At 40.8% G+C, this 67,961-nt stretch overlaps 2 protein-coding genes across 2 annotated transcripts in view; both read right to left on the reverse strand.

The window, feature by feature from the left end:
• The window catches only part of lekr1 (leucine, glutamate and lysine rich 1), a 68,583-nt gene extending 59,233 nt beyond the window's left edge, over positions 1-9,350 (reverse strand). Inside the window, exons 1-2 of the mRNA XM_034862823.1 lie at positions 9,186-9,350; positions 6,275-6,378 (exon numbers count right to left, since the gene is read on the reverse strand). Of these exons, the coding sequence (XP_034718714.1) occupies positions 6,275-6,378; positions 9,186-9,189 (108 nt within the window). The 5' untranslated portion in view covers positions 9,190-9,350. The remainder of the gene's footprint in view (positions 1-6,274; positions 6,379-9,185) is intronic.
• A 25,635-nt stretch (positions 9,351-34,985) lies between these two features.
• Positions 34,986-55,405, reverse strand: tiparp (TCDD-inducible poly(ADP-ribose) polymerase). The gene is made up of 7 exons (XM_034867008.1): positions 55,082-55,405; positions 52,943-53,989; positions 44,261-44,450; positions 43,637-43,824; positions 39,405-39,698; positions 37,759-38,016; positions 34,986-36,392 (listed from the first exon to the last, which is right to left on the reverse strand). Exons 2-7 carry the CDS (start codon positions 53,962-53,964, stop codon positions 36,203-36,205), a joined length of 2,142 nt encoding a protein of 713 aa, XP_034722899.1. The 5' UTR covers positions 53,965-53,989; positions 55,082-55,405; the 3' UTR covers positions 34,986-36,202.
• Between the last annotated feature and the right edge of the window lie 12,556 nt (positions 55,406-67,961).

Here is a 67,961-nt window from a genome sequence, read left to right on the forward strand (position 1 = left end):
ATCCGTCGCTTCTGATGTCCTATTGAGAAGGATCAAGACGAAAAAGGGAGGAGTGTGTCTGGTTTGAAACTATCCATTATTCAAGGAAAGGAGAACTGAGGGAACGAGAGAGAAAGACAGTGAGACAGACAGAGAAAGAAAAGGAGAGATGTGTAGCCTGATGTAGTTAATTGGGATTTGTGGCTTGTCTCTTTCTCTTAAAGACTTTGCCATGCTCGCATTAAAAATGAATGGATGGAGAAAGGGAGGCGAGCAAGAGCAGTTAAGAGCCCTCGGTTGGACAGTCACAGTCAGAGACAGGGAAACACACAACAGAGGCTAGCCAGGACATTGATTTACACGTTTAAATTAAAAAGGATAATCCGAGAGAGAAGTTGAAGATGGTTATAAAATTGGAAGAAGCAGTCATCATCTAAGTGTCAGATGTTTCTCTTCTGCAAACAAGACAAGCTTGTCTGGTGATGAGAATGTTTCAGTGTCGTATCTTCAACAACTGAGTCTACTGTAAGGTGTCTAAAAGAACACACTTTACTACACGCAGAAAACTGCACACCATATGGAGACAACTCCACTTGCTATTCCTGCTGCCCTTACCAAAGAGAAGCCTTTATTGATCCACTGAAGTGAAAATCACGGAAAAAACTGAGATTAAACACTTCTAATAGAGTAGAGAATGACTTTGGTTTAAGTTAAAGTATATTTGTGTAGCACCGTTGTAATACTCATGCAGCTAAAAGCACTTTACAGGATAATACAACATTACATCAGAGAGTAAGCAAATGTCCACACACACACACACACACACACACACACACACACATGCACGCATAGTCAGCTTGAATTAGGTAGATTGTATTACGTTTGTTTGTTGTTGTTGTTTTGTTCTTCAGTCCTTGAATGATAACACAAAGAGGCTCAGCAAGTAAAAAGGTCTGACTGATGTAACATCTCATGATCAACAGAAAAGGTTTTAGAACCTAACCTAAGTTTAAAGAAATAAACTTCAGGAGCTGATTAGAAGTTTGATTTTAGTTTGTGAGCTAAAAAGAAAGATATGCAGTCACTCAGGTAAAGCGGTTGGATAAAGAGGTGCAGAGGGTTTCTATAGTGGACAAAACTCAAACTTCCAAATTGTAACAAAGATAACTAAGACCTAGTCCCTTTTGTACCTGTCCTATCAACATACAGAGGGCAGTGTGGGGAAATCAGGGATTCGGATTCTCCCTGATCAGCAGGTCTGTATCTGTACACCAGTTATCCTACATGTAGAACTGTGACTGTGACTGTTACATCTTTTTATACAAGTCAGATGGGAATGTGTGCCTGCCTTCAATGCAGGAAAATGTAAACATTTAACTGATGTACAAGTAAGGCTCTTCTACAGATACTTCTCCATTTAACATCAAGTGTGCACACCAAATATGATACCGCTGTCTTATCCACATTTAATGTTTAAGTACAATCAAATGAAATGCTTTTTTTATAAAAACATTTTAACAAATCCATATCCTGTTGTTACACAAAGTACCCGTATCACCCAAAGCTTAACCTAAACATTTCAATAGCTTGTTTAAACACAGGAGGCATCTCAGCTGTGTCTCATGCGCCTACACAGATGTCTGTATGCAAAAGACAGCAAGAACTAGTGTTCCACTCGCACGTAACCACGACCAAAAGCTGTTTACACGCTTCCAGTCTATTTTCTGCTGCATCAGTGTTCAACTACAGTGATTAAGTGTCAGGCGTTGACACACACACACACACACACACACAAAGCTACTCTGACTAAATGTGTGCCTGCATTTTTGTAGACAGCAGTCAGCCATGGAGTCAGTAATACAGGTCCTATGGTGACACATCCAGCGTCTCTGCTCTGTCAGCTGTCCATGCAGAGCTACATATACAGAACTGTATTGCATACAGAAAGAAAAAGAGAGAGTGAGACACTGAAGTGGGGATGGCAGCCTCAGGCTGAAACTCCATATAATGTGAATGCACTTGCTATCAAAACTCTGTAACTCCTCAGTAATTAATGAAATTGGAAAGGTAGCAAATGCATGCCATGGCATAAAGTGTGTGTGTGTCTCCGTGTGTGTGTGTGTGTGTGAGAGAGAGAAAGAGAGACAGAAAGTGTCAGCCTTTTGGTTTCTCTGGTCTTATTCTCTTCCTTTTTGATTCTTTCTGATGAAAACAAAACAAAACATCCCTTATCTCTCATGCACACACACTGGGAAGCGCTCCGTGTTCTCTCCGCCTCCCTTGCTCTCCACTCGCTCTCTAATTATCTCTGAAGTGAACAATTTGTCCTGTTACATTGTGTTTAGGAGCTTTCCACAGATCACAACATTTGAGAAGTTGACTGGGAGTATTGTCCCTCTTGTTTCGGTCTTACTCTGCTTGCTTTTCTTGCTTCTTCTCCCTGTCTCTTTCTCCTGTACGTCCCTCTCTCTTGGAAGTGAACATCTTGTCCTGTTACACTGTGTGTTTGAGCTCCTCTCATACTGTGACACTTGAGAAGTAAATAGGTAGTATCAGCGCCTGGTGAAGAACAAGAGGTGCTCAGCTGCTGTGTAAAAAGGCTGTGGTGTACTCTGCTCAGTGCTGCACTGAAAACAACTAATCCTTGAGCCCCGTTTGGACTAGAACACTGCTCCGAAAGATTGATGTGTCACTTTGACAACTCGGGGAAAAAATTTCTTCCAAGTAAGGAAGGGAAAAAGCATTGTTTTAAGTTTGCGAAGTGGCAATAGACAAGGCTTATAGGCATTCAGACCGAACACGGGTTGAGCTGCGCTTGTAGCTGGATTCAGCGCACATCTACAGATCGAAGCCCCATTGTGGCCCGGCGCAAGCCATTGGAGACAGTGGGTTTTAGAGTGCAGTGGTTTCGTTGCTGCCTTTAGTCTAAACGGCCCTTTATGCTGCGTTCAGACCAACAATAGTACTGTGTCAATGCATTGGCACAGGGGGTCCTGGCGCAGAGGGCTCTCACAAAAAAATGCAGGATTATCCAGCAACACAAAGTCATCCGGCAGCGCAGCCCACTGCATTGTTTTTAATGCAGTGCTGTTTTTAGTTGGACCACCTGCTTTAAGAAGCAGGTTTGAGTTGATTTTCAATTCAAAGACCATAAATGGAGGGAGAAACACTCTCTGGGCCCTGAGTAATAAGTGCTAATGTGCCCTTGAGAAAGACAAATAACAGGACTGAGGGGAAGTGTGACTGTATTCACATGACACAGGGTGAAACTGAAAAGCACCATGCATTCTCAGCATATTTACAAAAAATGTAATACTGCATACTGTATATTATTTTCAGTTCCATGGCAAAAAATTGTTATGGTGGCAGAGAGAGACACATTTTGACCAAATTATTATTAAGTAGGGCTATAATGATACAGCAAACCCAAGGACGCTATTGGCAGTTTACTGATCCAGCCCAGGCACCCGAGCCAGAATAGCGGACATTTGTAATGTTACACCTCAGTTAGTGTTCCCAGTGTTTGTGCCGAACATCTCCTCCCTGCTGAAAGTTCAGCGCAAGTATGTGAGTTTCTGTGCCCGAGTGTGTGGGTGGGAGCCAAGCATGGTGTTTGTGTGTAACCGCAGCGCTCTCCTTCTCAGCAGCCCACCATTAAACCTTGGTGCCAGCCCTCTCCCAGCACACCAGGATTAACAGCACTTAAATGGGCCTGTTAGTACACCACCTCCCCTTTGCCTCCCACGCTGGCTAGTGCACATGGTGCTGCCCTCAGCTTTGTGCTCGCAACGCACACTGCCTCTGTTGTTTTTTGTTCTCCACTCACCCCCAGCCACATAAGCCTCCTCCAATAAATGGTGCTGAAGTGTACTCAGCGGGGGGCTAAGCCCAGAACATCCTCTATTTGATGGACCTATTGGAATCTAAGTGGATGACACAGGCAAGAAGAGAAGGAGAAGGACGTAGCTCCTGAGCTTGAACCAGATGGGCTATGATCAAAATGTCAGACTGCCCTCCTCTCTCAGTTTTTGTAATTGTCTTTCTTTCTCGCCTTCCTTTGCTCTGTGTCTGGTTATCACATGCCCCTTGTGACAAATCATAAACAGAAGCTCTGAAACAGATGCACACACACATACACACACTGAGGAGAGACGGATGCCCACCACAAAAATCAATAAATAAGATAGATTCCCATTTGAGTCTGTTGGCCATGGTGCAGCAGGTAAAAAGATGGATGGACAAAGGACTGGATGGGAGAATGTTCTGTGTGAGTATGCGTGCGTGTATTTATGCACTGTGCATGCATAGATGTGATCGTGGTTGTTTGTACATGTGCATGGAAAGGCCACCCTCACATAATACCAGGGGGTGTATTCTCCACAGCCATCTACTGAGCTCAATGACCAATTCCAGAAAATACTTGAGAGCAACAGTCAGGGAAGCCGAGAGAGACAGGAAGAGAGTGCAGAGCCCAGAGAGATAGTGAGCAGCCTCATAGATCCATTCAGTTATCTTACCACTAGGCACTCGCTGCTCTCTGTCGAGCTATGTCCAATTGGTCCCAAAAGACAAATGTAACTGATAATGCACAGTAGCTAAAACATAATAAAGGATATTCCAGTTTACTGCAGTTGTGGTCTGATTTTTGTAGCCATCGTTTAAATTGGTTATGATAACATTGTAGTCACAAAAATACGGAGAGGTGGGAAGATGCATTGCTATGGCAATGTTTGATGACACAAGAAACATGAAGTGTGACGATCAGACAAGTTGTAAACAAGAAGCCAACAGTTTGGGTTTGGAGTTTGTTGTTTGTTAAATAATTCTAATGTAATAAATGTGCGATATTATCATTTTGCAACATGTTGACTTATTTACGTCTTGACTAGGCAGCAGCAACACACTTTTCTAAAAAATGTAACTTTGCTGCTGTCTCCACTGTGGAAGTATTGTATATAAAATTTAGTGACTTTGTTATTTTGGATTTTATTAATCTTAACCAGAGAAAAAGAGTCCTACATCCCCCAGCAAATTCAACATACGCGCCATCTAGTATCTAAATTGACAAGATGAGTTGCGTCAGGATGTGTTGTATTTATCTCAGGTGACAATGACTGATCAAGTACAATGTATCACGCAACGCAATCTAAGGGAAAAAATTAAAATGTTTACAAGTTGGGATGAGTGGAGGTAAACGGTACAGGCAGTCACAGTTTTTAATCAGACATCATATTATCGCAAATACTTTTTAATGTCATGATTTTATTTCACGGCCATATGTCCCACCCCTAACCAACTCAAGAAAGAGCAGGGCAAATTGTCATTTTCAGGGTAGAAAAGGACTCGTCTTGTTTTCCCACCCTCTCTAATGTAGAGAGTAAAGCAGTCGCAGAGGCCCCTCTCATAACCAGCCAGCTGCTCTGTTTGGAATAATTCTGCAGTTCTAAATTCGTATTGTAGGTGGAAATGACACCATGTTGGAAAGAAAATAAATTTAACTAACTCTACCAAGGAAGAAAACTTGTTTTTGGCAGTTAGAATGGAAGGTAAAATTACAGGTTACAACTATTGGTCAAAACATTTTCTTAATCTAATTACTTTGCTTTGTATGCACTGCTTAGTGCAATGTGAACAAATTATTTTGTGTCAGCTTGAAAATAAGTAATGGAGTTCTGGAAAACATGGTCTTTGGAGATAATCATTTCTAACCTTTCCTTTGACAAACAGAGAATACACTGCTATAAATGGTAGTAGTAGATCTGTGCTTCCTGTTTAAAGCAAGAGATATGCCCTGCTAATTTATATTCATACCATATGGCATATCATATTGGAAAATGTAACTGCCACCTGACATTTACAATGATTTAAAGCAACACGCCATGATTGCCATGTTACTTCCTAAGTGCTTTATCTTAAAACAGATGGAAGATTAGAAGAGGAGACATTTCTTATTTAAATCATATGGATTACTGCAGCATATAGAAAGAGAGCGAGAGAGCAGTGCTGAAACACTCATCGAGATATAATAAACATTCATGTTCCTGGGTTACAAAAAAAAACACACACATACATTTGATAAAAAAATATAAAATATCTTTCATTTATATGAAATATCTTTCATTATCATGATGCTTTGAAAGGTACCATGTACAGTAATGGTCCCAACCTGAAAGCATGTGTTCGCTGAAAAGGATTTCATATTTGTTCCCCTGAAAGTACTGGTGTTCAGACTATAATTTCAATCAGCAAGGTACCTGCCAGTGTTCAGGAACAACATTTTTGAATCATTGCCTACCTTTTTTATCTCTTCAGGCAGTGGGTTGAGTGGAGGACAGTAAGGAACCATCTTCTTGTCCTTCTCCCCCTCCTGCTCCGCGTCCATAGATCTCTCCTCATCTCCTAGAAACAAGAAGACCAACAAAGTGATCTACACTGGAAAGTATACAGTGTGTGTTATGCATTTCCATTTGGTGATGTGAACCATAGAGCTGCAACTAAAAAAAAAACGTAATACTGATTATACTGTCAATTTAGTTTTATAATGAATGACGTAATAATTTTGTCTACATAATTAATAAAATAGTTTTTTTAAATCCCAATTTCCAAAAACCCAGGAGACGTGTTTAAATTCCTTGCATTGACCAACAGCACAAAATGTTTTCTAAACCAGTGAATGTTTGGCCTTTTTTGCTTTATGAATGATTAATCGATGATCAAAAGTTTTGTTGCTTAATTTTACTCATCAAGTTGTCAATTTATTGTTGAGTTGTTTGGGCTCTACTGCAAACTTATGTAGAAATATCAAGCCTTAAAGCGAGAAACACATTGCCTCGTTCTGGCTTTGTTATACATTTGATTCTGTTCTGGCTAACGGTTCTTGAATTGAGCACTGGTAAGGTGAATCTCTGTGTTTTCTCTGTTTTGTATGTGTGTAAAATCAAAATCATGCCTATTACTAATCACTTTAAAAGTGAAACCCTGATTTCAAGTATTTCTACAATCATCCTAAAACATTGATTGTGTTCTTCCCAATATTGCCCAAGTGGGAGGAACTTTTAAATTTTCTTAGCGTGATGTCTACCATATTAAACCCATTTGGCGTCCACTCTATTTAATAGATTAATGAGTCAAGCTGATGGCATTACGTTTAAAGACTGTAGATTATGGCCTTTCACAGCTAAGGGTATTTGGACTTTACAGCCATACATTAGCCCGTCCTCCACTGCAGGGCAACACAATGTTTAACAATGATCGCTCTAACCTCCATGTGGGAAATTTCCCACACTTGAAGGTTGAACAAAGAAATTGTTTGTGTACACTGTGCTCTCTGTTTTTAAGATGCAAACCAAAGAAAAGTCCAGCGTTATCATGTTGTGTATAGTGGCCACTGAGGAACAATGTGACCATGGGAGCAGGAGGTTGTGCGATGAGAACAGTGCAAGCCTAAGCCAGCCTCTGTGTGTGACTCTGTGTGTGCCTGCTTTCAGGGCATGTATCTATCAGTTCAACATTAGGGGAAAGCATCACGCCAACTCAACACTTAAACCTCAGATTAAATACCTTCTGGCTAATTTATGGGCCAGAGGTAACTTCTTTCATGGTAAGGCTGCATGACAGACATTAAATGCCCTTGCAGATCATCAGAGTCAAATAGAGTGAGAGGACATGCAGGGAAATGTACAGCACAAACACACCAAGTAATTGGCCACAAGCACAAATCACACATGCAGACACACATCCAACTGCATACAATCTAATGCAAAGACAGGCATGTTTAAATTGGTACACAACAAAACATTAGTGAACTAGCATGTGAACAAGCAGGTATAATCCTACCGTTTGTCTCTCTAACACTCACACAACAGTCCAGACAACCCTATCCAGTCAAAGAGCAGGCTTCATGCTCATGCAAGCTAATAGCAATAGCCTGAATGCACCCCTACTGTCTCGAGGCTTTGCATTTACAACATGGCAGAGATGCTCAATTGCTAGCTCACACATAAATTAGTTACGCACTGGGACAACATTATGCAGGCGTATCTTTTTAAATGGACGCAGATATAAAGGGCTGGTTTTGCATGACAACTGTTCCCCCATGCTATTTTGTCTGTTTTAGCCCTGATTAATTAGTCTAATGTGGGGGGGGCAAGTTGTTCATAAACTCATCTATTCTGCATGGACGCATGCCTAAGTTGTGAGAGAAAACATACACCAACAGATAAACTCATGAGGGCCAACAGGTACAAAGACAAGCAATGAGGGGCAAAAAGTTTTTGGCTACTAGGGAAGTGAGGACAATACATGAAGTCCCAATGAATGTCCCAAAAACACCCCATCCTGAAGGAAAAAATGGAGTTAAAATCATTTCATTGATCCACAAGACAATTGTGTATTTAAGGAGCTGAGCAGCATAAAGTTGTCATAGTGGTATCTAACAACTAGAAGAAGAAGAATTTGGTCAGGTAATTTTCATGCACACCCCTAGCAGTTAGGGGTTTGGTGCTTTGCTCAGGTGCACCTCGGCAGTGCTCAAGAGGTGAACTGGCATTTCTCCAGCTACCAGTCCACACTCTCCACTTGGTCCGTGCTGGACTTGAATTAGCCCGGTTTGCATCCCAAGTCACCAAAATTAAGTTACTGCTGCCCAAGACCTCCTTCCTTACGTAGGGTGGGTCATTGGTTTACTGACAATCAAAGCTCATGCAGACTTTGGGTAAATTGCGTGATACCCGACGAATGCAGTTTCAAGTTTGTATATACTGTATACATAACGTGACATTACTTATATATCATTTAATCTATTATAGTTCAATACTACAAATACAATTTAAGATATATAATTTAGAACGACACTTTGTAGTTAAGTTTCTTGATCAACGTTAAAGTAGTTTACTTGCAATGTGCATTGTGTCTAAAACGCAGTTTTGTTTAGATGCAGACATAGTACACATTATCTAATATAAACTCCACATTGCTGTAACGTTAGATCAAACGACGGTCAAACATCTTATGAAAAAATTTGTAAAACGAATCGAACAGCATTTGTGAACTGACGCAATCTCAAAAACTGGTGTAGCTCATTTAGCTAACGTTAAACTGACAACAAATCAGTGCCAGTATCGGTCTCTATCCTACATGTCATTGCAGTCGTGCAAGAGTAAAGCCTGACATGTAAGGACTTGCAAACAGAACCAACCTTTACCTACCCATAGTCAACAGTCTTTTACAGAACGAAGACGAAAATACTAAAACGTTTGACTGACTTTCTCCTGGCGTTAGCCATGCCCTGGTGGTTGCTATGGCTACGATGTTGCCTTGTCACGTAGCCACTTCCTTCATAAACTGTCTATGAGAACGTCCATGAAAACGTCCAGTGACCATCAAGCACAGGAAGGGTGTTTTCCTTTCACAATAAAAGCATTGTAAATGTATGAGCATTGACAATATCATACACAAACAACAGCCAGATGTAAAACATTTGAAAATCATTCAGTTTTTTAGCAAATGAAAAACATCATATTTAAGGAGGAAATTACTTCAAGTCTGAGGGTAAATGCCACATTCCCTTACGAGGCTATCTTAACCCTGGATATCTTTAGACCACAATAGCCTTTCTGTCTTTCAACAATTGGTGTTGAAGCTTGTCATTTTGACCTCTGTGCAAGTTAACCCTTACCACAACCACCTTAACCACCGTCAGTCTCAGGGGATGAAAGCTAGCTTGCTTGCTTTCTAGGGAGCTAATTGTTTAGCAGTGCAGACAATGCAGAGAGAGGGAGGTCTATCCCGGTCTTAGTTTATTAAAATTGTATAATAATAATATTTATAAAATAAATAAATATATAAACATAATATTAACATATTTTGTAATGTGAAGGTATGTAGAGATCTTTTAAAATACATGTTAAAGTTAAATAGAACATACCTACACAAGTAGTATATCTTGTTTGTACGCCATAAGTTGATCCTCTCAGGTAGCTTATCTTTATGCATTCACCATGTAACTCCAGCTAAACGGTTCACTAATTATTTTTCGAAAAGTGAGAAGCGCACACAACAAAGCTGGCTCAAATTCATTGTGTGACAATAAGTCTACCTTTAAAGTGCACATAAATGGATGAATAAGTAATTGTGTACAAAATGCAGACAGACAACGCCTTAAGTCGCATTAGCTGAGCTCTGCCTGCTTGCATGCCTAAGTCACACTCCATGCTCTGTTTGGGTTGTGTGAATTTAGTTCAGAAATAATTTTAAGTAACAGCCAGACATTTCCGCAGGGCTTTTGCAGGACCAATCTTTTCATGTCAAAATGCATTTAAAAAATGTCTTTAGACAAAGATGTATGCCCTTTAATGTGATATAATTGCCCTTATTTCTCTGTGGATGACCAAAGCAGTGTCTTAATGTGGGCTAATGCCACCCACCCTAATAGAGAGGAAGAGAGAAATATTTCCTATGATTTCATTCGAGATGCGTGTTCATGCTATTTCCGTCAATGAATCCTGCAGACTCAGTCACTCTGATGCAAATGGCACTTGCCCACTCAAGTCTAGCCTACCTTCAATGCTTTTTTGTCTGCCTCCACAGAAAAAAAAAATGGTTAACTTGACAAAAAGGGAAAAAATGTACTCAAGCAGAGACAAACCTTTGCACCTTGCACCCTACTGTGCCAAAGCAGGGAGGGGGGAGGCATGACCTCTCTCTGTGTTCCTCCTCTTCCTTTCTCACTCTCCTTTTACCCTATCTATAACAGGTCATATCCTCAAATAACCCCAGTCCAAAGGCACGTAGCACATATTTAATGCAGCATCATATACAAAGCAGTATAACTGGACCACAGTTGAATAAAATGTTCATTAGAGCTCTCTTTGAAGATCACATCATGTAAAGTAAACTTTTTATAAAAAGTCAAGCTTATACTTTCAGAAAAGTCAGATTGCATATACTACAGTATTTGGCTACATCAGTGTTAGAATAACATTTTTATTGTCTTGAATAATAAAACGTAATGTAATAGAGCTCACGTTTTTTTCTATTCGGCTCGTCTGTTACTGTAATTAAACCCAGCCATGTTAATAATTGACAAGAGATGGAATTTACAAAACAAAATCAAATTATTTTTCTGTCACAAGTGTTTGTGGAACCATTAGACTAAATTTTGGGCAGTCTCTGTGCTAAAACCAAATTAACCTAATTTGGGAAGGTGCATCCAGCGTTTTAGGGGCACTGAGCCTGCAGGGACTGGGAGCTTGAGTCTGTTTCCGGCACGCTATGCAGTATGGGCAAGTATATAATGAAGCATGCTGAGTGTGTGCTTGCGTGCCTGTGTGTAAGAGAGAGAGAGAAAGAGAGAGAGAGGGGAAGGAGGGAGGAGGGGCGACAGGCGGAATTGTGTGTGTGTGTGTGTGTGTGTGTGTGTGTGTGCGTGTGTGCGTGCGTGCCTCCGTGCGTGTGTGCGTGTGTGTGTGTGGTGTGCATGCATGGGTTTACGAGGGGGAGGAGGGGTGAATATGACCCACTATTCTTTTTTTGGCATGAAGTGACTAATATTGTCACGCTTGACATATTTGGGCTAGGCTATGAGGGACAAATCCAATGGCCAACCACGCGGGTTTAACTCACTAAAATCCCCAAAAAATACTGCAGGACCAGCATTCCACACACAAAACTGTGATTGGCTGTGAAAGATGAAAATTATAAAACTGGCAAGACAGGCACGCATTCAGAACACATACACTGTGACATTAAAAAGGTCTTTCGGTTTTCTGTATTATGAAATAACTTTTGTGACATCACCCAGTTAACCAAAATAACTGATCAGCCATTGCTTTCACTGTGCTTGTTGGATGTGAACTGCTTTCCTTGTTATTCCTTTGGCTGACATTCAATTTCCTCTTGTGCATGCAATGTTCCACTGTAAACCTGTTAAGTTGCACCAACGTGTGGAGCCTACTGTATGTAGGCCCCTCACTGGGCCTCTGTTTTTGTTGTTTCATTTGTTAATAAAAATAAGAAAACTTTGCAGACCACTGATTTGATCATTTCCACACTTGACAGACCGTGCGTCTTTGTGTTGTGTAAATAACCCAAGTAACCCTGCGTAAGGGCAGAAGTCCTTAGAGCTACATGTGGAAATAAAAAAAAAACAAGAACAAATTAAAATCCTAATTATATCCCTAAAATACCCACCTGGAAATCCAGACCCAAATCCAAAAGATTAAGGGTCTGGCATAAAGTAATGAAAGTCGCCCATCTCGAGGGGCAGTACCAAGCATGCATTTTAAAATCTCACCGCATGCAAATGGTTACACTACGACCAATCACAACAACACATGTGGTGGGGGGAGGGGGAAAGCAAAACCTCTCTCTGTGTTCAATCTCTTCCTGTCTCACTCTCCTTTTACCCTATCTATAACAGGTCATGTCCTCAAATAACCACAGTCCAAAGGCATGTAGCATATATTCAATGCAGCATCATATACAAAGCAATTGCTATTACACCAGTATTTTCACCCAACATCCGATTGTGGCCGGTAAGCACATGATCAAATTTGGCTTCAGACTTGGTTGAATGGCCCATCAAAAATAGACCTACTAGTTGGCTGATCCTCTATCTACGCAAGCAGCAGCATCAGTAGGTGATGGTTTATCAAGGATATAGAATAAATGCTCAAAGGGCTTGCCATGACTGTTTACTAAAAGATTGTGTGTTTTCTACGTTTTTAAATTCAAACATTTACCTCCTGTTACCATTTGGGGCCACTGGTAAGTGAGGTATCTGAAAAAGAACTATAAATGCAGAAGACCAACTCAACCATTGTTTATTTTAGATATGAACGTGTCAATCTAGATAACTGTCAATTTAAATATGTTTTGCTAAGATTTGCAGGTCTATCTCTGCCTTTTTTTGTCCTCCAGTTGGTTTGTCTCTCTCTGCTTAAATGTCCACATGACTCCCTGCTTGCCTGCCTGTCTGTCTCTGTCTTTTTGCTTATCTGCAAGACTATCACTGTAAGTGTGTGCGTGTGTGTGTGTGTGTGTGTGTGTGTGTGTGTGTGTGTTTGTGCTGAATGGATTTGCATGAGAGCCAGTGGGGTGACCCTGCTCTCTCACGCCAAGGCTTCTGTGGAACAAATAGGACTAGTCGGATGTCGTGACAGCACTCACATCAGTTTAAATAAGAGTGCTGTGCTGCAGCCATGTGTGCACGTCTGTGTGTGAGTGTGTGTATCAGCCAAGCTCGCATTTAGTCAGAAGAGCTTTACAAGGCTTTGTGTGTGCATATGTGGGTTTCTTTGTGTGTGTGTTTGTGTGTGTGTGTGTGTGTGTGTGTGTGTGTTTGTGTGTTTGTGTGTGTGTGTGTGTGTGTGTGTGTGTGTGTGTGTGTGTGTGTGTGTGTGTGTGTGTGTGTATGTGTGTAGGGCTCTGCGTTTTAGCCTTTTTGTGAAGAGGAAAACAGTGATATTAACAGTTTAATGAGCTTAGTGGGGTTCACACACAATGACATACGGGCCAAATGCTTCACAAAGTTCTTTTGAAAAGGAACATGTTTGTACTGTAAGGCCAACCTGCCTTCTGAATAAATAAATGCTAAATGATTTCACAGGGTCAAGTGGAGTTCAATGCAACAAACATCACTGCAATGTAAAGGAGTGCCAACCACAGCATAAATTATAATAGAATTAATTGTAATTTTAATGCTTGAGATTGTAAATATGTGTGTTATTTTAGAAGGGGCAGTCAGGGACATTGATTGTTAGAACAAATTTAGGTTATTATTTTTAGATTGTTTACCTAAACAAGGGTTAATTTTATGTTGTCCGCATTTGCATGCTCCCATTCTGTGATATAAAATGACAATAACTTTTCATTTCCTTGTTTATGGCACATAGATACTATTGATTTTCCTTTGAATTTGGTTCTCACTGCTGTCTTTAAAACAACTGAAAATGTATTCAACAAGACTTCCATAAAACAAAAAAGTCTAAAATGTGACATGTTTTTGAAAGACTTTGATTCCTTTCTATATATGTTATTATGTATATATTTATATAATAAGTGACAGTGAGCAGACTATATTGTAATGCAGAATCTGATGTGAAAACACAAAAGTTCTCCTCCAGCCATGTTTCTAAGAACACAAAATACTATGATTAATATTTAGTTTGACGTGGTTTTCCACAATAAAAGTAAAAATAAAATTCTATAAAGGGGGTTGGAGCACATCCACTCTTTCTCCGTCATTAAGAAATTCTGGACCTGACCCCACCCAACACCGCTAGAGCAGTGTGCGTCAAGATGGGTAGAAACATCAAAGAGATTCAGACCTACATGTTTCAGCCTCACCCTGGGTTAAGAAGCGCCACAAAGTGCCCCGAAGCGCCCCAAAGCGCTTCTTTTGGTGTCAATGTTAACCATTTGGGCTGTTCAGACATTCCTTTCTGCGGGGATCTGCAGCCATAGTCTCACCAGATGTACAGTGCTGGGATAAAGCCAACTTTTGCAATTACATCGTTCCTACATCCAGGAAGGTTGTGACTGGTTTAAAGAAATACAAACAAGCCAAAGCATTTCTTACACCTATCCCAGAATAAATACACAGTTCAGCCAGACCATATTCTAGCTCTAACTAAGCACTGTGGAGATAGGTCCGCCAATGCGAGACTAGTCAGACCCAGACTGCAGGTGTCAAGATTCTGTTGTGCACCAAAATTGGCAACTAGCAGACGTATATCCGAATAATAAGTTAGCATTTTTGTTAATGTTGTTTCTAAACTTTTTTAGCATTGTTCTTTCTTCTCCAGCTTTTGCATTTATGACGGCAATGGGCTTTTGAATCTGAATATGTTCCATGTCTATCTTGCCCTGGGTACATTTGAATCTCAGAGTTTAACAGCAAAAGCTCTAGGATAATGTGGAAGGGTATAATGAATGCTACACAGTGGAAAAAGTGAAAGAAAGAAAAGCTACATACCCAATACAACATATTCATCTGGCATTATAAATCTGACTTTATGGGATGTGGTGTTTATAGTATGTGGTCACTACGTGGGTCTCACTTTCATAGGTCTGGCCATTTTTCCTATAATTAATAATAACATTGCACTAACAAAAGTGATTGCTGAGATATGGGAATATGGCAACATTACTACAAGTACAACAGTTAAAGAAACTTACTCTAAGCAATTAGATGATTAGACAGGTTACAAACAAGCCAGCAATTTAGCTAGATTGACCAAAGCAATTTACTTGACTGTAAACTGTGATGGATGTTTATAGTTTGGGTTAAAATGCATCTTTTTTGTTTTCCAAATCTGTTCAGGGGATTTGTTTACTGTAAAACCCATGTGATTTTCTGGCTGCTCATGTTTCTTGCTCCATTTGACCTCCTTTTCAGTGATGTTTCTACATTTCCAGATCTCTGTAATTCATTTGGTGAGTATATTTTTCTTACCTACATTAAAGATGGCCAAACCTACCAAAATAAAACACAAGCTGTGATAAACCGCAAAAATCCTTCAAAAGTTCAACTGATCGGTGGATTAGATAGATAGATCACCCATGCGGAATATACAAAAAGTAATAAATAAAATAGTAGTAGAAGCTTAAAAAATATACCCAGGAGGAATGAAAAGAATGCAGTGCAATTTTGAGAACAACCTACATACATAGTACATGTGAAAATATAAAAAATGTTTACAAATATAAAATATTTGTACACATAATTTGGGTTGATTTATATGTATACATATTTTATTGTTACATTTTTTAGATCATTGGTTTACTGTTTTTTTGCAACTTAAAAATACCCGTATCTTTGCAACTATAACCAATAGCCTTGTAAAAGGAATGCATTCTTTTATAGCAAGGGCTTCCCCTTAAACTGAACTCCCATGAAGCTGGTCAGAAAATCTGGATTTAGGATGCCTACACATCATCTGCCTCATCACACACCCTGAGGCGTGACGGTTGATGAAACACAAGGAAGATATGCGTCGCAGCGGCTGGACGGGGGAGATGAGTGTGATGCGTGCAGCGGATGACTCTCTCATTGGAAACCCCTTTCACTGTGAAACAAGTCACGAAGGCATTTCTGTCTCTTTTTTTCTCCCTGAAGCTGTGAAAGGAGTCCATTGAGCTGTGTGTCGGCAGTAGCCCCATTGCATACATATTTACATACACACACATGCACTGCTAGCCTGAGGTGAACACGTCTCTGGTCTCCTGGGAAAAAGGGAGAGAGAGGAAAAAAAGAGAAGGAATCAAGGAGACAGGGACGTGTGTGTGTGACTATGAGTGACCTGGCTGTGAGACATAATTACAGCAGATTAGTGAAGCCACACTGAGAACCTGAGTCGGAGCCGTCTGGACCCAGAGACAATGACCTCTGAGATAGAGGCTCTCACACGACACACACACACACACACACACACACACACACACACACACACTCACACACACACACACACACACACACACAAACAAGACACACACACACGGACACACAGAGCATTGAGAACTCCTTAATAAAAAGGTGGAGTTAAGTGGAAAAAACACCAAGCATCTACTTGCTTATCCCCTGCTCATGAATTCCAATTTGAGCTGCACGTTTTTTGGTCTGTAAGCAAGATCCACGGTTCCTGAACCCCTAACGTATCGCAAAGTTCTAACGTTAATACCATCAGTGAAGTAATGACAAGATATTACGCCATTGTGATGAATCATCAAACAAAGGGAACCCGTAGACACACATGCTGCACACAGTTTGAATAAATGTGGTATGACAGTTGCTTTGCTTTACAGTTTTTTACAACTGCTTACACACGTTTCCAAAACTATATTTGCCTTTTTTCAAAACTCTGCACATAATTCCCAAAGCTGCACACAAAAATTGTAAAATGCCTCACAACGCCTTTAAAAGAAAACACTGCAAGCAAAATGCCAACACATTTCAAAATGAAGCACTTGCATCAAATGGCAAATAATTTAGCATAAAAATAATGTTCTTATAGTAGCTCAGTTGCTGCACATGCAATCACAAGATTGTCAACAGGGCTCAGATCATCAAGTGAGAGATGCAGAACTGTGTCATCTGTGTAGCAGTGGAAACAGATGTTATGTTCATAAATGAAAATAAGTTGGTTAAGTGGAAGTAAAAAGAGCCCCCTTTATATAACATTTTTGTAGAGATAAAGGATAACCAGCTGTAAAAGATAGACTGAGGATAGGGAAAATGACATTTGTGTGCGCAGTGAAACAATACATAATCACTCATATTGCAGATTCACTACACAATTCTGGGAAATTGACGTGTGTGTTTGACAGAACAAAGAACTTCCCTTCTGTTTTCATTCACTTCTTTTTCTCCTCCTGTGAAAGACAAACAACAAAGAGCGCTGATTTTTTTTCTTTTCTTTCTACAGAATGTCTTTTTAATTTCCTCCTCAGTACTGTGTGTGTGTGTGTGTGTGTGTGTGTGTGTGTGTGTGTGTGTGTGTGTGTGTGTGTGTGGTGAGGGGGGGGTGGTGTTCTGGGCAGCACTCCAGTCTGTCATCTCAATCTGATCTCTATCACCCACGGCTGTCTGGCTGGGGTTGTCAAGCCAGGGGACCACCCCTGCTGAAGGGAGAAGGAGTGCAACACAGACGCACAAATTGTCCTACCATTTTTACGTTCTCTTTCCCACGTCTTCCTTTGCTTTTCCTCTTTCACTTGTCATTCATTAATACCTGCCACAATCTCCTCAGCTCTCACCTGGTCGGTTGTCATTTACACTGTATTTATCTTCTCAAACTGACTCTTATTTATTCATGCACTATCTTCTTCTTTTTGACCTCCTAATTATTACTCTCCATCACACTTCTTTCCTTTTTATACAAACAGTACATACATATATACAGTATGACATTTTTAGACAGAGTTAAATAAGAAGAACAATAGCACTATTGTGATCTGTCCAGAAAACATGAAAAGCCAGGAAATTCTTAGTTTAAAACATCCAGGAGATTTTTAGTTTAACACACTGGGAGCAGGGAGAACGCTCATACAAAAAAACGTTAAGTTGTTTTTACTGTAATGAGCTTTAGAAGTTCTGTTAGAGACTTATCTTTGGACAGTGTTGGGCTAGCTGTTTTCCACTGCATTTAGGATTTATGCTAATCCAAGGTTCCTTGTTGTGGCTTCATATCAAACGGACAAAGACGGGAGTGGGACAGTGACGGTCTGGCCACAAGGGTTGGCCAAGGGTTGCCCCCTTTGGACCCCTATGGGCTCCTACTAATAACTTGTCTTTGTTTAATTTTAAGTCATTTTAGGCATGCAGCCACACATACTCAAGATTGTGTTGCAGCGAGGTGTGTGGAAAGATTCACTCGGAAGGCAGGATTACTAATTTCCAAGCTAGGTTATTGACAAAAATAGGGCCAGTGTGCTGCAAATGCCAGGGCCGTTTTTTTATCCCAGTCCAGCACTAGAGTGGCATCAATCTTCTTATCTATCTCTCGGCAAGAAATTTCCAAGAATGTCTAACTATTTCCTAAATAATCCAGAGAAACAACCGGATTAAAAATCTTTTTTTTTTTTTTTTTTAGAAAAGAAGGTTCTACCTTTTCAGTAAAGTCATACGCTGTCTCTGGTTATGTGCTTCTTGTCAGTTGAAATGTGAGTTCTGTTTTCTGAACACAGAAAAGTAGATAGAATAACTTTATTTTGGGTATATTTTCCACCATATTCTGACATGTGCAGCACTCATTCATGTGCCTCTGCACAAATAGTAGGTGTACATACTATACATGCATGGAGCACTTACATTTGGTCTATACATTTTATTTTATTTTATGGTTTTGTTTAGTGTTCATGCAGGCAATATAGTCTTGAAGCCTAATTAAGAAATAATGTTTCTTGTTTGGTCCCTGCACGTAGCATCGATCATGAGCAGATTCTTCTCTCACAAGCTGCTTTTATCCATGTTGTAATGCTTAGTGTCCAGAGGAAAAATAAAACATTAAAGTCTGGACAACCCCACAGCTATTAGAATAAGTTAAATCCAGGTCCCCAGAACTAATGCAAAACTGTACAAACCAAAACACAGCTCACAACTCACATTGCAAGTGGCCCACACTTTGTGTCAGGGTTGATGAAGGAAAGGAGGTCCCTGAACAAACTGTTTTCTATCATGGATAACCCCGACCACCCTCTCCAAACCACACTGGTCCAACAGAGGAGCACCTTCTCTAAGAGGCTCCGACAGCTTCGATGTTGCACGGACTGCTACAAGATATCGTTCCTACCACAGGCAATAACACTTTTTATCACTTCATCACTGGGTGCTAGATAAGACTCGGAGACATCACATCTGCACTAAGTGCAACTTTCACAATAGGTTTATCTACATATCTATCATTACTAGTCAAGCAGTTGCACGTTTTGAATTTTTGTACTCCCAACTTGTGTATATTTCAAATATTTGTTGTTGTATTTTATCCAATTATTATTTCATATACATTGTATGTATTTATGTTGTATCCTAGTATATCATTTATATTTATATTCTGTGCTGTGTGACTGATATTCTGCTGATGTAACACTATCATTTCCTATTATAATGGGATCAATAACTATTTATCTATTTATCTATGGTTCCTTCCTCACTTCCTTGCTGTGAGATAAGGAGTTGGTCCGACCCTTTGGAGTGGTGTGTGTCTTAATCAAAATGGCTATGTGCAGAAACACAAGCATAGTGATCAAATTAGACCTGGCAGAGACCAGGAAAGAGTTTACTAGGAATGGGATCTTGGAGGGCGTACAGGGATTTAGCTGCCTGCTTGTATACCAAGTCATCCATTTGAATTCCACTACTCCATATTGTTTTGTCTGTTGTTGACACTGGTGGGGCTGCCAACATTCAGGCATGAAATTCCCTTTCTTGCTGTAATACAGTAAGGAAAGACAGAGAAAGGGGGAAAGAGAAATTGCTCTCCTTGCAAGCAAATAGGGGTTCAAGGTTGATTTTATCCTTTGGTTTCTCCAAATTTGCCTTTCTATACTTGCCTAATCCATTCTTCGTACCTAACATCTAGCAAATGAAACCTAATTCATACCAGGCTGCGGTCCAAGATCAGAATTTAATCCTTTGATCATTAAATCTGCCAGCAAAAGCTGAACTTGACAGTGTCAGTCTGATTTTTTGCATGGTTAAGCAAGGTGTTTGCATTTGAGCAGATCCATTTCCCCTTCGGTAATGCTCACTGCATATTGTAGTTAATTAACACATACAGCTAGACACACGTAAGAAAAATGGCTGACAAATACATACTTACACAGATGTGCCCACTGGCTTTCACACGCACAAACACACACAAAACCCCCTAAGCCAGCTATGACGACTTTCTCTTTACCAAAAAGTGCACATTAACACATCTTTAAAACCTGACATTTATCACTCTCCTTCTCTCGACTCCCCTTCTCAAAACTGTTTGCTATATTTGTGGTTCTGTTGGCCCCATTTCAATCCCCAGCTACTAATTAGGCATTTGTTTTGAATCTTTCTCTTGATTTCTCTGGTTGTTACTTTTCCCACGTTTGCATGTGAAGCACCGGCACGCCCAACCATTAAAACTATCTCAGGGCTCTTAGGGGGAGACAGACAACACATGAATAACACATGAGAAAGAGAAATGACAGATTATCAAAGCCACGTTCTTTAGAGGTTAAGAGGAGGAGCAACATAATGAGAAATGTCTTGTTATTTAGAATAGAAAGCACTCTTCAGTATAAACGTTCACACAATCAAACATTCAAAACCCGTACAGCATAATCTCAGAGAACTAATGGGAAACATACTGAGTTACATCATTGTGAATTCAATACAAATTCTATCTGAGGATGTGATTTTCTGATCTGACACACTGCGACTTACACAGAATTTCCAAAGGAAGTGTCAAAGTAGGACACTATCTGTGAGAATAAAGATATAGTTGTGTATAAATAAAACTTGTGAAATGCTGCCAGCTTTAGATTCCTACTCATCCGGTGAAGTCGGGTCCTCAGATCCAGCCTACAAGTACTCACTCACGCTGCAAACACTACGGTGACGGATTCGCCCCACACGTCTGAGCAAACTACATACATCACCACCTGTGTGTGTGTATGGCTCCTGTGTTGCCTTGACAACATGCTGCCGTTTGTCTTTTGTTTGCCCTTGGAGCCGAGAGCGTACCCACACCAACGCAAGAGGACAAATCGGAACAGAGGGAGGATGGAGAACGACATCGTCCAGGGCTTTTCATCTCACCTCTCAAGTGAACGACACCCACGGCCCTCCCACCTGCTTCACCTGTCAAGCAGTAAATGTAGGCGGCTCATGCTGATACACCCGCAGGGAGGGAAGAGAAAAACGTGTCTCATTTTTTAGCTTTGTGTTCTCAGGAAGTGGTTGAACTGCTAAACTGCATGCCACATTAGGGTCCAGGTTTAGGTCCAGATTTTGGATGTGCAGTTTTAGGGGTTGCAGGCCAGGAGTAGTAACTTCCTGAAGTCTCAGCTGTTTTCCTAGCGACTTTGTGATGACATGACCCGCTATAAAACTACCACTTGTCGTTTGTGACACTGTACTGGGTATGACCTGTAATACACTTAAAGCAGTTATCCACATTAACATGAACAACACACCTCAAAATTAATAAGTAGCCACAAATGCATCAGTATCATCAAAAGTATCAGTATATTGCAATAACAATGTTTATTTAGTTTCATTGTCTTGGAATGCCAGCAATACATTTCAAAGATCTTCTGGAATCAGAGACTAACAGGCTATGCAGTGATGATAATGTATATCCTGCCCTTCATGCTGCTTTCCTTTCTATCCCACAATCTCCACCTTAAAGAGCAGCTGTGTTTGGCAGTAAACATCAGTTGGCTAGTAAGTGCAAACAGCTTAAGACTGAGTCCGTGAAAATGACCTGAAACATCCATCCTCCACAACAACAGATATGCTCTGAGTGTTTGGAATAGAAACAGAGCAGAACAGGTAACCATGTCCCCAGTGAATACAGGATCTGTTCCTTGAGGTCTGGTATTTCTCTCTCTCCATGTCCCTTGTTTAGGGTGTGTGTAGGAAACTTCCCAGAGTACCAGACACTGTAGCCCTTTCCCACCAATATCCTGTAAACCCCCCCAACCCCCTTAAACATCTTGTCGAATTACAGTGTGTGTGTGTGTGTGTGTGTGTGTGTGTGTGTGTGTGTGTGTGTGTGTGTGTGTGTGTGTGTGTGTGTGTGTGTGCAGTTCAATCAGGCAGGACATCATGACTGCCAAAACAATATCAGATGATTGGGGACCATGACGCCCCAGAGGCTTGTTGTCAAGGATACAAGAGAAAAGAAATAACAACAAACATTTACTAAACTACACCACCACAGACAAATGACAGATCCAGGCTGTCAGAGCATTGCTGGCCTTCTTTCAGCAACAGCATCTCATGTTCAGCCAACACTGATAGACTCTGTGACAAAGTATCGTTCTTTACATTTAAAGCATTTTGAAGTTGGACATGTTTTCCTTATTGATTAATCTTCCAACAATTTTCTCAATTAATTGAGTAATAGTTTGGTCTCTAAGATGTCACAAAATAGAAAGAATGGCCAACACAGTTTCCCATAGCCTAACTGTCAGACTAACTGTCCAAAACTGAAAGAAATTCAGTTAACTGTGACAACAGAGGATTTTGGAATCTATTGTTAGAAATAACGTTACAACAATAATTGATTAATCAAGTTAATTGACATGTGATTGTTAATTTGTATTTAATTGGTTAATTTTCCGTTGGCCACGTTAAGTCGAGTAGTTGCATCTCTTGTTGACATCAATGATCAAGCCTGTAACCCGTCACTGTTACCACTCATCTTGATTCCTGATCACATGACTTTAGAGTTTAGATTTTACTGTGGAACTTTGACTACATTGCTGGGTATTGTATTCCAAATGACTGGAAGTAGACTTTGATTCGCTGTCTGATGATGAGTAAGCTGCAATTTTCAAGAACTACATATTATAGCATGCAATTGATATGTCATTTAAAGGGCATTACTGTGATATTTTAAAACATATTTCAAGGCTAATTGTATACATTAGAAAATGAGCGCTTTACCACTGATGCAAGACCAGCATCACCAGCAGCTCCTTTGTCATTGCTAAAATGTTGTCCTGTAGGTCAGTAGGTCATTTGGCTAAAATGCAAACACCTCGCTTGTTACATCATTGAATGAATACATGATAGGTTAGTCACTTTGGCTACAAATTGCAAAGTAGGGTACAGAGTTTGCAGGCTGACTGCAGAAGGCTGGAATGCAGGCCTGCTGTGGCTAGTTAGCCATCCAGAGCCGAGCAGAATGCAGCACAGTAAATAAAGTGCAGTCTGTGCTGCTCTATTACATGGTCTGTTCTGTTCTGGTCTCCAGGATAATCAGGACGAATGGAGAGCAGCTGTTTTTCGGGGGCGTAGGAAAGAGGAGGGGAAGAAGGGGCGCTGGAGCATAATGGAGAAGGCAGAGTTTTTACATGGGAAAAAAATGTGGATGAAATGAATGGGAAGGGAACATGCCCAAGGCTACTTGTCAAAAAAATAAGATCCGGTCTGATACATAACAGGGAGGTAGGAAATAAAAGTGCAGGTGTAAGGTAAACGATACAATTAGAAGTCAAGCGAGATGTTTTTTTCACGACCTTTCCACTTTTAAAGGATTCTGTGGCGTATGCAGGTGGAGGGAGGAGAGGCAATAGCATGTGACACAAAAGTCATCACGCAACCCCTGAAGTCGTGAGCAGCAAGCTGTAGTCATGCACAGTTCTCCCCTGAGATCCCTGAGTATGTGACTCATGCTACGGCAGCTGATGTGACGTACAGCACGATGCTTTAGGCTTTGATTTATTGCCGCGGGAGTTTGAGGGTAGGTGATAATGGGATTGTGTCCCACTCACTGCATTTTGTCTTATTCTTACTCTCTCAATCTATCTATCCTCCCTTTAAAGGCACTGTCTTTGACCTTTTTTAATGCCCCAGATCCCAAAGGCCCTTTCTCTGCCCGCTGCCTGTCTCCCATCTCTTTCATGCTTGTCCCCACTCCCTTAATTTCCCTCACTATCTCAGCTTACAGATCTCCCCCTCGTGTTGCTTGTGTGACTGCTGTCCGGTACAGGGAGGGAAGGGACCGCATAGAGGAGACTGAGGGAAGGAAAGAGGGAGAACACAGTGGTGCAGAGGAGGGAGGGATGAGTTTCACAGACGTGCCACCAGGCTGTACACATTCCTCAAGGGCTGTGCATCCTGTTCTTTTTGTCCCCACCTCCACCAAGGCTGCACGTACGCATGTCTCACACACTCAAACATACCCCCTCCTACTCCCACAATCGTGCCCACTCTTCCTCCAGCATACTCCCTATAAAACAGGAAATGGGGACTTTTTCTTTCTTTATTCCTTTCTTTCTGTTTTCCCCATTTGTTCATTATTATTTTCCTCTACACACCGCCATACACCCCCGGTAATTTTTTTTTCTGATAGGGAGAACTGTTTTCCATTTCACTAACACACAGGCCTGGATAACAGGGAACTAAATGTTTTGTTGTGAGTTTGAGCTCTCCAGTTGTCCTGCTTGTCACCATCCTGCATTGCCTTTTCTCCCAGTAACCTATTATTGGATTATTTGACCTTAGGGATCAACAGCAGACAGGGGCATGGGGGAGAGACAAATAGTAAAAGAAAGAGAGACAAATGAAAGGAAGTATGTAACAAAGAAAGCAGCTAGGCAAATGGTGACTTGTACCTGGCTAACAATGGTTCCATTTGGATGACATTCTAACATTTACAGAAAATTTAAAGGGAAAAATGCTGTGGTAACATCATTTATGTTATATTAGGTTTGGTCAGGGGCTTTTGATGTGGAAAGTTAATGTCAAATGATTGTAAGAAAACAACCGCACAGTGACTAGCCTGGTCCTACCAGACTCTTGCACATTTCATTCGTACAGAGAGTCTGGCCACTCTCCATTGACAAGAGTTAACTTCCTTGAAGGCGGGCACTCTGTTGAAATTTAAAACTACTGGATCTGCCCAGAGCTGCTCTGAATTTGCTATAACCAATCGCTAACGTTTGGTCGTGACATCGGCTTAGCATCTTTAGCGTTTGCCTCACCCAACTCCTTCACCACTAAAGGAGCAAGCTGGAAAATCTAGATTAGCCTTTAATTTATGGATATTCAGCAGTGTATGGCTTTCCTCGCATCTTTCTCCGCTGCCATTACGGAACCACAACTCGAACTAGCGCACAATCTCAACGACATCCTTCTCAGCCACTCCCTCTGTTCACTGGTTGGATTGATGAAGATTTGACCGGAGAAAACCCAAGAATACACCGCCAACCCAGACACAGTTCTGAAGGAAAATAAAAAGTGAGCGGAAATACGTTGGAGGGCAGAGCCATGCTACACAGTGACACCATTTTTGAAATCATATAAATTGCCTCTAGCCTTCTACCATTGATACTATCCCATTGCTATGTAATCTTCACTAATAAATAAAACAACAAAGATACTGCTACTGTGAAGTGGGATGCTCTTTTTAGGCTGCCATTGCCTTTGTGTTCCATTTCTTTTAGATAAGACTTGCTTCATTTGGACCAGTACAACTTGACATAGACCCTGCTTCAAACCAAATAAAGCTTTAAGGTATTGAGGAAACTGGAAGCTTCCCAAAAAGATTCATGTACAAGAGAGATGTTACTTGACGCTGAATTTATAGTTAAACCACACAGAGTTAGCTCATCAAAAAATGTGCTGTTTAAATAAAATTTCCAGTGTAGACACAGTGGTTATTGCAAAGAGCAGAGGAGATTCTGTACTAATCTGGCACAAGAATAGGCTCTAACACATTTAGCCTCAATTGCAGACTTGGATGGATGAACAAGACATACAAGTTCATTTATCATGTTGGGAGTGGCTGGACACATTTTGAGTCACAGCCCATTAAATTAAGAAACACTGCCGTACAGAGAGTGAAAATAGGATGGGTGCGCTGATTTACAGCCAGTTATAATTTTGCAACTGCGAGGATGTGGTCACCTTATATTCTAATTGTTAAAGGTGTACACATTGTAGTTAACCAGTAAATAAGGAGTGGATAGGATTTATAATCTTCTGGGTGTGAGATGCAACACCAATGTATGAGCATCTGAGAGACACTGAGTAACGATAAGATTTGCAAGACCGAGCGAGTATTTGTAAAGGCCTGTGTGTGCTTGAGCTATAATCCTTGAGGCCTTAGCGAGGTGTGCACACATTCAGTCTTTTCCTATTGCTTCTCATTAATTCCACCTGTATACACTGGGCATGAGCCCCTGCTGGCCCTCACCCTTCATGCCTCCTCCCTCCTCCCTCCTTCCACTCCTCCCTAACTCTAAATCCCCAGATGTAAGCTTACTAAAAACCCAGAGAGACCAGGCTGTTCTCTTCTGTTGCATGCTCTCTGCATACCATGTTCTCAGCCACGGCTCCACACATTACAATTTGAATGGATAGGATGAGCATATTCATTCAAATCAACATTTGAATGGCCATTTTGCTGGAAAACGTAAGACAGCTGCTGAACTTTTGATAATGTTGCCATGGGAATGAGCGCTGTGCACAGTGCACGTGCCTCACTGGCTGAGGTGTTGCCAGCTCTGCTGAACATTTGCATTGTGCGTGCCGGTTTGCCCCCCCCCCCCACACACACACACACACACACACCACGCAACATAATGTGAATTTAAACAACAACCAGGGTTGGATAGGTCACTTTAAAAATATTTTCCATCATAATTACATAATAATAATTAGCGACACAACCCAATTTCCAATGAAGTCAGATTAATCTAAGCTTCTTTCAGTTTTATTCCACTCATAAAGGTAAAGGTAATGAGAAGATTACATGCCAATTTTTTGTCACATATTAAAGAGGCATACAGTTGACAAAAAAACCCTCCCAGGCTGTTAATTGCCCTTTAATTGCCCTTAGTCTGGCTAATTTACTGTATTATCGCCAGAACGCTGAATGTCCCATGCCTTGTAAAACTTTGACCTGGCAAGCTATACACTGCAAATTGCAAGTTTTTAAGAAAATTTGGATCGTGCCAACCTGCTTGTTTCTTTTAAAGAATGATTGTAAAGATTTCCAAAGAATATGTTTACGGGATTTCTGGCCGACTGGCAAATTGCTATGGACAAAACACACACAGTGATAAACTGGTAAAAGAAAATGTAGTTTAACCACGTATCCAGCTAATTGACAGCTCACTTTTTTGTGGGATGCAAATGTTCAACCAAAACTAGTTCCTTCCCGAGACCATTTTGCAGAAATTAATTCATTAATTAATAATTATGCTGTTTTAGCAAAGATAATTAAGCACAGTTGTTTGTTTTTTACATTCAAAAATATGGTACCACCCAACCCATAACACAACAACATCAGTTTGATATCCAAATGCAATGATGTAAAAATGTAATAAAAGAAGTAATAACCATCCCTCATGTTCACTTCCTAAACTTAAAAATCTATAAATATAGTTTAGAAACTGGCGGAAGAATTTACCCGACTGCTACTTCTTTTGATAAAGTAATGCTGGATATTAGGCTGTGTGTATATATTCTAAAATGTTTTCTATAACGTCTACCTTCCTGTGGAAAGACCGTCACGAGTCTCCAATTTAAATTGGGTGTGAGACTAAATTCCTTATAAAATCAGCCTAGACAGTTCTAAGTAATGTCATTCAATAGATATAATCCAGCAAGCTTCAAACATATAATACCTGCTTATTGTATTAACCAACATTTAAAGCGGATGTGGATGCTGATGCCTAATTTGGTCAAGCCCTAAAAGAAGAACAAGATAGAGATTTGAAATGTTATTACTGACATCACTCATTTTCCAATCCCTTTGAATCTCAGACTTGTCCAGCTGGTTTATGTCTCAGTGTTAAATAGACAACACAGAAATGAATGTTAGATTTATCTCGTGGATAGAAAGTGTAATAGTCGTGCTATGAAAGTGCTGTCAGCATCTTGGTTTTCCAGTATGTCTGAGAGAAATATCACACCTTCCCTGTGTGAGAGATGTGGTTGATCGTGTTTTTTATGCTGGTGACTAATAGATGAGTGGGCAGGTGTGTTCCTCCTACAACATTACAGCCTTTTAAAGAACAAAGATATAAAAAACGTACTAAAAAAATCATAGTAATGACCAAAGTGGAAGCCTCCAAGTGAATGGGAAAGGAGATAACAATGGGCACATGAACTGGTGAATAATTTATTTTGGACAAAGGAGCTGTCCTCATCCCTGAACCATGACTGACTGAGAGAAGGGATCATGATGTTTTAGCATGTGCTTGTTAAGCCTCAGTTATTAAAGCAGGATCCACAGCACAGTGGCACAGCTAACCTTTTGAACTCTGCACAGACAAGCTCTGTTTGCATGCATGCATCCATGTGCCTGCACGCACACACGCTCCATATGGCACAATTAACCTTTTGAACTCCTAACAGACACACAGTCAGATGGATACACACATAAATGTGCATCCTTAGACTTCACATGATGTATGTGGAAGTCTTCTAAATTTATTCCTTGATTAGAAGCCATCTTTCCTGTCTTTCTTCCTTGAAAGGCCACATTGTACAGGGTTTGACTACTGTGAGCAGAAGCCACCTCATTCTCATGCATTTTAATTCTTTGGTACAAAGAAAAAGGAATGCTGTTTTCTTGGGAGTACCAACAACCTATTTTCTACACTTTTTAATTGCCTCTTCAAAGTATACATTATCAGCATGCCAACCAGGATGCCTTTTGAGAATTCAGAGCCTTTCATTGTATATGTCCAGTACATACAAATGGGCTATGTGAGCAAAACACCCCGGCTGAGTTGTAACAGAATCAGCTAAATTTTGCCTAATTCATGCCACTATTTGGATGCTTTAGTAAGTAAGTAAATAAGATTTATTTTTATAGTACATTTAAAAACAACTCACACTAATAAAAGTGCCGTACATGCGTTAACCACAGAATAATAAAATAAAATGAAAAAAAGAACCTTACAGATCAATGATTTACATTGAATATTTCAACATTTGCCACATTGTACAGCTGTACATACCTTTGGCTTTCAAGGAACCCTCAGGTACACATCCAGAGGGAGAGATGTAAATGCAAACCCTCACATCTAAAAACTCAGGAATAAACACATCACAATAACACACACAGAAGTTACAGATTAGGAATCATTAGGTTTTTCTTCTGAAATATGTTATAGATCAAAATGATACATATTTAGGTGCTGAAATTGGGAATTAAATTCCTAATCCAGTGCACTGCTCAGCATTTATTTATCAACACAAGATCGGAATTAGTATCATAGAAGCCTTATTCCATCCAAATCTACCATCCATCATCCATTAGCTATAAAGTCTAGTCCTTTGGAGGGTCAGGGGTTGCTGAAGCTGATCCCAACGGACTGTTGTTAACAATTGCTTATCTAAACTCTGACTTTGGTAATGGAACAAAACAAGACATCAGCTAGTTGCAACATAAATATGTTATGGTTAGCTGTTGTTCAGGAGACCTAATAACACAATGAAGCAGAATAAAGTTGGAATAGTGTTTGTATGCTCATTGTTCCCCAAAAATAACTCCAAATGGTCCCACAACATCAGTTCTAAATTCTTATTCAGCAAATGCATGTCTAGTTCACCTTCCACACACAAAAGAATTAATTAGTGTGTTAACTCTGACTCCACATTCAGAGAATAGTCTTCTTGAGTAAAAGCACTCACTCCCACACTGAAGCAATACATGGCAAAAACAGGCTTTGTACTTTGTCAATTAAGAAGCGAGTTCTTTAGCTAGATCTTCGCATTTCTGTTTAAGCTAATTCTTGCCGAGACATTGTTCTGCTGACAGCAGAGATGCCTAAGCTTTCTTTTAAAAGCTTGTTTAGGTTTTAATAGGATAACTAGCAAAATATACCTAAATTAGCTTCATTTAAATTTTAAGAGCAGTTTGAAAGTTTGAAATTAATTTAAGATCCAGAGATAATCGATTTTCCTACTTGTGTTTTTCTTTTCCCTACTTAATCCTCATACAGTATTTGCAAATTGAATTACAAGTCATTAGTGACCCAAGAATCCTTCAGCAGCTTTATTGCTGCAGGATGTCTTCCGCCCTCCAAGCTCCCTAAAGGTGCAGACCAGCACAAATATTCCGGCCTGTTCAGGGTTAGGGTTAGGGTTCCTAATAGGCCTGTTCCGGAAGTCTCTATGTCTCTCTGCCTCCTCCTCCTCATCATCTCCATCTCCGGTCCACCCTCCCTGTTGGACTCAAGTCCTCTGAACCCCAATTAGATAAACAGGAGATGACAGCAACACTGGTGGAGCACAGCTAGAGAGATTGATGATGATAAAAGATAGAGAGAAAAGAAGATAGAGAGACGGCCTTCATTTTTTAAGTTTCTTAGATCAGACACAATGACGGCCTAGTATTTTTAGTATGTTTTTGGTCTTAGTCACATGTGGATTTTTTTTTTATGTTTGAGAAGGGAATGCACGAGAAGGAAATGTCAATAAAACTCATGTGGCTCAGAGGAATTTTGGTATCATTACGGTATCCACCTCAGGCCACATCTAGGCACAAGCACTAGTGTTACCTGCTGTTTTTTGTGGTTTCAGGTGGCAAAAAGAAGACGTAGCCTCATCAAAAGCATACCAACAATAAGCTCAATTGGGGTAACACCTACCCACCAAGTTTTATGAGAGATGACAGCTGAATATTTACCTGTTCGCACTTAGTTGTTAGGTTGCAACACCTGTTTAGAAATACAACTTACTGGCTGGAGGGAATTACCACTTCATACAGTACAGTTCTGTTTCCCAACTTTTTTACAGCATTAAAAGGAAGCAATAAAATGGCAGAGAGAAAAAATGAAAACACAAAAATAAGAGCTGGAGATAACTAGGAAATCCAAAAACAAGGGTGCAGATACAGTTGAACGAGCCACTAAATGATCAGAAGTGTTAAGTAAGTCACAGGTCCTGAACTCTCTCTCGAACTTACGCACACGCACACATTACTTTTTTCCATGGTCATTCAGAACGGTGCCTAAAGCTCAGCCTCAGGCAGGGCCTTAAAGGTCATGATTTCTATGCTGCTTTTGAAGGTCGCTCAAAGTTCATGACACAAGCCTGACCATATTTGGCTGCTGGCTCCCTCAAAGGCTTAGAGCTGAAATTTGAAATGATAGAGATGGAGGGAGGGAAGTACAAACAGTAACTGGAATTTTCATTGGTTGCAGCTGGGCAATATGGACCTGGGCTTAATGCAGGAAGTGTGTGTGTGTGTGTGTGTGTGTGTGTGTGTTTGTGCATACATATGTGCATGCATGTCAGTTTGCCTGTGGACGCGTGTGAGAGAAGCGGAACGAGGGTTAATACGGACCAAAGCTTAGACATTTCCAGATCCATGTGCGAGTTTGAAAAATAAAACACATGCTCTTGCGTGCATGTAAGCATTCATGCCGGCATTTGTGTGAGTGACAGAGATATTGGAGCAATATGAAAAAGCTTAAGCTGGAAGAATGGGGCTGCAGTATGAAACCTGTGTGTGTGTGTGTGTGTGTGTGTGTGTGTGTGTGTGTGTGTGTGTGTGTGTGTGTGTGTGTGTGTGTGTGTGTGTGTGTGTGTGTGTGTGTGTGTGTGTGTGTGTGTGTGTGTGTGTTTGGAGAGTTTGGGCCGAGCAGACCAGAGCAGCAAAGAGGAGCATTTAAAATTATAGAAAAGATTATATCATATTAAAACTGTACACCATAACAATGTAGGAAAAAAAATCTCAAAAGGTTGGTTGCTTAATCTTCCGTGGAAGAACACATTCAAAATGAGACTTACTTACTCATGCAAAGTGACATTTAAAATGTCAACCTTGTTGAATGTTTGAATTTCAAAATTCAGAAATTCAGGCGTGCAGTTGGGCCCTGGGTATCTGTGTTCCACAATGTTCAGCAGATTAACAGAGGTAATGTTTAGATGGTTTTCTTGGTAACAGCATCATCTATAAGTGAAAATAACACTATAAGTCTATTACAAGCCTTGGTAAACAAAATCAGCTATGTCAATTTTGCTAAACTGCAAAACTGCATGGAACAAGTCAGTAAGTGATTTGAGCATGTTTAATACATCTGTGTTTAAGCATCTAATTTCTCTACAAAGAATCCCCCTTTTTACAAACTGAACAGTTTAGATTGGAAAGTTTAATAAACCTGATTCACATGTATGTGTTGTGTGTTTGTGTGGGTTTGTAAGTGTATATACTTAATGTACAATGAGACCCAAATGAATTATAAATGCGTCCAAATGATTTTGAACCCATTTTAGAAGCCTGGTCTCCATTCAGAGAGGTACTTTAGGTGCTGCAAGACGTAAAAAAAACACACACACACACACACACACACACACACACACCTTTCTGCAACCTCATCTATCCTTTGTCCATCTTCATTTTTTTGTTTTATCTTCCCCCCCGTACTTCCCTTGTCTTTCTTATTTCTCTCTCCTTTCATCCCCTTGATCCTCCCTTCACATCTTCACCTGCTCCCATCCTCCTCTTCTAACCCCAGCCAGCAGGTCTACAAAGTAGTGCTTTCTGTGTGCCAGCAGCAATTCCTGGAGAGCAATCAGGCAAACACACCAAGCCAGTCCCCGCTGCATGACTCACAGAGGGACAGAGACAAAGACAGACAGACAGATAGAGCGCGCGAGAGAGAGAGAGAGAGAGAGAGAGAGAGAGGTAGACTTATTATGATGTGAGGGCATAAGGATTTTAAGCTGCTAAAAGCTGATGAGAGGGGGCAGGTTGGAGAAGGACATTGAAAAAAAAGTGGACCGAGAACGAAAAGGCTGTGAGAGAGATTAAGAGTGGGAAGCTATGTAAGAGAAAGGCTGGGAGATAGAGAGAGATGGGGGCAAATAGGGGGCAACCTGCGCAATCTTGCATGCAGACGAGAAGAGCAGACAGGCACGCAGCTCAGCGAGGAGGCACGAAGAGAGCAAAATAACTCCTCCTCCTCCCTCTCTCTATCCCTCTCCACCCCCAACACCCCTGCCCCCTTCACTCTATCTCCCTCGTTCCCCTCTGCCAAAATAGCAAAACTCAGCACAACAGTCTTTTACACGACACAGTTACCCCGGGCCGAGCAGAGAGTGGGGCTGAGGGAGCAACCAAAGGGAGGAAAAAGGGTGCACTGGCAAGGAAGAAAGAAAATGGGAGTAAGAGAAACATGTGCTGATGGATGAGTCCCACATTCAAATAATTTAAAAATTTAGATATGGCTGTCAATCACTATGAAGCGAATTTTGAATTTTTGTTTAAACTTTTAGTTTTACTTATTACAATTCTTGACACGAGGGGGACACCATTTAGAAAGAAACCGGGCCCAAGCAAGGATTTAAGATAATTATAGCTACAATGAGGTCATCATCAGTCCCCCAACACACACCCCACCCCTCTCAAATACTTTTGATCAGAAACCAGGAAGATTCTATTTTTATTATTTGGTTTCATCCATACTTCATTTATTTTGTTAACCGTTAAATTGTGCTTTCTGTTCATTTTTGGGGGATTTAAAAGTAGTCAAATTTAAACACATAGACGCTTATAATGCTGTAATGAGCTTAGAAAATTAAAACCATGTGGACAATTAAAGGAAAACTTTGGGTTATGAGCTGGAACTATTTTTCCCAAGATAACCAGCAGAGGCTCCAGAAATTAACTGGGTGGCCAAAACAGTCCCGCACATAACTCCCCATAAAACACAAATTGTTGTTAATACACTCTGGTTATTGCACAAATTAAACAAACGAGATATATAGATAGATATATCAGATGTTGTCTCTTTGGAGAGAGTGAAGGTAGCTGTTTCTTTCTTTTTTCAGTCTCCTAAGCCAATATTCCATTAATCCCGAAATTCACAAAAAGATAAATAAATAGTGAGGACCTGACCTCATCGCCCACAATGGTGTCTTTGGATCTGGAAACAAATAAACCCTTTAAATAAGAACAAGCCAGATAAAGAAAAAGTAAGGTTAGATAAATTAATTAGAGATAGAAAGACAAAAGATGAGGTGAAATAAACAACTGGTGTGGGGGTGGGTGGGGGGAGTTTATCTGAGAAATGAGGAGTGAATGAGCTGCAGAGGAGGAGGAGGAGGAAGGGTGGGGTGTTGAGTTCTTCTGCTGCCCCCCCAGTGTGCTGTGTCTGGGCTGGGACAGACAGCTACCTCCACTAGCCTCCCTCTGGACCGCATTAGACATGGCGCTCAAATAATGCACTGCTGGGGATGTGGGGGAAGGAGAGCCTTAGGAGGTGGCAGACAGAGGGAGGGCTGAGCTAGGGGGAATTCTCTGGTGAACAAATAATCAGATGAACTCCTCAAAATCGCTGAATTATGACGCAGCTCCTATTGAGACCAGCGGTCTAGCCAACAGCATATGTCTGACAATTATACGAAGCAGAACAACTAATATTGTTACAGCCATTGTATTGGCCAGAAATTCTTTTAAATTGCTTATAGGATTTATTGTTCTGGATAAAAACATCTTCTCATCTGACTCTCAGCAGCAAAGCGAATAAGCATGCTTCAAACTATTAGTCTAACTCTTTTGAGAAACAACTGGCTTTACAATACCTGCTTGTATGCATTCTCTAAATACGTTTTGAGTGAATGAAATCTGTATTATGCTAATTGTGCTGTGACCCAATTAACCGTCCTTCACAGATGCCACGTGGAGAGTCTTCTGAGAGTGCTGAATGGTCTTATGTTTACAAGAATGTCTAGCAGGAAGGTTAACAGAACACCATTACCCTTATATTACTAATAAATCAGACTCAACATGATTTGAATAAAGCATAAGTTCACCAAGTCGTCTTTTTTTCTTTTAGTTTCTTTATTTAATCAATGTTACATTAAACTAACATAAATAATTTTTTATGAACAAAAGGCACACAGTTCAAATATAAACAAAGAGAACTTCTGTACAGTTTGTCTTAATAAAACATGTCTACTGTCTCTGAGCGAGAGAGCGGTCCAAGAGAGATGAGCTTCAGGGTGGTTTGTTGACAAAACGATACAGCGCTCTCAAGTCTCAGCATGAAACGGTCCACTGTTCAAACCCCCGCAAGGAAATAATGTGTGGACGCAAAGGCAAAAACGCGAACCAAGCACAGAACTGGCTTCATGTGAAACTTCTGCCGGGAGGTTTTCTGTGGATGTCCATTTGTAAAAGTCCCACTAAAACTCACGTCCATTGTCTGTTTGAAGAGGCCACAAGATTAATTTCCACTAAACTAAAAGATTCAAACACGCAGCACATCGACTTAAAAAAAAAAAAAGGTAAGGGCCGGAGGCTGGGTAAACACATACAATGATTTTAGTAAGAGAATGACGGGGTCAGTGTTTCTCTATGGAAGCGTCTGATTGGTTGGTTGCGTCTTCCTCCAAATAACTCAGCCAGTTGGTCATTCACAGTAATGGCCGGACGCTAACTGTCTACTACAGCATTTGTCCTGATGTGGAGTAGAGTTCATTTACAGCCATACGACTACGTCAAAATTAGATGAGGGTTAGGTTTGGTTTTTCCTGCATCTGCTCCAGATCATAAAATCTTGTTGTGATCATCACTAGGCTCCTGTTCATACTAGATAAAGTACGGTATACCAGTCCTGTCAAGTCATTTAGGGTCGCAACTTTTAACCGTTGTCATCCATCTCTGAACACTAAATCAAACAGGTGTTGTTAGTCCAGTTATGTCCAGTTTAATCTGTTCCTGACCAGTGTGCTCTTTACTGCAGTCCAGTCTGGGTGGATCAAGTTGACTGCAGACCTTAATCAAAGTCTTTGCAAACATGTCTTAGACTGTTTCAACCTGTTTAGAGCTGCCGATGTAAGGTGAAGTTTAGTCTGGCAAAGTGATTCCAATAAAGTTGAGTAAAACAACAGCCATTAAGTACTCTAAAGTAAAATTCAGTTTGTTACTGGTATGAACTTGTACCTTTTATTATTAAGTACAAAACTCCACCCGTCCGGCGCTTTAACAGACTAAAACAAACTATGAGTAAGTATTTGCAAATACAGACAGACCCAGTGATGATCCAGGGCTTAGACGGCAACAGTGCTGGGTACTTCCTCATAGTGAATAATAAAGTAAGGGTAGCTCTGGTCATCGTTGAAGATGACATAGATCTGAGGGTCCACCCAGTTGTCCACACAGGAGTCATAAAGGTCACTGGAGGGGTCACGAAGGTTGATGGGTGGAGGTCGCCGCATGGAAGGATTTCCTACAGTAAACCTGTATAAACACAACAAAGAGGACAGAGACAAGGTTAGTTATGTGGTCGGGAATATAGTGTAAACTGGAAAGCAATGGTCTTTGCATTTGTGTTATAAAACATATTTCCACTCAGCTCTGCAAGTCTGGAGTTACAGAAGATGAATGTACCATGTAAAGGAAGACTTATATATTTAATGATTACAAGACTTTGGCTCCTCCGTGTGTTATAGGACACCTTAAAAAATATAAGCATATGCAAGTGCATAAATTGAGTGGATTGTAATTTTATAAAAATGAGCCAGCGCATTGTAACCCATTTGTTTTCATCTCTTAAATATTGATGTCAAACGCCAAAGCCCCGTAATACATCAATCTTTATTCCACTTTCTCTGGGGTCATGAATAAAACATATTAAAATAAGAACAATTTCAGCTACAGACAAAGTTGGTGGGTCTGTTTACCAGATATAGTTTCAGACAGAAGAGTCCGCTGCACCATTTCAAAGCTGTTGCAGTACGATGGGTTCAGCCAAATCAGCTGTTTTCCATGTGAGGCTCTAGATTTGACTTGCATTTGAACGAATTGGAGTAGCATGACACATAGCATGACTGAATGATGGTCTATGGAAAAGAACGTCCGGATTTCCATGATCCAAATTAAAGCTGATATGTTCTGTGAATTTATGTTGAAAGAATTAAGACTAAGATTGTGATAAGGTCAAAAAGGGATATTGTTTACGCAGAGGCATTAAAAAATGTAACCCCAATAAAAACTGGATACATAAAGCCTCAATTTAGCATCCACCAAACTATGTCACTTCCAGCTAACCCAACACATCAAAACATGATGTCCTGGATAAGATATACTACTGATACAAAGAATAATTAAATATCTTATGCCACTAATATTAAGACATGTTGAGGCTCAATATCACATTGAATACACTGAGATGAATACTGTGAGATGACTCAAATGATTTAAATATGTATATTTAGTTTATGGAGAGGAAACTATGTTTTTAATATATCTGGTTACATTGCTGGCAATGTTGTACATGAATGCGTCAGGCTGCTTTATGGCAAAACTGGATTTATTTAATTATTTATATCTAGGAAATGTGTTGACCTTAAATATTTAATTTCCTCCATTAGCCAAAACCAGACAAATAATTTATTGTAATATACGTTTGAACATACAAAAAATGTACTATATTATTTATAAAATATTGAAGATAAAATATTTAATCCATATCACCAATAAAGCAATTTTTGCAGTGATTAAGTAGCAACAGAGACATGAAAAATCCAATCTATCATCCCCCCCCCCCCCCCCCCCCCCCCCCCCCCCCCAATAACAACTTATGAACTACAACACCCACACACACCTGCCAGTTAGCACTTTGGCCAGGAACATGCAGTGGACTCCTTTGGGGGAGCGCTTGGAGAAGTTGTGGGAGTAGACAGCCTTGCGGGCGAAGTATGAGCCCTGGCCAAACATAGTGGCGTGTTTGCCGCAGACTCGGGGGTCAAAGTTGTGCTTGCAGATGCCCTCCACCACGTCGGCTGAGGTGCCGTGGAAGAGGTGGCGCTCACTCAGCAGCCGGTCCATCTCTGACATACGCCGGGACATGTACTCCTTTTTCCTGTTGGAGCAGAGACACAGAAGGTTTGTTTTTGTGTTGTGACAGCCTTGTTTGCTCTAAACAGGGTAAGAACATTGAGCCTAATCAGTTTCTTGAGCAACACACACACACGCACAGTGCACACGCACACGCACACGCACACAGCTTGTTTCATGTGAGCGGATCAATCAGGCATGTGGAGGTGAAAGCGTTTCGAGCCAGAGAGGCTGTGACCGAGGTGTGACCTCTCATGACCACACAGCTTGTGACCTGACAGATAGATGGTGCATGCATCCGAGCATGTGCGCACGCACATTCACACACTCACACACACACACACACACACGCACACACACACAAACACACAAGCACACACAAGCACAGTTGCAGCGTGCGTCCCTGTTACTCACAAACACACACAATGTCAGTCATATTGAAACCGTGTAGTACCAGTCAGTGTGGGAGAGTGTAACTGTCACAGCTGATAGAACCAGCCTGCTGTAACCACAGCGGTTAGCCCACTGTGTTTGCGACAGGAAGATAATCTTCACAAAAACATCTCTCCATCCGCCGTGTTGACACACCACCTCTGACTCCTTCTCACGAAGTCCCACACAGCTGGTCCCATTTGCCCTATTTTATTTTTTTCCCTTTCCTCTGCTCACATTGTTTCTCATTCACCGTGTGTTTGTTGTTAAGAAATGTTTTTATTCATGTTTCTGTCTGCAAGTGTATTTGCAGCTGTGACTGAAACATTTTGAGAAAACTGAATAAAACAGAAATCTGCTGAGAAAGCTTAACAATACATGTTGTGCCATAACAGCAAAATATGAGAAACTAGAACAAAAAAGGAACCCAATAATTTAAACAGAAACCACACTGCACTAATAATTGGTCCAACTTTAGCACCACTTTGGGTTAATAATATCATGTAAACATAGATATGAAAGACTTATAGTTCTGTTTGTAACCTAAATACTATCTTAGGTCTACAAGTGTGGTCAAATGTTTTGACTTTGAAAACAAACTACAATCACATCACCAATTCAAAATCAAAACTCATACCATTCTTATAACGTAGTAGCTGGTGATAATGTCAGCAGTTCAGCAGAGCCACATTTAAAAAAACAACTGACAAATGTGTCAAAGTCATATGCCACAGCTGCACTACACAGCGTGTAAAGGTTAAAAAGATGCTTCTAAAAGAATTTAATTCACTCAAACCTGACAACAGTGAACCTTCTAGCCCAGACTGAAATGTGTGCTCTGTTTTACAAACAATTTACACATGTTGTCAGGGGTACTGGTGTGGATAATTGGAAATGCTTCATCAGGTTAGATTAACAGATGGTATCTCCAATAATGAGGAAGTCCTTCAAAAAGTAAAAAGCTTCCTCTCCTTGGCTCACCTCTTGTATTTCTCCCAGAGAAAGGGGTTCTGCACACGCTGGATCTTGAGGATCCTGAACTTGGTCTCAGAAACTGTCTTGTGGAAAAGGCTGTACACTGTCCGGTAGCTGCGGTCTTCACGTGAGACCGGCACCTGCAGGAAGTCCTGGCTCATCGTCATGGGTAACCATGTTTCCGGAAAAAGGCTGGCTGGGTTTATGGTGGTCGGCGAGAGGGGGTGCGATACAGAGAGATCCATGGACGAGGAGGAGGATGAACAGGGGAGGGGAGATGAAGAGAGGCCGCTCAAAGTCCTAAAGAGAAAGAGACAGAAAACATGTTCGATATTTGGTTTCCTAGTAGGGAAATTACATGCAATTGTAAATTCAGAGGAAAGTTGCTAGAAAGAGCTATGTAATGTCCTATTAATGATGGGAATACGGAGACTGTTTGAGTTCAATTTATTAATTTAAATTACTTGCTAGCATAGATTACTGAAGTCAAGATGTTTTAAGTCATTGCTCAACAAATTGTGGAGAGCTTCATGTTAGAAAATGTAATATTTGTTGAATAACAAGGATGCAATTCAACATACGTGTATGGACAATATATTTATTCATAATTCAAATTGAAAGTCCTGAAATGTTAAATTGAACTGTAAAAGCCAAATCTTAAATTGAAATGTAAAATTCAAAAGATAAAACGTTTTACGTTTCAACCTCGCATTTTCAGTTTCCTTTTTTAAATTTTATTATGGCTAGATTTTTCACCAGTAGCGTAGTAAAATAATACTATTTTTGATTGTATTTGATCTTGCTTCGTTTTCTCTTTGGACTTTCAATTTGAGTTATGAATAAATATATCCTCCATAAACGTGTAGAATAATATGGCAATGATAAATTAACATTAATTGGAGTGTTAATTTCCACCAGCTGATCTACACAGGAAATTCTACTAGAATCAACAACCTCTTATAAACTCAACAAAAATAACAGATAACGGTCTTAAAAGCTATTTTTATTCTCACTATAATTACTACCAAATTACGTAGACATTTAAAGGAAACATTTGAGGAATAAACCCATAAAATTAGGAACTTCCTACAATCATTCACTTTTGTTCCCCAACCAATATAATATATTTCAGGATAGTTTACCAAAAGATTAAAAAAAACTAATAAATGAAAACTGTGACGATAGACAGTCTAATAAATACATGCAAATTATTATAAATATATCATTGTAACCCACTCCTTTGTATAGGCATTCACATGCAGTACAACAGGCTTTAACAAAGAATCACTTTTATAACAACTAGTATTTTAGACATAAAGACTGTCTTGATCAGAGTAAAAGACTTTACTTTGATGAAGATGATGAGTCACGTTGAAATATAAACTGCAGCACCTTATTAAACAGGTCCTACTATAAACTTACCAACCACAAGCCGTGCATTACAGCTCGCTACCTATCTCTACAAAACCTCTATCCACTGCAATGAACTCACAGGTCTTTGCTTTGCCATATTCATACTCCACCAACTGTTAACAATGACATCACTGCGCTGCTGAGTTGAGCAGCTCCACAGCAGCCGTCACCGACAAAACAAAACAGCAGGGCCACGCGAAAATGAAACCCAGACACCAAACAAGACAACAGGGAGGCAGAGTGACGGAGAGACAGGAATAAGAACAAGAGGCAGGGAAGAATAAAGAAGCCAATTGCAGAGCTGTCATGAAAGTGTCAAAAAGGCATTTTTGTTTGGCATTTGAGTCAATAACAGTGGTTGGCTGTCAAGTCAATGCTCTCGTAAAAGTGTAAATGCTGTAAGCCCTATCAGCCATAAGAGTGTCCGCATGTGTGTCATCAAGAGACTGTGATCAGTGCGACTCTGAGTCAGTGCGACAGTTTTTCTCATCTCTCATCTCTCTCTCTCTCTCTCTCTCTCTCTCTCTCTCTCTCTCTCTCTCTTATCTTGTCTGTCCGGTCTCGATCTCCCCCTGCAATCAATGTTTCTATTCCCCTGTGTGCTTTGAAGAGATCACAGGCACAGCCTGCCGCAGAAAACAAGTGTGAAATGAAAAGGGACAGATACCAAGAGAGTGATAGAGTTTCGAGAAAAGATGGAAAAAGATAAAGATTAGAAAAAATAACGGGGGAGGAAGAGATGGCTGAAAATAACATAATCAGGAGAGAGAGATGACAGAAGGAGAGGGAGGGAGGGAGGGAGGGAGGGAGAGAGGGTGCCAATCAAGCTAATGACCTCAACCTCTAAGCCTAGCACAGATTGTTCCTGACACAGACAGACAGACAGACAGACAGACACTTGTCTTGACCACTTGTGAGGACATTGCGTTGACTTGCATTCATTCCCGTGAAAAAAAAGTGAATCAATCACAACGAATGGATGAAAAAGTTCCAGAAACAAATCCCTAGATCCAAATTCCACCTCCCCACATTCACAGTTCACACTCCTTCACTCAACAGCTCTACTGTGTTATGCACCCACTCTGGAAACCATTTGGACCTCTCTCACTTCCTCTTACTGTATTCTCTATCTCACTAGCTGTCTCTTTCTCACTTCATTCCTTTCCTGTCTCCAGCTTTCTCTAACAAACTTTCTCCCTTTCCTGCTCTCCATTTTGTCTCCTCTTTACTGTCAAGGCCCGGTAGGAACAGCTCGTACTAGAGTTTGCTCTGTGCGGGACACTAGCAGAACACTGCTACAGCAGCCTGCTTGGCAAGGGAAGTGAACTATTCTTCAAATGGGGTGAGAGGACTCCACTTGTTTCCAATCTGGTATCATTTGTTTCAGGAATATCACTGAGGCAAGTGCGGCGAGGCAGATCACTTTACTGCTATAAAGAGAAAACGGCAGCTGAAAAATGAAAATCCAGAAACCAGCGTATTTCCTTTCAGAAGAAAGTTGTGAGACAAATAAGATTTGAGACCAACTGAAATTACATCAGTGGATATTTCTTTGATATTGTAGGCACTTACTGGATGTCCATTCACTCTTTCTTTCTTTCTTTTTTTTGTTCTCCCCTCTCTACTCTCCTCTTGTATTACTTGTTCTAATTTGCCTTGTTATCTAATTTTACGTCTCTGAGTCAGGCCCACTCCATTCTGTACAGGGCAGCTTTGGTGTACCAGAGACTCTGTTTGAGCTCAAAATCTAAAGTGTTAATATGGGTATCAAGTTCAGCTCAGTGTTCGGAGGCTTTTAAGTATTCAGCCCTAAGTGCAACATTAGCATTGTGGACCGACCTCTGTGTGCCTGCCTGTTCTCAGGAGGCCCACAGAACATAAAGAGCCACAGGGACACAGTGTATCACATGCTGAAGAGCTTTACTGTGTGTGTGTGTGTGTGTGTGTGTGTGTGTGTGTGTTCTTGTACTCAACGTGGCATGTCTAAAATACAAAATATTTTCTAGAATTAGAAAACATTTGTTAAACCTTGTATTTAAGTTGCCTTTTGTCAGCTGGCCAAGTACTACAGCAGGAAATTAGCCGTAGAGGCTAAAGCTGCTTCTTCTACTGTACAGTGAATTAAGGGGGAATGTCCACAATATTATAAACTAAACTCAACTAAACTAAGGTTAAGGTTTGAGTGCTAAATGATCAGCGAGACAAAGAGAAAATGTCAATCAAGGGAATGACCTCTAACTTTCAACTGAGGACTGACTGTTCCTAACACTGTTCTTAAGCCTTGCTATTAATTAACAGGTACTCTAAACCCTGATGATTACCACAATGTTTTGTTATCCTTCTGCGAGATTATAAGGCCGCTCAGAAGCAATACTTTTTGCAACCAAATAGCTTTGATATCTGCAACACCAAGCATTTTTCAAAATTAGCTTGTTCCGTCAGCTCATCCTTTGTTTTTTTAAATGATTAGCACACACAGGACAAAGAGTCCACATCCTAATGTCAGCATGCTAACAATGGTAGCATGATGTATAGCAGGTTCATTGTTTGTCATTCTCACCATCTTAGTTTAGCGTGTTAACACGCTAAACTAAGATGAGGGGACATGAATGTCTCTACAAACTCTCATTCCAGATCCATCCAATAGTCGCCTGATAGTGGGTTGACCGGCAACCCAACATTGCCACACCTAGAGCCGCACCGCTAGCATGGCTAACAAAACCCAAATCTGAATCTGCTACATTCAGTCTCTATATGTCCTGACTTCCTTTCCATTTTAAGAGCATCAGTGATATTGAAATCAAGTGTTTAAAATCTTTACTTACTGTAAGTGGGGTGTAAGCATCACAGAGGACATGAACATGGGCCGCTTCTTGATCTGACGCCTGAACCCAAAGATGGCATTCTGCTGGAAGCCCTCCCTGATGTTGAGGATATACTGGTTCTGGAGCGTAATGAATCGCACTTCCTTAAGACCCCTCAAACTTGCCTCCTCTATGAGCTTCACCACCGGCTGTGGAGGAGAAGAGGTGGAAGAAATAGAAAAAGAAATGAAGGAAAGGAGGACAAAGACAAAGAAGAGATTAGACTACAATTGTTGATCATTTTATACAGCTGACTGAGGAAGGAAGAGTTTGGAGAGGGAAATGTCAGTGAAGCATGGTGTAATGTAGATAACAAAAAGCTCAACTGATAACGACATCATCAGGACACAAACTCACACTTACACACAGATAGAAAATAGTCATCTGGTGATATAAATTGAAATTAGCTGGGGACAGTTGTTTCACAGGCCGTTTAGGTGTGTATATGTGTGTGTATCTGTCTAAATCGATCCCATCACAGTGGCTAGACAATCGACTGGCGTGGGCAGAGTTAATGCGTCTGGCCTCATGTTCATGGAGCGTACATGCAAACACACACACACATAATTGCACTGAGTGGCTTACCTCAGAGTACTCCCTCCAGCCAAAGTTGTCTCTGCAGTAGTACTTCCACACTGTTTGACAGCTGGGGGTGGGGTTTGGGTTCGTTGTCGGCGTGGGTAAAGGGCTAGCGGGAGTGGTCAGTCGTCGTACACGGTCATATTCCAGGTCACACACACGCATTGCCCCGAAGTCTAGGGAAAACACTCGGCCCCTGAAAGACAAAGTTAAAATCATTGTGAAAAAATAACTATCGGCTGCACCCAGCGGAAAAAAAACGACGGCTAAAATGTAGTTATGGCACGGTAACCTTGTTATTGTATGGTTACAGCTAATAATTCCATGCAACCTTAATTTAACTTGCCGTGAAGCAAGATGACCAAACCTCTAATTGCTCATTCAGTAGGAGTTACACAGGATGACGACATCAACTACATGACTTGCATGTCACATGTAAACATGCACGGAATAGAAAGAGACATGACGTACATGAACAAAACATTATAGTTACACACACTGAAAATCTAAATTACAATGGAATGATTCACATATTAATCTTTACTTTTAAAAAAGACCAGCACAGAAGAATATATGTCAAGATTTAAACCAGAATGACGTAAACAAGACTGCCAAGGAATATGCTATTTCTGCCATTTCACTATATAGCATGATGGTCATAGGAATATTCCAAATTAGGGGACATTTGTTTATTGACTTTCTTGCCGAGAGTTAGATGAGAAGGTAGATAGTACTTTTCTGTCTGTATAGTAAATATGACGTTACCAACAGCAGCCAGTGAGCTTAGCATATACTGACTGTGTTTATATTATGTTAATAAGTAATGAGCTTTTGCATTTCTGATTGGGGGATTTTGTTACCTTTGGACAGAGCCATGCTAGCTAAACTTTATGCTGTTGTGAGCTAACCTGCTGCTGGCTGTAGTTCATAATATATTCAGTGTACTGACATGTGAGTAGTTTTGTTCTTCTCATCTAATTCTTGGCAAGAAAGGAAATGAGCATATTTCCCAAAATGCCAAGCTATTCCTATTCCATAGCTTCGCCTCTCATTTTTGTGATCTGATATTTGTCTTGAGCAGTTATCAGTCTTGTAAATGGAAAATGGTTTTGTAACATAATGCAGTATTAGCATGCAACGTAAAGGGATTAATAAAGCCAAGTTTAAATAAAAAAATAAATAAATAAATTGTGGAAACGCATAATCTTATAATATGCATACAACCTCCCTTAACCTCTCTTTGTCTCGACAAGTGTGGATCAAACCCCCCGTGTGTGTGTGTGTGTGTGTGCATGCATCCATCTTTCTACATTAGTCCTCCATAGGGCCTCTGGCAAATCCTTTCTGGGTCAGACATACCACTCACATAAATGTGGGCACCATAGACTGGCACGCTATGCCATGGACGGCAGCCAGACAGAGAGGCAGACACACACGCTTGCACACAGCCATGCACATATGCATGTACAACACACATAGAGATAGATGCAAAATTTGCAAAACAGAGAACCAATGCAGACCGCCTGACATTGTTAATAAGCTCTTTGATTTTTGCTGGAAAACTAATTGGATGTCATGTCAAAGGTTTGTTCCAAATAAAGCAAATAAATTACAGTCATCAGATGTTTCATCTAAAATACAGATAAGCTGAGTGTGTGGACCTGCTGAGTTATTTGTTCAACAACCTGCAGAATTGAAATCTTATATTGTAATAGATAAACTGTATATAAGTAATAGTTTTTGTTCACTATAAGTGCAATTAATTTTCACTGGGGTTACAGGCACACATATTGTACACAAACAGACATCAGTTTTGGTCAGGTGCTGAGACATTTCCCACAGACATACATCAAAGGATACAAATACTAATTACACTATATTGACATTCAGTGTTTCAGCTATAGTACACTGTGACTGAATCTTCGAAAGAGGAAGTGAAATAAGAATTAATTCACTAAGCACATGCAGAAACAAAACAGTAAGTGATGATTGAGTCACTGATTATCAGATCACCAGATTTCCAGAAAGACAAGGCAGATGCATAACGCAGATGTCCATGAGTTATTTTTTTTCTGAACTGCATTCAAGCATTTAAGTAACTTAAACTCATGTTTCGGTTTTAGGTGAACAAAAATCAAATTTGAATACCAAAAACAGAGCTAGAACAGAGAAATGGAACAGATGGAGATAGGTGCTAGAGGAAAAGACAGGGATATCGAAGGATGCGGAAGGCAAGAAACTGAAAATGTCGCACAAACAAATTAAGTTTAGAAACAGATCATCAGTTACTTCACCCCTGGTCAGCTTGTTCTCTTCTGCTCATAGTGGTCTATTTTCCCCATTTGTTCTGTCATTTCTGCCGTTTCTTCTTTCACCGCTTCTGTTTCTCTGTACTGTGTGTCTGAAAAACCTGGACCTTTTCTCTTTACTGCCTATTTCTCTCAGTAGAGAACATTTTCTGCATGCAAAGGTGTGTTGTTATGACAAGAGCTTCTGTGTGTCACTTATTTTTATATATGTATATATATATATATATATATATATATATATATAAATAAGTGTGTGTCTGTGTACTCGAGAGTGACTTATGATGCACAGTTTCAGGTTTAATTATGAGTAACTTAAGTGAACTTAATTGTCTCATTTACAAGCAGCCTTCCCACCTCACTGACAGATTAAGTCAATCTCTCTCTTACGCGCACACGCGCGCACACACACACACACACACACACACACACACACACACACACACACACACACACACACACACACACACACACACACACACACACACACACACACACACACACACACACACACACACACACACACACACACACACACACACACACACACACACACACACACACACACACACACACACACACACACACAAAGACACACACAAAGACACACACAAAGACACACACAAAGACAAATCTCAAGAGAGGTCAGGCAATGATTTAAAAAAAAAAAAGTTTCACAGAGTCCTTTCCCCTCCATTGCTTCCAGACTAGTTTGTGCTGTTTGAAAAAAGAAAATTCTGCCGGTTAAATTAAGGGTTCTGAGATTCCTCTACTGAGTGGAGGCCAATCAAAAGTTGGAAAGAAACGCAAGGCACACCCACTCTGGCAGGGTCAACACTTTCAAGACCAGGTTTGTGCAAAGTTACACACATCAAAGTCAATTGTAAATGCAAATTGAAAGAGTGGCATGTTTTAGTTTAGTTGTGTTTGTATGCTAAAGGTGAAAGAAGAAGGCCCATAAACAAAGCATGAGGGTTGCACAAACTGCAATGTCAAAATGGCTGTTCATCACCCACACTACACACATTACACACACACAAATTTTCTCACGGCTGCACACACAAGGACCCACATACCAGCATCAGTCATGCTATCGTGAACGTCACAGGCTAGAAAAAAGAAAGAAATAACATGAGAGCTCACTCACTGGCGTACAAACACACAGACATTCTTTCGACAGATTCATGTACACACGCACAAACTTCATCCAGTCACGCCTTGATAAGTCAGTCAGTCAACCAAATCTGCTGACGAAGGGTTCTTTCTCACACACAGACTCACACACACACACACACACACACACACACACACACACACACACAGCTTAGTGTTATTCCCTTATGTCAGAGCTATTCACTTTCCAGTTATCTATTTAAATGTACTTTATTTGATTTTTGATTTTTTTTTTGGTTTTAGGGCTGTGAACAACATGAAATAACGCAAAGAGAACAGGAAATAATGTTCACCATCATCTCCTGCATGTCCTGGATTGTTCCTGTTAAGAGTGTGTCTCTGTCCTCCTCTACAGCACATCTTTGAGCTCATAGTTCAGGGTGTTCTCTCTCAGTCCTTTAACCCTCTTTGTAATTGTAAAACACTTTCCACTTAATGACAACATTTCCAAATATTTTACACATCTTTATAGAAAATGATTAATAGAGGGGTGAGACAAGAAAAAGAACAGGATAACAGATCCAGTTAGGAAAAATAAGGAAGCGGTGGAGAGGGGAAAGAAAGATAGAGGGTTGAAGGCAGACTCTGAGTAATAAGAGGCAGAGCGACCCAGACCTCGCCCTGATTCATGGCATGGGCTGTCTGACACGTTACAGACACACACACACACAGATTATCTTGACACACCCTGTTTTTACACACGCACAATCACCACACGCAAACAAAGCTCTCATAGACACAATCATTCTTGATTTTCTTTGATTCGTGACACAATGAGCTAACATGGAATCCCCCGCGATATAAACACAAGCTCACTTGCACACTCCATGGTGTCAGGTCACTCTGCCCTTGGTGGGTGCTTAGTGACTTTTTATGTCAGTTAGTGACAAGCAGGGCTTTTATCACCTGGCCGACAAAAGACACACACACACACACACACACACACACACACGTGTCCCACTTACAAAGATATTACTGGAAATTGGCATCACCATAATAATAGGTTATTCCTGTAAATAATAAACATCACATAATACTCTTTAAATAGGCCATTGAGGAATAAAACACACACACACACACACAAAAACACATACACAGACACACACACAGACACAGACACACAGACAGAAAGTGCTCCAGTCCCCTTACAAAGATATTACAGGAAATTGGCATAATAATAGGTTATTTTTGTAAATAACAAACATGACGTAATACTCTTTAAATAAGCCATGGGGGGAAAAAAACACACACACACTTCATTACAGCATAAATCTGTTAACAGGCAAATGTACATCTGAAGATTATCACAGTATAACTTTTAGAAGCGATGACTATGAGAATTCCTACTGCTGGGTTTATGACTAAGGCGGATTAGCCCGACTTCCACTCCTGCTTATCATATGGATGGGATTAACCTGTGCTATGGATCATACACACACATGGGAACAGCTCAGCACAGAACACACATATGCTACAATAGACCAGACAGGACATAATCAGATGCAGACAGACAAAAAAGCTCAATTGATTTCTTGTCTGTCCACTCCGTCCTCCTAGCACACACACATGGCAGATGGCAGATCATGCCAGTGTTGCCATACCGACAGTAGAGCTTGTTAAGTAATCTGCTACTCTTTAGATCACTAACAATGTTATCATTTAACTGTGGTAACCACGGTGATGCCTTCATCGTGTGAGTCTACTTGCGTGCATCAAAAGAGCTCTCACACACACCCAGTACAACACAAAGCTTGGAGTAAATGACTGAACTTAGCGCTGAACAGTTTGAACGCTACGCAGCATATGGACTTTCCTGTTTGGCTCTAATCACCTGATCAGTTCTTAAGAGTCCCAAACCAATACTGAGTCTAACCTGGGTCTACATATCCCCCAAACAAACATTCACAGCCACCAGAGGTTAACCACCTATATTAAGTCCTAAACTGTGGTGTAAATAAACACTGGATTTTTTTTAAACAACACCCTACACAACTACGAATTAGCCAGTGTTTACTTCCTGTGGATGAATGGATAAACAAAAAAACAAAATGTAAGTGTTATTTGTCAGAAATATCATGTGTGTCAGGAATGAAAAGATTTTACGTCATGCCAAATGTTTTGTGATTGTGTTTTCAATCTACCATTCTAAAACAGTCAAACCTGTTTTAGTGTTCCAGGTTAGAAAGACTTAAAAAAAAAAGTTTCATGCCTTGGGTGCTTGAATGAAATGTAGAAATGCACTCCAGAAGCAGCAACAGGGAGAGTTATGATAAAGAATAGCCATGATGAGGATGTATTTGACAGTTAAAGACCTTCCAGGTAAAATTTAAAATGTGTTGACAGTGCTTAGAATGGTATAATTAAGTGAAAAAGAGTGTAAATTCAGTGATTATCTAGCTTGTAACAATGTGCGTCAAGAGACTTGAAAAACTACTTAGAGAAGATTTCAGAGTGAGACTCAACTTTTAAAATATCACACAGAAAATTTAACCAAAACAACTCCAAAAGCCTGTGTGCTAACCACACCATAAACAAACACACATTGTGTTGTACAAAGTTTTTAGTGCACATTACAGAATAAATTCCTTTTGCACAATATAAAAAGGGAAATGATAATTGCTATCATCATAACGACATACATATGGTAAATTATTCTGGCATTTCTCTTTTCTAGCGTAGTTTCAGTCAAGTGACCCAGATGGTCCTTGCTGACTGTGCGAGAGTGTAACAGACTCAAAGAGCCTCTGAAGAATTTGGGTTGACACCACCAGGTGCATATCCTGTTTGTGGAGCAATAAGCACTTTGCATAGTTTCAGTTGAAAACATGAGTCAACAAGTTGAAAAAAACATACAAATCTTTGTGCACACACGCAAACATGTGTGTATGTGTCTGCAAGTGCTTGCGCAGTAAGTAGATGTAGTGTGCATGTGTGTGTGTGTGTGTGTAGTGTCCACACAGACATAAACAAAGACAAACACACATGGCTGCTCAAAGGGCTCAGTTAATCATGAAAGACCTGATGATGTGGACACGGCTGATAGTTTGAGGGTATAATGGCATAAAGACTATGTTTATACAGACTGCACTTTTAACCCGATTCAGACAATGACGTGACGAAGACAGTGTTTCCTGATTACATTATGAGACCATACTTGAAGTGAACATAAAATAGTTAAATGTGGTAGTTTAAACCTTAAGTTGCTGTAAAGGCTGGTTTACACCTTAATCAACCGATAAGTATGACAAATGCTTGACAATGTCCACTTTTTGCAACTGTAATTGCTACTAGAACAGGCTGAAAAAGTAAGTTAATTCCTTTTGATACTTGGTTTATCCAAAGTAATTTCTCAAACAAACATGCCAAACGTTCTCTAGTCCCAGCGTCTTAATTGTTGAGAATTTGTAGCTTTTCCTTTACTTATGTGATATTAAACACAAACCAGACATTAGAAGACGTCAAATTTCACTTTCGGAAACTGTGATGGTGAAAAGCGCTTCAGACCAAATAATTAATCGAGTAATTATTCGACAGATTATTCATTAAGGAAAACAATCAATAGACGCAGCCCTTAACAGTACAACAGAAAATATGTCTGACACCAGAAAAAGAAAAGCTTGCTGGCAATATATTGGTTGGTATAGATTTTCATGGACATAGTAACATTACATCATGGGATAAGAGGGGACAGTGGGACTCAGACTTTGTCATGTGAGCTACTGTGGATGGGACATCTTCGGTCACTAATATAGTAAACTGGAATATAACAGAATAAACAGACGAGCAACCTGTGTTTAGAAAAACATGAACAGCGTCCATGTCGATACACTCATTCTGCGTGATTGCTCCTGTGTGAATGTACCTGCATACAGTACAGTTACGTAGGAAGCGGTGCATGCTCCTTTATGTCACCTCACTGAGGCTTGCCAAGTGCTTGCATGCATGTGTATATATGTGGGTGTGTGAGAGAGTGAAAGAGAGTTTTATCTCTGCCTGCTAAAAGGCGTGCGTGTGAGCACTGCAAGCCACTGAGCTTCTCTGTGCAGCCAATTCGTGGGAGCGTTTGCGTGCCAAGCAGTGTGTGTGTGTGAGTATACACGCTGGTGTGCATGTCTATGACCGAGGGAAGAAGAGAAGCTGCCAAGTGCGTCCGTGTCAGTGACCGCACAAGGCAACTGAGGGTCATAGAAGTTCACAGCTTTCTGTCATGAGTGCTGTAAAGTCTCTGACCTCACCCAATCACAGGGTGAGTAGTAGGAGCGGGGGAAAAATACAGGAAATAGATAACCAATATCAGGGCTGGGGGCTGGAGTAAGTGACTACACAAGGGCATGATAGCTGATATGATAGTTCAAATAAAGATGCATGTCAGGTACACATTAACTAGACACGTAATGGCCAAAACACACACACACACAAGATAAAATGACAAATATACACTTTCACACAAGCATTAATAAACCACATTAGGTAAGGGTTAGGGATCAACCTAACTGTGAAAATAACAGCCATACATGAACATTCACTTGGCTGCAGTTAGTAAGCCACATGTGTAGGCTACAGAACAGCTGTAGAGTTAAAGTTTTCAGTTTGTCACTGGTGGTGAAACCAAAGAGGAAGCTCATGCCAAGTTCTACTGTTTCCAAAACACCAAACCAGAAGTGCTTATCACTCACAAGCAGCCTATCAGCTTACTGCACCATTGTTGCCATGTCACAAGTGTAAAAAATGTGTTAATTCATAGGTACTTGAGGCATGGCAACAATGTACTTATCAATTTACCACACAGTGGCCTTTTTAGCATTTCTTATGATACTACAAAATACTAGCGTTTGTGAAATGTAATACTATACTTTCTTCTTCTGGTTTTATAACTATTGATCCAGTAAGAGTATTTCTGCTACCTGTTATCAATTGTCTATCCATCTTTATTGAGATTTATTAAACATAATATATGTGTTGTTCAGAATAAACAGAAATATCCCACACATGCACTTGTAGGATATTTCTGTTTCTGTTATGATTTAATTGAAAGTGAATTAACCCTCCGTGCACAGGTAACCTACAGATCCAAAACAGAAATACAGAAATACTCTTTTACTGCTTCCCTCCACAGGAGATTGTGTTTCTATCCACAGGCCTTACAATATACACAATATCGAATGAAATAGCCTGCAGGTTGCAGTAACCACTATAGAGGGATACTTACTGAAACTTGAGCCTGACTTGCTCATTGTCAGGGTTGCAGTACAGTCTCTCCAGCTGTTCCTGGGAGTCGTCTGCTATGCTCTGCCACGTCTGATTATTGGTCCTGTGGATCTGCCAGTGATAGGGCAGGACAGTGTGGTGGTGGGCACAGTCATTGCCATATACACACTGTCCTTGGAGGAAATCTACACAGATGTCCACTGAGTCTGACTGGTGAGTATGATACTGGAGCTGGGTGAGCAGCTCAAAAACCAAGTCCAGGGAGGCCTCTTCACTTTTATCCTGAAATAGTACCCCATTGTCAGGCTGCAGGAGGAGGGGGTCCTGGACGCCGGTGCAGGCTTTGACTGGAAGGTTTTGAGCCTCAGAGGTTAAGAGGTCATTGCTTTTGATGCTCTCCCCCTGGTGAAGAGCCTGGGGTGCAACTGTGGGAGGTATGTCCCTGCCGGGGGGCGTTATTGTCACTGTGCTCCCAGCCGCCCTGAGGCCAGGTTTCGGCTGAAAGCGGCGGCTGTCGGGGGTAGGGTCCGTGATTTTGGGTCGCTCCCCTCGCCGTTCAGTCTCCTCCAGCTCCGCAGTAGTATCGTCTATTTCCACATCACCGTCCCGGGTCATTAACCCCGGTACTCCAGTCCCGGCTGTGGGGTCGACCGGGGCTCCTGGGTTTTTGAGACACACTTGCCCCCTACAGTTCTGTTTGACCACGGCCGCTGCGCACAGGTTGCCCGGAGTCCGGGCCGGCTGGTTCCGGGGAACAAACACCCCATCCCCGGACACCAGCGCATCCGTGCTAAGTAAAGTGGTCAGTATGGGATCCTCCAGGGCGCGGTGGAGGCATTTGGCGTCCAATTTCCTCTGCTTCTTTTTGAAATAAGGTTTCACCAGAGGTATTTTGTCCGGGAGCCCGACTATCTGCTGTTCCGTGAAATCTTCCCCTTCGTCCATATTTAAACTCATATCCAGGGAGATCCGAGTCGATACACCGTCTACGGATTTCTGGAGAATGTGCAAAGTTTTATCCATGATCCCCTCTTAAATCCCGACAGTCCTGGGAGAAACAGAAAGAGAGAAATAAATAGGTAGGCTAGTCATCAAAGACAACACCTATAATCCTATAATCTTAGTTTCCAAGGTGAAGTCATCCTGGCGCATAAAGTGATGATTAATAGGTTGCTTGGGCTGTAAAAAAAATAACTATGAAAACTCATCTTTCCCTTCCCTGAAAGGAAAACCCGCTCTATATAGACTAACTGCTGAAACGAAACCTGTATAACCCCTCCGACAAAAATAATAATGTCCCTATAGGAATAGGCTAATTAGTAGCCTAGCCTTGTAATTAACAGGAATTACACAGCAACAGCCACAGCAACGATCAGCTGGAAAAAACCTATTATGAACCCATGTAGCCTATGAATGTTAGATTGTTCTTCTCGTTTGGAAAGGGGAGACCGGTTCACGCAGCTTCTTGCAGCCAGTAGGCCAACTGAAGCGGAAAAATATGACCTAATCCTGCTGTGGGGAACCTGAGCACAGAGTCACCAGTTTCAGATTTTTATTTAAAAAACCTAGCATAGCGAGTAGATTGGACAGTGTATTTCGCTTTAACTCTGTCTTTGGTCTCTCACTAACGTCATGCCTGCAATTACAGCTGCGTCTACGAGCAGGAGCGATAAAATCATCATGTAACAAAACCTCTCTCTCTCGGGACGAAATATTTTGATCACGGGAGTCCGATACGCGGCCCTTGCCGTCTACGTGCAGCTTACACATCGTTGCTCGAGCAAGTTTGCACGTAGGCTACAGTCGACACACACACACACCGTAGGCTGAAGTCGAGACACACACAAACACACACAAGACACTGCGGCGGAGCAGCGAAAATATAGCATATATGGGGCACACAAGAGCTTTATTTCACCACGTCGCTTTTACAGCTTCCCTCTCGTTAACGCACACTTCTCCAGCAGACCCGGGAGCTGTACGGGCCGCAGAGTTGAAAAGCTTTTAAAAAACAAACACCGAAGCACTGCAGTAGGCGACTGGCAGGGTGATATGTTTTAGAGCCGCTGTCCAAGAGCCGATTTAGGAAAAAACGAACACCATTTCTACATTTCTCTGACACAACACGGCGAAACCCTACCTGCGCGAAATAGTCCGCCCCTCTCCCTCTGGTTTCGACACTCTTTGGAGGTTAAAACCCAGTGGGTACATCGGCGGATCTCTGTATCCAGTCTGTTGATATTAGTATCCGTGTCTGGACTAGACTGTAGTCCGGTTAGGTTTCTCGTGTCCCTCTACTGCCCCCGCCGATCCCGTGCTCTGTCTCTATTTCATGCCGTCTGTCCGTCTCTTTGTATCCTTCTACCGGATAGAAAAACGCAGGAAAGAAGCAGAGACTGACAAAGAGCGGAGGAGCACAGCTGTGGTGAAAGACGCTCTGCCTGCCTCCCGGCTCCGCACAGCCAGGCCCCGCCCCGTAACCTGGTCACAGGCGGGGCTTCGCTTCACGGAGAGGGGGGAGGGAGAGACTCGTCTGCTGGTGATCGGAAGAAGCTGCACGGGAACCCTAAAAAAAGCAAACTGGAAGCAAAGGGCTTAAAGACAAGAAATAAAGATTAGAGAAATACAAGATAACCTACTCCACTACACATGTATTAGTAGGCCTACAATGGCAAGCTATTTCTAGACATCATGTCAGAATAAAACAAAACAATGTAGTCTATAGTATGAATAGGCTATTAGCCCACTCCTCTCATGACAGCTCTTGTAAAGAAGTGAAACCACATTTGGATGGATTACAGTAGATGAGACTAAACATGAAATATATGTTTATATATATATATATATATATATATATATATATATATATATATATATATATATATATATATATATATATACATATAAAAGCTTATGCTTAGTATTTATTGGTTTATTTACTGTAAAAGAAACTCGACTCTGCCCTGTGCAGCTGATCAGACACATTTCCATAAGGGAGTGAAATGTTTACTGACTGTGTGTTTAGTCAGCTTCCCTCTCCTCCCTGTTTTACCAGAAGTAGGTCTTTAGGAACCTGCTGTGCTACACTGCCTTCCGGCTTAAGTTTCGTTGTGTGCAGACAAGCCTGCTCAACCATACAGTTTCTCAAGCGAGGGTTTCTCGAAAGGGCTGGTCTCTAATAACTAAATGCAACTTGCCACTTAGTTTTTCATGTCAGATGACAACAGAAACAAGCCAGGGCTTCTTGTATATTAATTAACATGCTTGGTGTGGCTAGAGTTATTATCATATGCAATCTGTTTCCGAAAGGCACTATCTATGTGACATTCAGATGAGTTGCTTTAAAGAAAGGCCTGGTGTGTCACAAGCCTTTCTCTCTTTTTCCCTTTCAACAGGAATTAGAGACAGATTTCTAAAACTAGTTTTTTAGAACCTCTACATCTATACTGAATTAAGCATTTAAACCATTAAGGTTTAATGTAGAGTTTGTCTCTATAACAAATAACAGTAAGATAAAACTGTCAGACTTCTATTTTTTCCTATTGTTTTGGAAAGTGAAATAAAAGAAATTAAAGCCACCTTCAGTATCCATGTGGGAGACACTGTAGCGGGAACACAAAATGTAATGTTCTATTCACGAGATTAACTACCTATAATCACCCCCTCCACACTGTTCAAGCTTGTGTATCTTTCAGCATGTCCAACCATTAAGCTAAACTTTAATGACAAAGGTGAAAAGGGCAGCTCTCCTGATAATGCGTCATAGCTATGTACTTGCAAAGCATTTTAACAACCACAAACCACCAGCAGATCTGTGCAGTTTATCTATTTATTTATTGTTTACGTTTTTTTGGGGTCGCTTTTCAGAACAGCCAGGTGATTGCAGGGTTTTTAAATAATTAATTTTTCCATGTACAGGCCACAGGCTGCAGTTCAAGAGGTCAGAGATTACCAGAAATGTGTGAACATTTCTTCAAAACATACACTGATGCCGTCAAAGTAGTTCCAATAAGGGTTAGTAATTGGGAAATTACAGGCTTGCTGTTGAAAACATGGGAGAGCTGACGTATATGAGACTAATTGCCTGGTTGCATACCAACAGATCTCCAGCATTCCACCTTGCCTGACATGCATAACGACGTCCCATTGTTCAAGTTTTGACTTGTCTGAGAGGACGCCCTATAAAAGAGATACTTGCCTGCCAACGGCAGCTCGTTTGCTTTCTTCCAAAAATTACTGAGTGATCTTTACACATGAAACAACAAGTATCATGATGATCCTTTCATACACCTGGGATGGAGCTCTGTTATGATTTGTAAAAGCCTAAAGAAACATTGCAGAAATATCATAGTCATATTATTGGAGATTAAAGTGTATCAGTATCTGTACTGGAAGTATACAGTATATAAATTTGGGAAAACTTTGAATAAACTCACAAATACTAAATCACGCTAGGACATGGAGTAAAAATGTACTTGTACTAATGCTTCATCGTTCCCTGTGGGTAAATTTGTTTCCACTTGCCTCCCTGAAAAGGAGGTCAAAGGTCCAAACAGCAGGGTTGAAATTTGGGTGTGTTTTTAATCCCATGGCGACAACGCACAGTCCTAAATAAAACAGACAGTAAACTAATTCTCAGGGCAAAACCCCATCAAAGGACATGTGGGTTGGTCTTTGTAAGTGGCAGGGTAAAGGTGCCACGTTTCAGCCCCCACCCTCACAATCTTATCTGTTCACATAGCTGCACATAACACAATTACTGGAGGCAGATCAGTTTACACTTGTGACAGGCCTTCAGCCTTTACACGCCTGTTTTACGGAAAAAATTGTTCCACAGCATGGACACATAAAAATACATTTTATTGGTGTCGGATTGGCAATGGAACCTGTGAGTGCCATAAACAACTGTGAAAGTCTCGCTTTATAATTATTGTCATTATGGTCGTTTTGTCTCTTTCATGTTAAGTTATATTGAGTACATTTATGCATTTTACACAACTATAATTTCACATTGTGTAGGCCTTACAGTTGGAAAGTCTTAAACATTAAACCATTTGGCATAGTACTTTAGTACTTTAAGTACATTTGGCTGCTAGTTCTTAACCTTTAATCAAGCAACATTTTCAATGCAGGAATTGTAATAGAGTATATGTACAGTACATTGTTGTAAGTAAGTAAATAATGTGATACTTCCTCCACCACTGGTAGGCTTCACTGATATAACAGAAAGCAGTGTGAGTGACCTGAAACTATTGACTTTATACAACTAAAGTTCCTGATATGTGTGACTTTGAACGCCCATAGCAGGTGCTTGATTTTGTGAGTCAGCGACATAACTTGTTCCATTCTTTCACATTGAAACTGGTTCTGTATGTATCTTATACCACCTTTGAGCTGTGCTGAGTTGTATGACTAATTGTTTTGTGCGAGAGATTCAACACCATAAAAAAAAAGGAGTTTCATGGGCTGGATGAAATAGCCACAAGAGTACTTGGAAAATCTTGTCAATAACATTAAATGAGGGTAGTTAAATATTTTTAATGATTTGTTTTCCCACTCTTTTATTCAAGCCAAAGACAGAACACAACACATGGAAGATTCTGTGTAGTACTATCAAGAGAAGAGATATGCATAAGTCAAAGAGACAAAAACAATTGGGCTACACAGAACATTAAAACATGCATGTAAAACTTACTTAATATGCACCCAGATGTATTTGAAAAAATCGAGTACTAAGACGGTTGAAATGGTTTTGCGTCTTCTCTTTCTGTACCATGTTAAAATTACACACATGCAAACAAAACAGGAAACACTGGGGAGAAAGAGGGATAAGAAAGATATTTTTTTGCAAACAGCAAAATCTACTTTTGAGAGACAATGTCATTTGTCCAAAGGCACAAAAGACAATTTTTTTTTGAAAGAAAAAAAAGCCAATGATATGATGTAACCAGGTGACCAAAATGGTTGAATGGGATGTTAATGGTCTGAAGTGCTGGAGGGAACACTCTGTGGTTGTGTGAACCCATTACGAGGCTCCTTTCACTGCTGCAGGACAAAGGAGCACAAAGAATGTCTCACATCTATTGAACCTTCCTTTAACACAGCTCAGCATCAGTCTGCACACTACTGTCTCAGTTTTTTTACACACACACACACACACACACACACACACACACACACCTGTTATGCTCTTGCTCTGAAATACAACACACACAAACATTATTCTCTTTGTGATCTAACCAGTCAGGCTACCAATAAATGACTCTCTCTCTCTCTCTCTCTCTCTCTCTCTCTGACAGCAGTGTGTAATCTTAAATAACTAGAATAGCTTTGACAAGCATGCTAGTTTAAATAGACTGAGTGGATACCAACTACCTAACAACTGTGTGGTCTACATACATGTGCCTCAGATTGCAGACATTAACTTTCTTACACAATGAGCTTGGTGCCCTTGCACACTTTTACAGCTGAGTTAAATGTAATAGCATGTGTATTAGGGCTACACACTTTCGACATGTGTGCTGGCAACCAGGGATGCAGTGGAGGTACATTACAGTGAGATGCATATAAACTGTATCAAAGCAGCCTCAGTTTTTAACATATGACTTAATGTTAGTCTGACAGTGCTATGACTGTGCACATGATTACTGTAGGAAAAGAACTACTGTGTTTTAAGATAAATGCTACTGCATCAGTTAGCCTGACGTCATCATACTCAGACTGTAGTCAGAATATGAGTTTGATAGTGCTCTATTGGGCTGTGATTATGGGGCATGTTTCAACCGTAAACTGTATATTAATGGACGAAGCATCCGGTTCGGCAAAATACTGCAAATGTGGAAGTGCCTAAAACCTGCATTCTATCTGAATGGGACCTATTTTAAACTAAGCACATGCCGTAAAGTGCCTGGCGAAGGTGCATTTAGGGCGTGTCCCAAAAAAAGGGTCCGTGCGCCAGTTGCATGGTTCAAAAGGGTCTTCATTGAATAGGTGTGTTTTGGGCGTAACATGCAATAAACCAATCAGAGTGACATCTCCAATTACCTTTAAAAGCCAGGCATTTGTAGCTTGGCGCATTGTTGTTATGATGGCGGATTTGCACCATGATTTTTTTATTTTTAATCTTTTGCATGTGTGTGTGCTGCTGTGCTACCCTGTATGTGTGTAACACGAATAGCGTGTGCTTGCTGGGCACGAGCCTATGCACATTTTACTAATGCGCTGACAAAATAACAATAAAATGCTACTCTATTGACTTTTGACCAGGTTTTTGTTGGTCAACGGTGGTCAATGGCGCGATAACTTTCTGCTGCGGCAAGATAGCAATATGCCAAGAATTCACCTGAACACACCTCCCTGTAAGACCAGCACACCCATCGGTGCAAGGATGGGCGCAGGGGCATTTGCTATTTAAACAACGTGGGCGCAGGATGGGAAATTAAAAACTGTGTTGGTCTTCTTAAAATAGAAAAGACGTTTGCATCGGTCTTCGCGCCGCACTGTGCCGGGTGCAACATAGGGTCCTGAGAGAAAGTGACTCGCTTCTCACTTGATTTATTACCTCAGTAAACATTTTCATAATGAGTTTTTGGTCTCAATCGCTAGTTGTTAGTCTTCTGCAACACAACATGATGTTCATTTTCAATAGAGACTTTAAAGGCTTCAGATGTAAAGTTATTCGTTGTCAAAGGGACATCAAAATGAATGGCAGTCAATGGAATGCTAACAGCAGGTGATGGCTTATTAGCATCAAAATGGCGCCATAGGAGCTACGCTTATAGAAGAGAGTCTTACCCCCTTGTGTTTAGCAAGTATAGTGTTTACTATGTTTACCATTAGTTTAGCATGTTAGCATGCTCATGATTACTAATAAGCACATATACACTCCCACTCCAACCAAAGTGGTGGAACGCTCAACAGACATTTACCATGTACCAATGCAACGCCGCTACTGCTCACCTTTTTCTTCACGAAAAAGTCAATGTATAATGCATGTTACCTTTTCATAAGACTTTTTAATCTTCTAACCATACATTAACCTTTAGAAGGAACTGTCTCAGTCACATCTGATCTGTCTGAGTGAACCCCTAAAGGTGAGAATGACCTCTGCAGGATCTCTGCTGCTATGGCAACATAACAGGAATGCATGTGTGTGTGTGTGTGTGTGTGTGTCTGTGTGTGTTTGTGTGTGTGTTTGTGTTCTCTGGTGGTCTCTTTGATGATCAATTCCAAGAGTTTGGCATTGGTGTATGTTTGAGGTTCAAGGAGGGAGGGTAAAATAGGTAAAGAAGAAAGAAAGAGGGGAAAGGGAGATGGGGAGGGGCAGAGGCAAGGTTAAGGGTCAGCTGAACAAAAGGCTCTTTGGCCATGCTTCCCCGGGTCAAGGCTTAGAGGGCAGGAAGTAGCACAACAATATCCGGCACTTCAAGTTAGGACCTTCCACTCCAACCAAACCAAACTCCTGTTTCTTTCACTCTCCCAAGCTGCTTGCCTATTGTCCTGTAGCCCCCCCCAGCCTTGTGCAGGCCCACAATTTTACCCCTGATGTCCTTCCACAGCTCTCTGGTCTTGGCCATTGTGGAGAGGTTGGAGTCTGTTTGATTGATTGTGTGGACAGATGTCTTTTATACAGGTAACAAGTTCAAACAGGTGGCGTTAATACAGAACAGGAGGGCTTCTTAAAAAAACAGGTCTGTGAGAGACGGAATTCTTACTGGTTGGTAGGTGATCTAATACTTATGTCGTGCAATAACATTCAAATTAATTATTTTAAAATCATATAACGTGATTTTCTGGATTTTTGTTTTAGATTCTGTCTCCCACAGTTGAAGTGTACCTATGATAAAAAATTGCAGACCTCTACATGCTGTGTAAGTAGGACAACCTGAAAATTCGGCAATTTATCAAACACTTGTTCTCCTCACTGTACATAAACAGATTTATGCTAATCCTCAGTAAACCTGTAAAGTTGGCATCAGATACTAAAGCTACTTGCCAACTTTGTTTCATTTCTAGCAGAGCCAGGGCTGTTTTCATAGTACATCGATGTTGTTGTTGTTGTTGTTGTTGTTGTTTTCTCTGTTGTGTAGTTGACATTTGGAAGTGCTTGGGAGCTTGGGTTGCCTGTACATATTTTAGTCAGGTCATGGCTGTTTTTGTTGTGGTTGTTGGCAGGGGATACTTAAACAAGTGGTAAGGAGTCTGGGCAGGTTTGACGTTTACTTTGTTTGCTTCATCATCTCAGATTTGAGCAGAAGTGACACTAGAGAATTCCGCCTTACACGCTTCGGTGGAGAGAGAGGGAGCAAACACTGGGGAGAGGAAGGTGAGTTGAAGAAAAACTAAAAATAAAGTTGGAAGGTAGTGAAAGAAGACAAAGACGAGGAATGACTGTCTAGATCTGTGCTGTCAAGGAGAATTTATTGCGATCACATCTGGATGTAGAAAAGAAAGAAATGGCTGACAGAGAGGGAAACACAAGGCCACCAGAAGGACACAGAGAGAAAACTTTGTGAGAACTTTGCTGTCCGGACTCACAGGGAAAGCAGCGTGCTCTGCAGCAGGGAGATAACAAAGTGAACGGGGAAGAGAGGAGGAGAGGCCGAGCAGGTGGACATGAGCCAACGTGTCGCTTTGGGTGGAAATTGTGGAGAAATGAGAAGAAAAGGAAGAATTTTAATGACCCAGAAACCAGCCCAGCAGGTTTGGAGTGGAGGAATGCCTCAGATACCTCCCTTGTCCTCCTCCTCTAAATCCTCTATTTCCCCCCTTGTTAAGTTATATGATAATAATCATATTTATTTACAGGGAACAGCAGCAGCATGATTTCTACCGCACCTTTATATCTCCACCCTGTTATGCTATCAATAAGCTTTTACTGTTCATAGTAGGCCATGTGTTTGTCTTTGTGTGTATCTGTGTAATGATGTGTGTTTTGAAGTAGAAACCCTGTTTCTACTCATGTATGAAAGCTAGTTAATGATTCCTTTAAAGTTTCTGTTTACAAGAGCTAACGTGTTGCCTTTCCCTTTCCCTCATCAGCTGATGTCCCAAGCTTTGACCCGAGTGTGACGTGACGGTCACATTCCCTCACAGTGGTGTGATCTGCTATTTTCCTTTCTCAGTCAGACCTGGCACAGAGGACTCTCTCTCTCTCTCTCTCTCTCTCTCTCTCTCTCTCTCTCTCTCTCTCTCTCTATGTTTCTCTCTCTCTCTCCGTGTCTCTCGCTCTCTCTACTTCTGATCTGTTTTGGAGCTGTCTTGCTGTAGTTTGGCTGACTGTGCTGATTACAGCGCTTCTGTGTGCATGTGACTTGTGAGTGTTTTGTGTGTGTTGGGTGGGAGGGGCTGGGGGGGGAAGTATTGGTTTAAATTCTCCGCCACTGTTTTGGTTGTAGCACATGCAATATAATGAAAGGATTTAATTCTATTTATGGAACTATAAATAGCTTTTCTTTTTAATATTTATTAGTTATTGTTTTTAAAAAACTTTACTACTGAACAAAAAAAATCTGACAGCCTCTGCTCAAAGGCTAAAATGCAGCATTATTAGGAACAAATTTGAGGACATAAAACTAAAGTCCGTTTTAGATTCGGTAGCATGATCCTGGCTTGAAGTCTGCCATCACTGCTGTGTCTGAGACACTGTAAAGCTGGTTGACCAGCAAATGAACTCGACCAAGTGGTGCCATCATTGCCATGGTGACTAGTACCACCCTGTCGTGCAGGTTTTAGCCACAGAAACTTGAGGTACCAGGAAACAGACAGAAAAGAGGACGTAAAAGATCTCTTTTTGCTCAGGAAGTGGCAAAGGTTGCTTTGCTTGCTTTTCTATAAATGGCATCAGTGGTGGCATCTGTTTAACTGTGATCAGCATCTTATTACTCAGTATGTGCTGTATGGAGACATGTACTGTAACCTTCTTCCTGTGTAGCTATGTGACATATTTAAACGAGATTAGAAAGAGGAAGTTGAATGTCACTTTAATCTTGTAAACCTCTTTCACCCCCAAGATTGTCATGATTCTCCTCAGAACTTCGTTTTTGATTGGTTTTGCTACTAGACTGCTCGCAATGTCCTAGGGGTTTCAATATCAATTGTTTGGTCCATCTGGCCGTTCGTCTGCCCAAAACTTTGTTCCAGAGCAAGATTGCCATAAAATACAAACATTACCTATGGTACCCAAAGACTGGTTCCTAATGATTTTGCTGACCCACTGACATTTCATCTGTCTTGATCAATACTCTAGTCTACAGACAATTATCAAATACTGTGGATCTTCATGGTCTCCTGAGGAACAATAATATTTATCTTCCCAACTTCTTATCTAGCGGCAGCATTGGGTCAGATTTTACACAACCTTTAAAATCTAACCCTAACCCTAAAGGCAGATGGATGTGAAATGTACAAGCATACTCACGCCACTACAAAGAGGATGAATTATTTCTATTCTCAACATTTCAGGTGCTTTCCTTACTCAGGCCGAAATGTCAAATTTTCACACAATGTAATAGTCCACTGGGCAGATTAAAGTGAAACATACTTTCTCAATTTAAAGACCTTATGGGCTCTGCACAATCATCATGAAAATTTATAATGTTTGTTTTGGATGTAAGAAGTGTGGCTTTAAATTTCTTTTTCCTTTCTCAAACTCAGTCATCATCTCCTGTTCTGTCTGTCTCATCCATCTCTCCCTCTGCCGCTAATCTGTTATACCCCTTTCTTCTACTTATCCTGTCATATTATGTTTCCTTGTCTTCCTCCCTCACTGACCATCCATCACTCCAAATGACAAGTATACAAAGACATCAGAAGGCTGGAGAGATAGACAGAAAAAAAACATGAGACAGAGAGCTAGAGGGTTGTTGCTTAGTGTTTAGATTTCAAGTATATTGACCAAAAGACACTGCACGTTTCCTGACTAAAAAAGTTTGGCAATTTTGGCAGGATGGTCCTACATACCCAGTCACATACTCATGCACAGATTCATGCAGCAATGTTGACAGGAAAACAGCTTGTTGCCAGGATGGAGTAATCATTTATTGTTTCCTCTCTGTCTCTGTGCACGCACCATAAGGTACTGATGCACACACACATCACACGCACACAAGCATTGTTCGGTACATTGTTCTGAATGCGTTCCTTCTTGCATGGCAACCGCAGTATGCAAGTTATGCAATAAAACAGCAATAAGTGTCAAAGATGAACTATGAGTAATGGAGCCAAAGGTGAAAGGTTTCTGTTTGGGCATATTCCTTTTGGATGCTAAATACACATGTATGCACCCACCAGTGTGTTTGTGTGTGGCTTTTAAAACAACTGACTCACACAGAGGGTGAACTCTATCCCTCTGAACGTTCTCCACAGGAAGCATGTGTACAGCAGTTGCCTTTGTGTTGCGGCATGGTTGAAATGGAGTCAATCACCTCATTTCCTGGAAAAGGGCAGAGTGGTACGAGAGGAGAGGAGGAATCGGAAGGGGAGTAGAACAGCAAAGAGAAAAAGCAGAGGATGAATCTAGTTTTTATGACACAAAGTCCAGGAAGTGTAGGCAACAAGGTGGTATAATGAACAACAAGTTGTCATCCATCCACAGTCCATGACCTTGTGAGGATAAACACACCCCCTGTTGAAGTGTCCTTGAGCAAGACTCTCAATCCTTACTAGATCTATGACCCATCTCTGACCTCTTGAAGCAAAACAAATGATTCTCTACAGGAAACCACAAGCAATAATTTAATTGATAATATACCTGAACTAATTTGTGGCCCCAATAGAGAAATATGGAGACTTTAGCTCCACCTCCTGGTCTGTTGCTTTCATACACCCGCTGCACGGGAGAGACAGAAGGAAAAGACTGTGTCAAGAAAAGACATCTGAGTGATTTAGTTCTTGTTAAGTAAGGATCAACATACACAAACTACTCTCTCTCTTTCCCAAACAAGCACACGCACACGCACACACACACACACACACACACACACACACACACACACACACAGATATAGAGTCTGTAGTCTAAACATGTGGGTATGAGCCCATTCAATCCAGAAATTTTACACAATACTAATCCGGACCAGTTGGTTTGTTTCTTTTTGTTATAATGTGGAAGAAACAAACTCTCTCTTTCTCTCAAAAACACACACACACTATCACTGACACATGAATTCAATGTATAGTTTGAAATAAAGGGAAATATGCTTATTTGCTTTCTTGCGAGAGTGAGAGTTACATGGTAATAGTGATGCCACTCTCATATCTTTCCCTTGATGATGAAGCTGAAGTGTCAAAGCAAGACTTGGTTAACTTGTGGTTATATAGGGAGGTATGTGCGGGACTATTTCTTGGCTATGGGAACTTTCTGGAGTCTTGTCCTCATCTTGAGGTTGCTTGCTACCAGTGGAGTTCACTGCACCTGGTTGAGAAATAGTCAAACGCGTAAGTATTTGTTATTAGAATTGTTGTTTTTCACTTGAAAAAAAGAAGATATACAACTTATGTAGTTAGCTTCAGATTTGGGCATATTTTGTTACCTTTGGACGGAGGCAGGCTAAGCTAACTTGTTGCTGGCTTCAGTTTCATATTCATGGACAGATATGAGAGTGGTATCCCATTTGGCAAGAAAGCAATTATGTGTAGCCTATTTTAAGTAAAATAAAAAGGACACATTTGATGGAGTAAACCACAAAAGGACATTATAATAGAAAACAAAATAAATCTAACCAAATACGTGTAGTAGTATGGAAAATGTGCTGCTTGCGAGCAACTTTGTACAACCTTAAGTTATAGAGATTGTAGGATTAAGTGGAGGACCACTGACCCATCTGGAATACAGCTGCAAGTGTACTGTGTGTGTGTGTATCTTTGTGTGTGTGTGTGTGTGTGTGTGTGTGTGTGTGTGTGTGTGTGTGTGTGTGTGTGTGTGTGTGTGTGTGTGGGTGTGGGCTGCCTACGTGTGAGAGATAAAGCCAACATGTTCAGAGTTTTTTTTGAGAAGGAAAGAATTTAGCCCATCCTACACAAGTCAGAAAAAAATAAAACATGTGTGTGTGAAAAAACACACACACATATACACTGTGTTGCATCAGTGGATCCCCGGCCCTGATCTCACCACCAGCCCAGCTGTCATCCTGAATTTCCGGTAACGTGGCAAAACTTTCAGGGTGTGCAACGAACCTCTCTTACTCTGATCGATTTATAAAGACATAATATAGAACAGATTACAGATCACTCAATGTTGCTCTCTTTAGTCCCTCATCCCCTAAAAAAATGGTTATTGCCTTATAAGGCACTATACAGATTATTTCACTGGCTCTGACAGAGATACAAACAAACCTCCAAGGAATTTTCACAGCAAGGTTTTATTTGAGTTTGATGACACTTATATGAGGGTAGCCTACTTATTGCTTATTGAATCGATGAGTAAGTGTTAAAAAAATGTCTAGTTTAAAATCAAAGTTAGTTTAGTGTCGGGTCCAAGTAATTCAGACATTTGTCTAGATAAGTTCAGGGTTGCAGTTATCAATAGTATACATTGAAAAAAGATTTTTGTTTTAAGTGACCAGTAGCTAACTCCAAAAACTAATGTAGTATGAAATGCTTACTTGATAACTCCTGTAGAAGTATCTTACCTTATAACAGATAAACACAATGTTTAATGGCTTCCTTACAATGGGAAAAAAGAAGAAGACAACGCCAAGTTCAGTTCTACGTAAAAATTGCTGTTTTGGGGAGTGGTTAAAAATTTAGATTTTAAACCAGCTATATATGTCATCTTGGCCATTGTGTACAGATAAGCGCTGTATGGCTTTCCTCCATGGCACCAGCACATGGAGCTCACGTTACACGTCATCCAGGTGGATCTCGGTGGAGCAGGGGAGCTCCGTTATGCGAAGATCGCTGTGTGCCGGTGCCACGGAGGGAAGCCAAACACCATTCAGCTGCACACAATGCCCACACTGGCTTGATGCAAAGCTGGATTTAAATCAGTAAAGTATTCCCCCCCCCCCCCCCCCCCCCCC

The sequence above is a fragment of the Etheostoma cragini genome, chromosome 3 (genome assembly GCF_013103735.1).
Source record: "Etheostoma cragini isolate CJK2018 chromosome 3, CSU_Ecrag_1.0, whole genome shotgun sequence".
In the NCBI taxonomy this organism is placed as follows: Eukaryota; Metazoa; Chordata; class Actinopteri; order Perciformes; family Percidae; genus Etheostoma; species Etheostoma cragini.

What these genes read in the sequence shown, in the direction of transcription:
- tiparp (XM_034867008.1), bottom strand. Translation starts at nt 53,964, where the DNA reads ATGGATAAAACTTTGCACATTCTCCAGAAATCCGTAGACGGTGTATCG. An exon ending in GCTGGAGGGAGTACTCTGAG is followed by an intron (nt 43,825 to 44,260) that starts GTAAGCCACTCA and finishes TCTCCTCCACAG; the next exon opens with CCGGTGGTGAAGCTCATAGA. An exon ending in GCCAAAGTGCTAACTGGCAG is followed by an intron (nt 36,393 to 37,758) that starts GTGTGTGTGGGT and finishes GTGTTTATACAG; the next exon opens with GTTTACTGTAGGAAATCCTT.